Raw genomic sequence first — 72,089 nt, 5'->3', positions numbered from 1 at the left:
GTCAAATAACCTTAGTTACAGTATGACACACAGATAATGAAACCTGTCAAATAACCTTAGTTACAGTATGACACACAGATAATGAAACCTGTCAGATAATGAAACCTGTCAGATAACCTTAGTTACACTATGACACACAGATAATGAAACCTGTCAGATAACCTTAGTTACAGTATGACACACAGATAATGAAACCTGTCAGATAACCTTAGTTTCAGTACGACACACAGATAATGAAACCTGTCAGATTACCTTAGTTACAGTATGACACACAGATAATGAAACCTGTCAGATAATGAAACCTGTCAGATAACCTTAGTTACAGTATGACACACAGATAATGAAACCTGTCAGATAACCTCAGTTACAGTTTGACATACAGATAATGAAACATGTCAGATAACCTTAGTTACAGTATGCCACACAGATAATGAAAACTGTCAGATAATGAAACCTGTCAGATAACGTTAGTTACAGTATGACATACAGATAATGAAACCTGTCAGATAACCTTAGTTACAGTATGACATACCGATAATGAAACCTGTCAGATAACCTTAGTTATAGTATGACACACAGATAATGAAACCTGTCAGATAACCTTAGTTTCAGTACGACACACAGATAATGAAACCTGTCAGATAACCTTAGTTACAGTATGACATACAGATAATGAAACCTGTCAGATAATGAAACCTGTCAGATAACCTTAGTTACAGTATGACACACAGATAATGAAACCTGTCAGATAACCTTAGTTACAGTATGACGCACAGATAATGAAACCTGTCAGATAACCTTAGTTACAGTATGACACACAGATAATGAAACCTGTCAGATAACCTTAGTTACAGTATGACACACAGATAATGAAACCTGTCAAATAACCTTAGTTACAGTATGACACACAGATAATGAAACCTGTCAGATAATGAAACCTGTCTGATAACCTTAGTTACAGTATGACACACAGATAATGAAACCTGTCAGATAACCTTAGTTACAGTATGGCACACAGATAATGAAACCTGTCAGATATCCTTAGTTACAGTATGACACACAGATAATGAAACCTGTCAGATAACCTTAGTTACAGTATGACACACAGATAATGAAACCTGTCAGATAACCTTAATTACAGTATGACACACAGATAATAAAACCTGTCAGATAACCTTACAGTATGACACACAGATAATGAAACCTGTCAGATAACCTTAGTTACAGTATGACACACAGATAATGAAACCTGTCAGATAATGAAACCTGTCGGATAACCTTAGTTACAGTATGACTCACAGATAATGAAACCTGTCAGATAACCTTAGTTACAGTATGACACACAGATAATGAAACCTGTCAGATAACCTTAGTTACAGTATGACACAGATAATGAAACCTGTCAGATAACCTTAGTTACAGTATGATACAGATAATGAAACCTGTCAAATAACCTTAGTTACAGTATGACATACAGATAATGAAACCTGTCAGATAATGAAACCTGTCAGATAACCTTAGTTACAGTATGACACACAGATAATGAAACCTGTCAGATAACCTTAGTTACAGTATGACGCACAGATAATGAAACCTGTCAGATAACCTTAGTTACAGTATGACACACAGATAATGAAACCTGTCAGATAACCTTAGTTACAGTATGACACACAGATAATGAAACCTGTCAAATAACCTTAGTTACAGTATGACACACATATAATGAAACCTGTCAGATAATGAAACCTGTCAGATAACCTTAGTTACAGTATGATACAGATAATGAAACCTGTCAAATAACCTTAGTTACAGTATGACACACAGATAATGAAACCTGTCAGATAATGAAACCTGTCAGATAACCTTAGTTACACTATGACACACAGATAATGAAACCTGTCAGATAACCTTAGTTACAGTATGACATACAGATAATGAAACCTGTCAGATAACCTTAGTTACAGTATGACACACAGATAATGAAACCTGTCAGATAACCTTAGTTACAGTATGACATACCGATAATGAAACCTGTCAGATAACCTTAGTTACAGTATGATACAGATAATGAAACCTGTCAGATAACCTTAGTTTCAGTACGACACACAGATAATGAAACCTGTCAGATAACCTTAGTTACAGTATGACATACAGATAATGAAACCTGTCAGATAATGAAACCTGTCAGATAACCTTAGTTACAGTATGACACACAGATAATGAAACCTGTCAGATAACCTTAGTTACAGTTTGACATACAGATAATGAAACATGTCAGAAAACCTTAGTTACAGTATGCCACACAGATAATGAAACCTCTCAGATAATGAAACCTGTCAGATAACCTTAGTTACAGTATGACATACAGGTAATGAAACCTGTCAGATAACCTTAGTTACAGTATGACACACAGATAATGAAACCTGTCAGATAACCTTAGTTACAGTATGACACACAGATAATGAAACCTGTCAGATAACCTTAGTTACAGTATGACATACAGATAATGAAACCTGTCAGATAACCTTAGTTACAGTATGACACACAGAAAATGAAACCTGTCAGATAATGAAACCTGTCAGATAACCTTAGTTACAGTATGACACACAGATAATGAAACCTGTCAGATAATGAAACCTGTCAGATAACCTTAGTTACAGTATGACACACAGATAATGAAACCTGTCAGATAACCTTAGTTACAGTATGACACAGATAATGAAACCTGTCAGATAACCTTAGTTACAGTATGATACAGATAATGAAACCTGTCAAATAACCTTAGTTACAGTATGACACACAGATAATGAAACCTGTCAGATAATGAAACCTGTCAGATAACCTTAGTTACACTATGACACACAGATAATGAAACCTGTCAGATAACCTTAGTTACAGTATGACACACAGATAATGAAACCTGTCAGATAACCTTAGTTACAGTATGACACACAGATAATGAAACCTGTCAAAAAACCTTAGTTACAGTATGACATACCGATAATGAAACCTGTCAGATAACCTTAGTTATAGTATGACACACAGATAATGAAACCTGTCAGATAACCTTAGTTTCAGTACGACACACAGATAATGAAACCTGTCAGATAACCTTAGTTACAGTATGACATACAGATAATGAAACCTGTCAGATAATGAAACCTGTCAGATAACCTTAGTTACAGTATGACACACAGATAATGAAACCTGTCAGATAACCTTAGTTACAGTATGACGCACAGATAATGAAACCTGTCAGATAACCTTAGTTACAGTATGACACACAGATAATGAAACCTGTCAGATAACCTTAGTTACAGTATGACACACAGATAATGAAACCTGTCAAATAACCTTAGTTACAGTATGACACACAGATAATGAAACCTGTCAGATAATGAAACCTGTCTGATAACCTTAGTTACAGTATGACACACAGATAATGAAACCTGTCAGATAACCTTAGTTACAGTATGGCACACAGATAATGAACCCTGTCAGATATCCTTAGTTACAGTATGACACACAGATAATGAAACCTGTCAGATAACCTTAGTTACAGTATGACACACAGATAATGAAACCTGTCAGATAACCTTAATTACAGTATGACACACAGATAATAAAACCTGTCAGATAACCTTACAGTATGACACACAGATAATGAAACCTGTCAGATAACCTTAGTTACAGTATGACACACAGATAATGAAACCTGTCAGATAATGAAACCTGTCGGATAACCTTAGTTACAGTATGACTCACAGATAATGAAACCTGTCAGATAACCTTAGTTACAGTATGACACACAGATAATGAAACCTGTCAGATAACCTTAGTTACAGTATGACACAGATAATGAAACCTGTCAGATAACCTTAGTTACAGTATGATACAGATAATGAAACCTGTCAAATAACCTTAGTTACAGTATGACATACAGATAATGAAACCTGTCAGATAATGAAACCTGTCAGATAACCTTAGTTACAGTATGACACACAGATAATGAAACCTGTCAGATAACCTTAGTTACAGTATGACGCACAGATAATGAAACCTGTCAGATAACCTTAGTTACAGTATGACACACAGATAATGAAACCTGTCAGATAACCTTAGTTACAGTATGACACACAGATAATGAAACCTGTCAAATAACCTTAGTTACAGTATGACACACATATAATGAAACCTGTCAGATAATGAAACCTGTCAGATAACCTTAGTTACAGTATGATACAGATAATGAAACCTGTCAAATAACCTTAGTTACAGTATGACACACAGATAATGAAACCTGTCAGATAATGAAACCTGTCAGATAACCTTAGTTACACTATGACACACAGATAATGAAACCTGTCAGATAACCTTAGTTACAGTATGACATACAGATAATGAAACCTGTCAGATAACCTTAGTTACAGTATGACACACAGATAATGAAACCTGTCAGATAACCTTAGTTACAGTATGACATACCGATAATGAAACCTGTCAGATAACCTTAGTTACAGTATGATACAGATAATGAAACCTGTCAGATAACCTTAGTTTCAGTACGACACACAGATAATGAAACCTGTCAGATAACCTTAGTTACAGTATGACATACAGATAATGAAACCTGTCAGATAATGAAACCTGTCAGATAACCTTAGTTACAGTATGACACACAGATAATGAAACCTGTCAGATAACCTTAGTTACAGTTTGACATACAGATAATGAAACATGTCAGAAAACCTTAGTTACAGTATGCCACACAGATAATGAAACCTCTCAGATAATGAAACCTGTCAGATAACCTTAGTTACAGTATGACATACAGGTAATGAAACCTGTCAGATAACCTTAGTTACAGTATGACACACAGATAATGAAACCTGTCAGATAACCTTAGTTACAGTATGACACACAGATAATGAAACCTGTCAGATAACCTTAGTTACAGTATGACATACAGATAATGAAACCTGTCAGATAACCTTAGTTACAGTATGACACACAGAAAATGAAACCTGTCAGATAATGAAACCTGTCAGATAACCTTAGTTACAGTATGACACACAGATAATGAAACCTGTCAGATAATGAAACCTGTCAGATAACCTTAGTTACAGTATGACACACAGATAATGAAACCTGTCAGATAACCTTAGTTACAGTATGACACAGATAATGAAACCTGTCAGATAACCTTAGTTACAGTATGATACAGATAATGAAACCTGTCAAATAACCTTAGTTACAGTATGACACACAGATAATGAAACCTGTCAGATAATGAAACCTGTCAGATAACCTTAGTTACACTATGACACACAGATAATGAAACCTGTCAGATAACCTTAGTTACAGTATGACACACAGATAATGAAACCTGTCAGATAACCTTAGTTTCAGTACGACACACAGATAATGAAACCTGTCAGATAACCTTAGTTACAGTATGACACACAGATAATGAAACCTGTCAGATAATGAAACCTGTCAGATAACCTTAGTTACAGTATGACACACAGATAATGAAACCTGTCAGATAACCTTAGTTACAGTTTGACATACAGATAATGAAACATGTCAGATAACCTTAGTTACAGTATGCCACACAGATAATGAAAACTGTCAGATAATGAAACCTGTCAGATAACGTTAGTTACAGTATGACATACAGATAATGAAACCTGTCAGATAACCTTAGTTACAGTATGACATACCGATAATGAAACCTGTCAGATAACCTTAGTTATAGTATGACACACAGATAATGAAACCTGTCAGATAACCTTAGTTTCAGTACGACACACAGATAATGAAACCTGTCAGATAACCTTAGTTACAGTATGACATACAGATAATGAAACCTGTCAGATAATGAAACCTGTCAGATAACCTTAGTTACAGTATGACACACAGATAATGAAACCTGTCAGATAACCTTAGTTACAGTATGACGCACAGATAATGAAACCTGTCAGATAACCTAAGTTACAGTATGACACACAGATAATGAAACCTGTCAGATAACCTTAGTTACAGTATGACACACAGATAATGAAACCTGTCAAATAACCTTAGTTACAGTATGACACACAGATAATGAAACCTGTCAGATAATGAAACCTGTCAGATAACCTTAGTTACAGTATGATACAGATAATGAAACCTGTCAAATAACCTTAGTTACAGTATGACACACAGATAATGAAACCTGTCAGATAATGAAACCTGTCAGATAACCTTAGTTACAGTATGACACACAGATAATGAAACCTGTCAGATAACCTTAGTTTCAGTACGACACACAGATAATGAAACCTGTCAGATAATCTTAGTTACAGTATGACACACAGATAATGAAACCTGTCAGATAATGAAACCTGTCAGATAACCTTAGTTACAGTATGACACACAGATAATGAAACCTGTCAGATAACCTTAGTTACAGTTTGACATACAGATAATGAAACCTGTCAGATAACCTTAGTTACAGTATGCCACACAGATAATGAAAACTGTCAGATAATGAAACCTGTCAGATAACCTTAGTTACAGTATGCCACACAGATAATGAAAACTGTCAGATAATGAAACCTGTCAGATAACCTTAGTTACAGTATGACATACAGATAATGAAACCTGTCAGATAACCTTAGTTACAGTATGACACACAGATAATGAAACCTGTCAGATAACCTTAGTTACAGTATGACATACAGATAGTGAAACCTGTCAGATAACCTTAGTTACAGTATGACACACAGATAATGAAACCTGTCAGATAACCTTAGTTACAGTATGACATACAGATAATGAAACCTGTCAGATAACCTTAGTTACAGTATGACACACAGAAAATGAAACCTGTCAGATAATGAAACCTGTCAGATAACCTTAGTTACAGTATGACACACAGATAATGAAACCTGTCAGATAATGAAACCTGTCAGATAACCTTAGTTACAGTATGATACAGATAATGAAACCTGTCAAATAACCTTAGTTACAGTATGACACACAGATAATGAAACCTGTCAGATAATGAAACCTGTCAGATAACCTTAGTTACACTATGACACACAGATAATGAAACCTGTCAGATAACCTTAGTTACAGTATGACACACAGATAATGAAACCTGTCAGATAACCTTAGTTTCAGTACGACACACAGATAATGAAACCTGTCAGATAACCTTAGTTACAGTATGACACACAGATAATGAAACCTGTCAGATAATGAAACCTGTCAGATAACCTTAGTTACAGTATGACACACAGATAATGAAACCTCTCAGATAACCTTAGTTACAGTTTGACATACAGATAATGAAACATGTCAGATAACCTTAGTTACAGTATGCCACACAGATAATGAAAACTGTCAGAGAATGAAACCTGTCAGATAACGTTAGTTACAGTATGACACACAGATAATGAAACCTGTCAGATAACCTTAATTACAGTTTGACATACAGATAATGAAACATGTCAGATAACCTTAGTTACAGTATGCCACACAGATAATGAAAACTGTCAGATAATGAAACCTGTCAGATAACCTTAGTTACAGTATGACATACAGATAATGAAACCTGTCAGATAACCTTAGTTACAGTATGACACACAGATAATGAAACCTGTCAGATAACCTTAGTTACAGTATGACATACAGATAATGAAACCTGTCAGATAACCTTAGTTACAGTATGACACACAGATAATGAAACCTGTCAGATAACCTTAGTTACAGTATGACATACAGATAATGAAACATGTCAGATAACCTTAGTTACAGTATGACACACAGAAAATGAAACCTGTCAGATAATGAAACCTGTCAGATAACCTTAGTTACAGTATGACACACAGATAATGAAACCTGTCAGATAATGAAACCTGTCTGATAACCTTAGTTACAGTATGACACACAGATAATGAAACCTGTCAGATAACCTTAGTTACAGTATGGCACACAGATAATGAAACCTGTCAGATATCCTTAGTTACAGTATGACACACAGATAATGAAACCTGTCAGATAACCTTAGTTACAGTATGACACACAGATAATGAAACCTGTCAGATAACCTTAATTACAGTATGACACACAGATAATAAAACCTGTCAGATAACCTTACAGTATGACACACAGATAATGAAACCTGTCAGATAACCTTAGTTACAGTATGACACACAGATAATGAAACCTGTCAGATAATGAAACCTGTCGGATAACCTTAGTTACAGTATGACTCACAGATAATGAAACCTGTCAGATAACCTTAGTTACAGTATGACACACAGATAATGAAACCTGTCAGATAACCTTAGTTACAGTATGACACACAGAAAATGAAACCTGTCAGATAATGAAACCTGTCAGATAACCTTAGTTACAGTATGACACACAGATAATGAAACCTGTCAGATAATGAAACCTGTCTGATAACCTTAGTTACAGTATGACACACAGATAATGAAACCTGTCAGATAACCTTAGTTACAGTATGGCACACAGATAATGAAACCTGTCAGATATCCTTAGTTACAGTATGACACACAGATAATGAAACCTGTCAGATAACCTTAGTTACAGTATGACACACAGATAATGAAACCTGTCAGATAACCTTAATTACAGTATGACACACAGATAATAAAACCTGTCAGATAACCTTACAGTATGACACACAGATAATGAAACCTGTCAGATAACCTTAGTTACAGTATGACACACAGATAATGAAACCTGTCAGATAATGAAACCTGTCGGATAACCTTAGTTACAGTATGACTCACAGATAATGAAACCTGTCAGATAACCTTAGTTACAGTATGACACACAGATAATGAAACCTGTCAGATAACCTTAGTTACAGTATGACACAGATAATGAAACCTGTCAGAAAACCTTAGTTACAGTATGATACAGATAATGAAACCTGTCAAATAACCTTAGTTACAGTATGACACACAGATAATGAAACCTGTCAGATAATGAAACCTGTCAGATAACCTTAGTTACACTATGACACACAGATAATGAAACCTGTCAGATAACCTTAGTTACAGTATGACATACAGATAATGAAACCTGTCAGATAACCTTAGTTACAGTATGACACACAGATAATGAAACCTGTCAGATAACCTTAGTTACAGTATGACATACCGATAATGAAACCTGTCAGATAACCTTAGTTATAGTATGACACACAGATAATGAAACCTGTCAGATAACCTTAGTTTCAGTACGACACACAGATAATGAAACCTGTCAGATAACCTTAGTTACAGTATGACATACAGATAATGAAACCTGTCAGATAATGAAACCTGTCAGATAACCTTAGTTACAGTATGACACACAGATAATGAAACCTGTCAGATAACCTTAGTTACAGTATGACGCACAGATAATGAAACCTGTCAGATAACCTTAGTTACAGTATGACACACAGATAATGAAACCTGTCAGATAACCTTAGTTACAGTATGACACACAGATAATGAAACCTGTCAAATAACCTTAGTTACAGTATGACACACATATAATGAAACCTGTCAGATAATGAAACCTGTCAGATAACCTTAGTTACAGTATGATACAGATAATGAAACCTGTCAAATAACCTTAGTTACAGTATGACACACAGATAATGAAACCTGTCAGATAATGAAACCTGTCAGATAACCTTAGTTACAGTATGACACACAGATAATGAAACCTGTCAGATAACCTTAGTTTCAGTACGACACACAGATAATGAAACCTGTCAGATAATCTTAGTTACAGTATGACACACAGATAATGAAACCTGTCAGATAATGAAACCTGTCAGATAACCTTAGTTACAGTATGACACACAGATAATGAAACCTGTCAGATAACCTTAGTTACAGTTTGACATACAGATAATGAAACATGTCAGATAACCTTAGTTACAGTATGCCACACACATAATGAAAACTGTCAGATAATGAAACCTGTCAGATAACCTTAGTTACAGTATGACATACAGATAATGAAACCTGTCAGATAACCTTAGTTACAGTATGACACACAGATAATGAAACCTGTCAGATAACCTTAGTTACAGTATGACATACAGATAGTGAAACATGTCAGATAACCTTAGTTACAGTATGACACACAGATAATGAAACCTGTCAGATAACCTTAGTTACAGTATGACATACAGATAATGAAACCTGTCAGATAACCTTAGTTACAGTATGACACACAGAAAATGAAACCTGTCAGATAATGAAACCTGTCAGATAACCTTAGTCACAGTATGACACACAGATAATGAAACCTGTCAGATAATGAAACCTGTCTGATAACCTTAGTTACAGTATGACACACAGATAATGAAACCTGTCAGATAACCTTAGTTACAGTATGGCACACAGATAATGAAACTTGTCAGATATCCTTAGTTACAGTATGACACACAGATAATGAAACCTGTCAGATAACCTTAGTTACAGTATGACACACAGATAATGAAACCTGTCAGATAACTTTAATTACAGTATGACACACAGATAATAAAACCTGTCAGATAACCTTACAGTATGACACACAGATAATGAAACCTGTCAGATAACCTTAGTTACAGTATGACACACAGATAATGAAACCTGTCAGATAATGAAACCTGTCGGATAACCTTAGTTACAGTATGACTCACAGATAATGAAACCTGTCAGATAACCTTAGTTACAGTATGACACACAGATAATGAAACCTGTCAGATAACCTTAGTTACAGTATGACATACAGATAATGAAACCTGTCAGATAACCTTAGTTACAGTATGATACAGATAATGAAACCTGTCAAATAACCTTAGTTACAGTATGACACACAGATAATGAAACCTGTCAGATAATGAAACCTGTCAGATAACCTTAGTTACACTATGACACACAGATAATGAAACCTGTCAGATAACCTTAGTTACAGTATGACACACAGATAATGAAACCTGTCAGATAACCTTAGTTTCAGTACGACACACAGATAATGAAACCTGTCAGATAACCTTAGTTACAGTATGACACACAGATAATGAAACCTGTCAGATAATGAAACCTGTCAGATAACCTTAGTTACAGTATGACACACAGATAATGAAACCTTTCAGATAACCTTAGTTACAGTTTGACATACAGATAATGAAACATGTCAGATAACCTTAGTTACAGTATGCCACACAGATAATGAAAACTGTCAGATAATGAAACCTGTCAGATAACGTTAGTTACAGTATGACATACAGATAATGAAACCTGTCAGATAACCTTAGTTACAGTATGACACACAGATAATGAAACCTGTCAGATAACCTTAGTTACAGTATGACATACAGATAGTGAAACCTGTCAGATAACCTTAGTTACAGTATGACACACAGATAATGAAACCTGTCAGATAACCTTAGTTACAGTATGACATACAGATAATGAAACCTGTCAGATAACCTTAGTTACAGTATGACACACAGAAAATGAAACCTGTCAGATAATGAAACCTGTCAGATAACCTTAGTTACAGTATGACGCACAGATAATGAAACCTGTCAGATAACCTTAGTTACAGTATGACACACAGATAATGAAACCTGTCAGATAACCTTAGTTACAGTATGACACACAGATAATGAAACCTGTCAAATAACCTTAGTTACAGTATGACACACAGATAATGAAACCTGTCAGATAATGAAACCTGTCAGATAACCTTAGTTACAGTATGATACAGATAATGAAACCTGTCAAATAACCTTAGTTACAGTATGACACACAGATAATGAAACCTGTCAGATAATGAAACCTGTCAGATAACCTTAGTTACAGTATGACACACAGATAATGAAACCTGTCAGATAACCTTAGTTTCAGTACGACACACAGATAATGAAACCTGTCAGATAATCTTAGTTACAGTATGACACACAGATAATGAAACCTGTCAGATAATGAAACCTGTCAGATAACCTTAGTTACAGTATGACACACAGATAATGAAACCTGTCAGATAACCTTAGTTACAGTTTGACATACAGATAATGAAACATGTCAGATAACCTTAGTTACAGTATGCCACACAGATAATGAAAACTGTCAGATAATGAAACCTGTCAGATAACCTTAGTTACAGTATGACATACAGATAATGAAACCTGTCAGATAACCTTAGTTACAGTATGACACACAGATAATGAAACCTGTCAGATAACCTTAGTTACAGTATGACATGCAGATAGTGAAACCTGTCAGATAACCTTAGTTACAGTATGACACACAGATAATGAAACCTGTCAGATAACCTTAGTTACAGTATGACATACAGATAATGAAACCTGTCAGATAACCTTAGTTACAGTATGACACACAGAAAATGAAACCTGTCAGATAATGAAACCTGTCAGATAACCTTAGTTACAGTATGACACACAGATAATGAAACCTGTCAGATAATGAAACCTGTCTGATAACCTTAGTTACAGTATGACACACAGATAATGAAACCTGTCAGATAACCTTAGTTACAGTATGGCACACAGATAATGAAACCTGTCAGATATCCTTAGTTACAGTATGACACACAGATAATGAAACCTGTCAGATAACCTTAGTTACAGTATGACACACAGATAATGAAACCTGTCAGATAACCTTAATTACAGTATGACACACAGATAATAAAACCTGTCAGATAACCTTACAGTATAACACACAGATAATGAAACCTGTCAGATAACCTTAGTTACAGTATGACACACAGATAATGAAACCTGTCAGATAATGAAACCTGTCGGATAACCTTAGTTACAGTATGACTCACAGATAATGAAACCTGTCAGATAACCTTAGTTACAGTATGACACACAGATAATGAAACCTGTCAGATAACCTTAGTTACAGTATGACACAGATAATGAAACCTGTCAGAAAACCTTAGTTACAGTATGATACAGATAATGAAACCTGTCAAATAACCTTAGTTACAGTATGACACACAGATAATGAAACCTGTCAGATAATGAAACCTGTCAGATAACCTTAGTTACACTATGACACACAGATAATGAAACCTGTCAGATAACCTTAGTTACAGTATGACATACAGATAATGAAACCTGTCAGATAACCTTAGTTACAGTATGACACACAGATAATGAAACCTGTCAGATAACCTTAGTTACAGTATGACATACCGATAATGAAACCTGTCAGATAACCTTAGTTACAGTATGATACAGATAATGAAACCTGTCAGATAACCTTAGTTTCAGTACGACACACAGATAATGAAACCTGTCAGATAACCTTAGTTACAGTATGACATACAGATAATGAAACCTGTCAGATAATGAAACCTGTCAGATAACCTTAGTTACAGTATGACACACAGATAATGAAACCTGTCAGATAACCTTAGTTACAGTTTGACATACAGATAATGAAACATGTCAGAAAACCTTAGTTACAGTATGCCACACAGATAATGAAACCTCTCAGATAATGAAACCTGTCAGATAACCTTAGTTACAGTATGACATACAGGTAATGAAACCTGTCAGATAACCTTAGTTACAGTATGACACACAGATAATGAAACCTGTCAGATAACCTTAGTTACAGTATGACACACAGATAATGAAACCTGTCAGATAACCTTAGTTACAGTATGACATACAGATAATGAAACCTGTCAGATAACCTTAGTTACAGTATGACACACAGAAAATGAAACCTGTCAGATAATGAAACCTGTCAGATAACCTTAGTTACAGTATGACACACAGATAATGAAACCTGTCAGATAATGAAACCTGTCAGATAACCTTAGTTACAGTATGACACACAGATAATGAAACCTGTCAGATAACCTTAGTTACAGTATGACACAGATAATGAAACCTGTCAGATAACCTTAGTTACAGTATGATACAGATAATGAAACCTGTCAAATAACCTTAGTTACAGTATGACACACAGATAATGAAACCTGTCAGATAATGAAACCTGTCAGATAACCTTAGTTACACTATGACACACAGATAATGAAACCTGTCAGATAACCTTAGTTACAGTATGACACACAGATAATGAAACCTGTCAGATAACCTTAGTTTCAGTACGACACACAGATAATGAAACCTGTCAGATAACCTTAGTTACAGTATGACACACAGATAATGAAACCTGTCAGATAATGAAACCTGTCAGATAACCTTAGTTACAGTATGACACACAGATAATGAAACCTGTCAGATAACCTTAGTTACAGTTTGACATACAGATAATGAAACCTGTCAGATAACCTTAGTTACAGTATGCCACACAGATAATGAAAACTGTCAGATAATGAAACCTGTCAGATAACGTTAGTTACAGTATGACATACAGATAATGAAACCTGTCAGATAACCTTAGTTACAGTATGACATACCGATAATGAAACCTGTCAGATAACCTTAGTTATAGTATGACACACAGATAATGAAACCTGTCAGATAACCTTAGTTTCAGTACGACACACAGATAATGAAACCTGTCAGATAACCTTAGTTACAGTATGACATACAGATAATGAAACCTGTCAGATAATGAAACCTGTCAGATAACCTTAGTTACAGTATGACACACAGATAATGAAACCTGTCAGATAACCTTAGTTACAGTATGACGCACAGATAATGAAACCTGTCAGATAACCTTAGTTACAGTATGACACACAGATAATGAAACCTGTCAGATAACCTTAGTTACAGTATGACACACAGATAATGAAACCTGTCAAATAACCTTAGTTACAGTATGACACACAGATAATGAAACCTGTCAGATAATGAAACCTGTCAGATAACCTTAGTTACAGTATGATACAGATAATGAAACCTGTCAAATAACCTTAGTTACAGTATGACACACAGATAATGAAACCTGTCAGATAATGAAACCTTTCAGATAACCTTAGTTACAGTATGACACACAGATAATGAAACCTGTCAGATAACCTTAGTTTCAGTACGACACACAGATAATGAAACCTGTCAGATAATCTTAGTTACAGTATGACACACAGATAATGAAACCTGTCAGATAATGAAACCTGTCAGATAACCTTAGTTACAGTATGACACACAGATAATGAAACCTGTCAGATAACCTTAGTTACAGTTTGACATACAGATAATGAAACATGTCAGATAACCTTAGTTACAGTATGCCACACAGATAATGAAAACTGTCAGATAATGAAACCTGTCAGATAACCTTAGTTACAGTATGCCACACAGATAATGAAAACTGTCAGATAATGAAACCTGTCAGATAACCTTAGTTACAGTATGACATACAGATAATGAAACATGTCAGATAACCTTAGTTACAGTATGACACACAGATAATGAAACCTGTCAGATAACCTTAGTTACAGTATGACATACAGATAGTGAAACCTGTCAGATAACCTTAGTTACAGTATGACACACAGATAATGAAACCTGTCAGATAACCTTAGTTACAGTATGACATACAGATAATGAAACCTGTCAGATAACCTTAGTTACAGTATGACACACAGAAAATGAAACCTGTCAGATAATGAAACCTGTCAGATAACCTTAGTTACAGTATGACACACAGATAATGAAACCTGTCAGATAATGAAACCTGTCTGATAACCTTAGTTACAGTATGACACACAGATAATGAAACCTGTCAGATAACCTTAGTTACAGTATGGCACACAGATAATGAAACCTGTCAGATATCCTTAGTTACAGTATGACACACAGATAATGAAACCTGTCAGATAACCTTAGTTACAGTATGACACACAGATAATGAAACCTGTCAGATAACCTTAATTACAGTATGACACACAGAAAATAAAACCTGTCAGATAACCTTACAGTATGACACACAGATAATGAAACCTGTCAGATAACCTTAGTTACAGTATGACACACAGATAATGAAACCTGTCAGATAATGAAACCTGTCGGATAACCTTAGTTACAGTATGACTCACAGATAATGAAACCTGTCAGATAACCTTAGTTACAGTATGACACACAGATAATGAAACCTGTCAGATAACCTTAGTTACAGTATGACACAGATAATGAAACCTGTCAGATAACCTTAGTTACAGTATGATACAGATAATGAAACCTGTCAAATAACCTTAGTTACAGTATGACACACAGATAATGAAACCTGTCAGATAATGAAACCTGTCAGATAACCTTAGTTACACTATGACACACAGATAATGAAACCTGTCAGATAACCTTAGTTACAGTATGACACACAGATAATGAAACCTGTCAGATAACCTTAGTTTCAGTACGACACACAGATAATGAAACCTGTCAGATAACCTTAGTTACAGTATGACACACAGATAATGAAACCTGTCAGATAATGAAACCTGTCAGATAACCTTAGTTACAGTATGACACACAGATAATGAAACCTCTCAGATAACCTTAGTTACAGTTTGACATACAGATAATGAAACATGTCAGATAACCTTAGTTACAGTATGCCACACAGATAATGAAAACTGTCAGAGAATGAAACCTGTCAGATAACGTTAGTTACAGTATGACACACAGATAATGAAACCTGTCAGATAACCTTAATTACAGTTTGACATACAGATAATGAAACATGTCAGATAACCTTAGTTACAGTATGCCACACAGATAATGAAAACTGTCAGATAATGAAACCTGTCAGATAACCTTAGTTACAGTGTGACATACAGATAATGAAACCTGTCAGATAACCTTAGTTACAGTATGACACACAGATAATGAAACCTGTCAGATAACCTTAGTTACAGTATGACATACAGATAATGAAACCTGTCAGATAACCTTAGTTACAGTATGACACACAGATAATGAAACCTGTCAGATAACCTTAGTTACAGTATGACATACAGATAATGAAACATGTCAGATAACCTTAGTTACAGTATGACACACAGAAAATGAAACCTGTCAGATAATGAAACCTGTCAGATAACCTTAGTTACAGTATGACACACAGATAATGAAACCTGTCAGATAACCTTAGTTACAGTATGACACACAGATAATGAAACCTGTCAAATAACCTTAGTTACAGTATGACACACAGATAATGAAACCTGTCAGATAATGAAACCTGTCAGATAACCTTAGTTACAGTATGATACAGATAATGAAACCTGTCAAATAACCTTAGTTACAGTATGACACACAGATAATGAAACCTGTCAGATAATGAAACCTTTCAGATAACCTTAGTTACAGTATGACACACAGATAATGAAACCTGTCAGATAACCTTAGTTTCAGTACGACACACAGATAATGAAACCTGTCAGATAATCTTAGTTACAGTATGACACACAGATAATGAAACCTGTCAGATAATGAAACCTGTCAGATAACCTTAGTTACAGTATGACACACAGATAATGAAACCTGTCAGATAACCTTAGTTACAGTTTGACATACAGATAATGAAACATGTCAGATAACCTTAGTTACAGTATGCCACACAGATAATGAAAACTGTCAGATAATGAAACCTGTCAGATAACCTTAGTTACAGTATGCCACACAGATAATGAAAACTGTCAGATAATGAAACCTGTCAGATAACCTTAGTTACAGTATGACATACAGATAATGAAACATGTCAGATAACCTTAGTTACAGTATGACACACAGATAATGAAACCTGTCAGATAACCTTAGTTACAGTATGACATACAGATAGTGAAACCTGTCAGATAACCTTAGTTACAGTATGACACACAGATAATGAAACCTGTCAGATAACCTTAGTTACAGTATGACATACAGATAATGAAACCTGTCAGATAACCTTAGTTACAGTATGACACACAGAAAATGAAACCTGTCAGATAATGAAACCTGTCAGATAACCTTAGTTACAGTATGACACACAGATAATGAAACCTGTCAGATAATGAAACCTGTCTGATAACCTTAGTTACAGTATGACACACAGATAATGAAACCTGTCAGATAACCTTAGTTACAGTATGGCACACAGATAATGAAACCTGTCAGATATCCTTAGTTACAGTATGACACACAGATAATGAAACCTGTCAGATAACCTTAGTTACAGTATGACACACAGATAATGAAACCTGTCAGATAACCTTAATTACAGTATGACACACAGATAATAAAACCTGTCAGATAACCTTACAGTATGACACACAGATAATGAAACCTGTCAGATAACCTTAGTTACAGTATGACACACAGATAATGAAACCTGTCAGATAATGAAACCTGTCGGATAACCTTAGTTACAGTATGACTCACAGATAATGAAACCTGTCAGATAACCTTAGTTACAGTATGACACACAGATAATGAAACCTGTCAGATAACCTTAGTTACAGTATGACACAGATAATGAAACCTGTCAGATAACCTTAGTTACAGTATGATACAGATAATGAAACCTGTCAAATAACCTTAGTTACAGTATGACACACAGATAATGAAACCTGTCAGATAATGAAACCTGTCAGATAACCTTAGTTACACTATGACACACAGATAATGAAACCTGTCAGATAACCTTAGTTACAGTATGACACACAGATAATGAAACCTGTCAGATAACCTTAGTTTCAGTACGACACACAGATAATGAAACCTGTCAGATAACCTTAGTTACAGTATGACACACAGATAATGAAACCTGTCAGATAATGAAACCTGTCAGATAACCTTAGTTACAGTATGACACACAGATAATGAAACCTCTCAGATAACCTTAGTTACAGTTTGACATACAGATAATGAAACATGTCAGATAACCTTAGTTACAGTATGCCACACAGATAATGAAAACTGTCAGAGAATGAAACCTGTCAGATAACGTTAGTTACAGTATGACACACAGATAATGAAACCTGTCAGATAACCTTAATTACAGTTTGACATACAGATAATGAAACATGTCAGATAACCTTAGTTACAGTATGCCACACAGATAATGAAAACTGTCAGATAATGAAACCTGTCAGATAACCTTAGTTACAGTGTGACATACAGATAATGAAACCTGTCAGATAACCTTAGTTACAGTATGACACACAGATAATGAAACCTGTCAGATAACCTTAGTTACAGTATGACATACAGATAATGAAACCTGTCAGATAACCTTAGTTACAGTATGACACACAGATAATGAAACCTGTCAGATAACCTTAGTTACAGTATGACATACAGATAATGAAACATGTCAGATAACCTTAGTTACAGTATGACACACAGAAAATGAAACCTGTCAGATAATGAAACCTGTCAGATAACCTTAGTTACAGTATGACACACAGATAATGAAACCTGTCAGATAATGAAACCTGTCTGATAACCTTAGTTACAGTATGACATACAGATAATGAAACCTGTCAGATAACCTTAGTTACAGTATGACACACAGATAATGAAACCTGTCAGATAACCTTAGTTATAGTATGACACACAGATAATGAAACCTGTCAGATAATGAAACCTGTCAGATAACCTTAGTTACAGTATGACACACAGATAATGAAACCTGTCAGATAATGAAACCTGTCTGATAACCTTAGTTACAGTATGACACACAGATAATGAAACCTGTCAGATAACCTTAGTTACAGTATGGCACACAGATAATGAAACCTGTCAGATATCCTTAGTTACAGTATGACACACAGATAATGAAACCTGTCAGATAACCTTAGTTACAGTATGACACACAGATAATGAAACCTGTCAGATAACCTTAATTACAGTATGACACACAGATAATAAAACCTGTCAGATAACCTTACAGTATGACACACAGATAATGAAACCTGTCAGATAACCTTAGTTACAGTATGACACACAGATAATGAAACCTGTCAGATAATGAAACCTGTCGGATAACCTTAGTTACAGTATGACTCACAGATAATGAAACCTGTCAGATAACCTTAGTTACAGTATGACACACAGATAATGAAACCTGTCAGATAACCTTAGTTACAGTATGACACAGATAATGAAACCTGTCAGATAACCTTAGTTACAGTATGATACAGATAATGAAACCTGTCAAATAACCTTAGTTACAGTATGACACACAGATAATGAAACCTGTCAGATAATGAAACCTGTCAGATAACCTTAGTTACACTATGACACACAGATAATGAAACCTGTCAGATAACCTTAGTTACAGTATGACACACAGATAATGAAACCTGTCAGATAACCTTAGTTTCAGTACGACACACAGATAATGAAACCTGTCAGATAACCTTAGTTACAGTATGACACACAGATAATGAAACCTGTCAGATAATGAAACCTGTCAGATAACCTTAGTTACAGTATGACACACAGATAATGAAACCTCTCAGATAACCTTAGTTACAGTTTGACATACAGATAATGAAACATGTCAGATAACCTTAGTTACAGTATGCCACACAGATAATGAAAACTGTCAGAGAATGAAACCTGTCAGATAACGTTAGTTACAGTATGACACACAGATAATGAAACCTGTCAGATAACCTTAATTACAGTTTGACATACAGATAATGAAACATGTCAGATAACCTTAGTTACAGTATGCCACACAGATAATGAAAACTGTCAGATAATGAAACCTGTCAGATAACCTTAGTTACAGTATGACATACAGATAATGAAACCTGTCAGATAACCTTAGTTACAGTATGACACACAGATAATGAAACCTGTCAGATAACCTTAGTTACAGTATGACATACAGATAATGAAACCTGTCAGATAACCTTAGTTACAGTATGACACACAGATAATGAAACCTGTCAGATAACCTTAGTTACAGTATGACATACAGATAATGAAACCTGTCAGATAACCTTAGTTACAGTATGACACACAGAAAATGAAACCTGTCAGATAATGAAACCTGTCAGATAACCTTAGTTACAGTATGACACACAGAAAATGAAACCTGTCAGATAATGAAACCTGTCTGATAACCTTAGTTACAGTATGACACACAGATAATGAAACCTGTCAGATAACCTTAGTTACAGTATGGCACACAGATAATGAAACCTGTCAGATATCCTTAGTTACAGTATGACACACAGATAATGAAACCTGTCAGATAACCTTAGTTACAGTATGACACACAGATAATGAAACCTGTCAGATAACCTTAATTACAGTATGACACACAGATAATAAAACCTGTCAGATAACCTTACAGTATGACACACAGATAATGAAACCTGTCAGATAACCTTAGTTACAGTATGACACACAGATAATGAAACCTGTCAGATAATGAAACCTGTCGGATAACCTTAGTTACAGTATGACTCACAGATAATGAAACCTGTCAGATAACCTTAGTTACAGTATGACGCACAGATAATGAAACCTGTCAGATAACCTTAGTTACAGTATGACACACAGATAATGAAACCTGTCAGATAACCTTAGTTACAGTATGACACACAGATAATGAAACCTGTCAAATAACCTTAGTTACAGTATGACACACATATAATGAAACCTGTCAGATAATGAAACCTGTCAGATAACCTTAGTTACAGTATGATACAGATAATGAAACCTGTCAAATAACCTTAGATACAGTATGACACACAGATAATGAAACCTGTCAGATAATGAAACCTGTCAGATAACCTTAGTTACAGTATGACACACAGATAATGAAACCTGTCAGATAACCTTAGTTTCAGTACGACACACAGATAATGAAACCTGTCAGATAATCTTAGTTACAGTATGACACACAGATAATGAAACCTGTCAGATAATGAAACCTGTCAGATAACCTTAGTTACAGTATGACACACAGATAATGAAACCTGTCAGATAACCTTAGTTACAGTTTGACATACAGATAATGAAACATGTCAGATAACCTTAGTTACAGTATGCCACACACATAATGAAAACTGTCAGATAATGAAACCTGTCAGATAACCTTAGTTACAGTATGACATACAGATAATGAAACCTGTCAGATAACCTTAGTTACAGTATGACACACAGATAATGAAACCTGTCAGATAACCTTAGTTACAGTATGACATACAGATAGTGAAACATGTCAGATAACCTTAGTTACAGTATGACACACAGATAATGAAACCTGTCAGATAACCTTAGTTACAGTATGACATACAGATAATGAAACCTGTCAGATAACCTTAGTTACAGTATGACACACAGAAAATGAAACCTGTCAGATAATGAAACCTGTCAGATAACCTTAGTCACAGTATGACACACAGATAATGAAACCTGTCAGATAATGAAACCTGTCTGATAACCTTAGTTACAGTATGACACACAGATAATGAAACCTGTCAGATAACCTTAGTTACAGTATGGCACACAGATAATGAAACTTGTCAGATATCCTTAGTTACAGTATGACACACAGATAATGAAACCTGTCAGATAACCTTAGTTACAGTATGACACACAGATAATGAAACCTGTCAGATAACTTTAATTACAGTATGACACACAGATAATAAAACCTGTCAGATAACCTTACAGTATGACACACAGATAATGAAACCTGTCAGATAACCTTAGTTACAGTATGACACACAGATAATGAAACCTGTCAGATAATGAAACCTGTCGGATAACCTTAGTTACAGTATGACTCACAGATAATGAAACCTGTCAGATAACCTTAGTTACAGTATGACACACAGATAATGAAACCTGTCAGATAACCTTAGTTACAGTATGACATACAGATAATGAAACCTGTCAGATAACCTTAGTTACAGTATGATACAGATAATGAAACCTGTCAAATAACCTTAGTTACAGTATGACACACAGATAATGAAACCTGTCAGATAATGAAACCTGTCAGATAACCTTAGTTACACTATGACACACAGATAATGAAACCTGTCAGATAACCTTAGTTACAGTATGACACACAGATAATGAAACCTGTCAGATAACCTTAGTTTCAGTACGACACACAGATAATGAAACCTGTCAGATAACCTTAGTTACAGTATGACACACAGATAATGAAACCTGTCAGATAATGAAACCTGTCAGATAACCTTAGTTACAGTATGACACACAGATAATGAAACCTTTCAGATAACCTTAGTTACAGTTTGACATACAGATAATGAAACATGTCAGATAACCTTAGTTACAGTATGCCACACAGATAATGAAAACTGTCAGATAATGAAACCTGTCAGATAACGTTAGTTACAGTATGACATACAGATAATGAAACCTGTCAGATAACCTTAGTTACAGTATGACACACAGATACTGAAACCTGTCAGACAACCTTAGTTACAGTATGACATACAGATAGTGAAACCTGTCAGATAACCTTAGTTACAGTATGACACACAGATAATGAAACCTGTCAGATAACCTTAGTTACAGTATGACATACAGATAATGAAACCTGTCAGATAACCTTAGTTACAGTATGACACACAGAAAATGAAACCTGTCAGATAATGAAACCTGTCAGATAACCTTAGTTACAGTATGACGCACAGATAATGAAACCTGTCAGATAACCTTAGTTACAGTATGACACACAGATAATGAAACCTGTCAGATAACCTTAGTTACAGTATGACACACAGATAATGAAACCTGTCAAATAACCTTAGTTACAGTATGACACACAGATAATGAAACCTGTCAGATAATGAAACCTGTCAGATAACCTTAGTTACAGTATGATACAGATAATGAAACCTGTCAAATAACCTTAGTTACAGTATGACACACAGATAATGAAACCTGTCAGATAATGAAACCTGTCAGATAACCTTAGTTACAGTATGACACACAGATAATGAAACCTGTCAGATAACCTTAGTTTCAGTACGACACACAGATAATGAAACCTGTCAGATAATCTTATTTACAGTATGACACACAGATAATGAAACCTGTCAGATAATGAAACCTGTCAGATAACCTTAGTTACAGTATGACACACAGATAATGAAACCTGTCAGATAACCTTAGTTACAGTATGACATACAGATAATGAAACCTGTCAGATAACCTTAGTTACAGTATGACACACAGAAAATGAAACCTGTCAGATAATGAAACCTGTCAGATAACCTTAGTTACAGTATGACACACAGATAATGAAACCTGTCAGATAATGAAACCTGTCTGATAACCTTAGTTACAGTATGACACACAGATAATGAAACCTGTCAGATAACCTTAGTTACAGTATGGCACACAGATAATGAAACCTGTCAGATATCCTTAGTTACAGTATGACACACAGATAATGAAACCTGTCAGATAACCTTAGTTACAGTATGACACACAGATAATGAAACCTGTCAGATAACCTTAATTACAGTATGACACACAGATAATAAAACCTGTCAGATAACCTTACAGTATAACACACAGATAATGAAACCTGTCAGATAACCTTAGTTACAGTATGACACACAGATAATGAAACCTGTCAGATAATGAAACCTGTCGGATAACCTTAGTTACAGTATGACTCACAGATAATGAAACCTGTCAGATAACCTTAGTTACAGTATGACACACAGATAATGAAACCTGTCAGATATCCTTAGTTACAGTATGACACAGATAATGAAACCTGTCAGAAAACCTTAGTTACAGTATGATACAGATAATGAAACCTGTCAAATAACCTTAGTTACAGTATGACACACAGATAATGAAACCTGTCAGATAATGAAACCTGTCAGATAACCTTAGTTACACTATGACACACAGATAATGAAACCTGTCAGATAACCTTAGTTACAGTATGACATACAGATAATGAAACCTGTCAGATAACCTTAGTTACAGTATGACACACAGATAATGAAACCTGTCAGATAACCTTAGTTACAGTATGACATACCGATAATGAAACCTGTCAGATAACCTTAGTTACAGTATGATACAGATAATGAAACCTGTCAGATAACCTTAGTTTCAGTACGACACACAGATAATGAAACCTGTCAGATAACCTTAGTTACAGTATGACATACAGATAATGAAACCTGTCAGATAATGAAACCTGTCAGATAACCTTAGTTACAGTATGACACACAGATAATGAAACCTGTCAGATAACCTTAGTTACAGTTTGACATACAGATAATGAAACATGTCAGAAAACCTTAGTTACAGTATGCCACACAGATAATGAAACCTCTCAGATAATGAAACCTGTCAGATAACCTTAGTTACAGTATGACATACAGGTAATGAAACCTGTCAGATAACCTTAGTTACAGTATGACACACAGATAATGAAACCTGTCAGATAACCTTAGTTACAGTATGACACACAGATAATGAAACCTGTCAGATAACCTTAGTTACAGTATGACATACAGATAATGAAACCTGTCAGATAACCTTAGTTACAGTATGACACACAGAAAATGAAACCTGTCAGATAATGAAACCTGTCAGATAACCTTAGTTACAGTATGACACACAGATAATGAAACCTGTCAGATAATGAAACCTGTCAGATAACCTTAGTTACAGTATGACACACAGATAATGAAACCTGTCAGATAACCTTAGTTACAGTATGACACAGATAATGAAACCTGTCAGATAACCTTAGTTACAGTATGATACAGATAATGAAACCTGTCAAATAACCTTAGTTACAGTATGACACACAGATAATGAAACCTGTCAGATAATGAAACCTGTCAGATAACCTTAGTTACACTATGACACACAGATAATGAAACCTGTCAGATAACCTTAGTTACAGTATGACACACAGATAATGAAACCTGTCAGATAACCTTAGTTTCAGTACGACACACAGATAATGAAACCTGTCAGATAACCTTAGTTACAGTATGACACACAGATAATGAAACCTGTCAGATAATGAAACCTGTCAGATAACCTTAGTTACAGTATGACACACAGATAATGAAACCTGTCAGATAACCTTAGTTACAGTTTGACATACAGATAATGAAACATGTCAGATAACCTTAGTTACAGTATGCCACACAGATAATGAAAACTGTCAGATAATGAAACCTGTCAGATAACGTTAGTTACAGTATGACATACAGATAATGAAACCTGTCAGATAACCTTAGTTACAGTATGACATACCGATAATGAAACCTGTCAGATAACCTTAGTTATAGTATGACACACAGATAATGAAACCTGTCAGATAACCTTAGTTTCAGTACGACACACAGATAATGAAACCTGTCAGATAACCTTAGTTACAGTATGACATACAGATAATGAAACCTGTCAGATAATGAAACCTGTCAGATAACCTTAGTTACAGTATGACACACAGATAATGAAACCTGTCAGATAACCTTAGTTACAGTATGACGCACAGATAATGAAACCTGTCAGATAACCTTAGTTACAGTATGACAAACAGATAATGAAACCTGTCAGATAACCTTAGTTACAGTATGACACACAGATAATGAAACCTGTCAAATAACCTTAGTTACAGTATGACACACAGATAATGAAACCTGTCAGATAATGAAACCTGTCAGATAACCTTAGTTACAGTATGATACAGATAATGAAACCTGTCAAATAACCTTAGTTACAGTATGACACACAGATAATGAAACCTGTCAGATAATGAAACCTGTCAGATAACCTTAGTTACAGTATGACACACAGATAATGAAACCTGTCAGATAACCTTAGTTTCAGTACGACACACAGATAATGAAACCTGTCAGATAATCTTAGTTACAGTATGACACACAGATAATGAAACCTGTCAGATAATGAAACCTGTCAGATAACCTTAGTTACAGTATGACACACAGATAATGAAACCTGTCAGATAACCTTAGTTACAGTTTGACATACAGATAATGAAACATGTCAGATAACCTTAGTTACAGTATGCCACACAGATAATGAAAACTGTCAGATAATGAAACCTGTCAGATAACCTTAGTTACAGTATGCCACACAGATAATGAAAACTGTCAGATAATGAAACCTGTCAGATAACCTTAGTTACAGTATGACATACAGATAATGAAACATGTCAGATAACCTTAGTTACAGTATGACACACAGATAATGAAACCTGTCAGATAACCTTAGTTACAGTATGACATACAGATAGTGAAACCTGTCAGATAACCTTAGTTACAGTATGACACACAGATAATGAAACCTGTCAGATAACCTTAGTTACAGTATGACATACAGATAATGAAACCTGTCAGATAACCTTAGTTACAGTATGACACACAGAAAATGAAACCTGTCAGATAATGAAACCTGTCAGATAACCTTAGTTACAGTATGACACACAGATAATGAAACCTGTCAGATAATGAAACCTGTCTGATAACCTTAGTTACAGTATGACACACAGATAATGAAACCTGTCAGATAACCTTAGTTACAGTATGGCACACAGATAATGAAACCTGTCAGATATCCTTAGTTACAGTATGACACACAGATAATGAAACCTGTCAGATAACCTTAGTTACAGTATGACACACAGATAATGAAACCTGTCAGATAACCTTAATTACAGTATGACACACAGATAATAAAACCTGTCAGATAACCTTACAGTATGACACACAGATAATGAAACCTGTCAGATAACCTTAGTTACAGTATGACACACAGATAATGAAACCTGTCAGATAATGAAACCTGTCGGATAACCTTAGTTACAGTATGACTCACAGATAATGAAACCTGTCAGATAACCTTAGTTACAGTATGACACACAGATAATGAAACCTGTCAGATAACCTTAGTTACAGTATGACACAGATAATGAAACCTGTCAGATAACCTTAGTTACAGTATGATACAGATAATGAAACCTGTCAAATAACCTTAGTTACAGTATGACACACAGATAATGAAACCTGTCAGATAATGAAACCTGTCAGATAACCTTAGTTACACTATGACACACAGATAATGAAACCTGTCAGATAACCTTAGTTACAGTATGACACACAGATAATGAAACCTGTCAGATAACCTTAGTTTCAGTACGACACACAGATAATGAAACCTGTCAGATAACCTTAGTTACAGTATGACACACAGATAATGAAACCTGTCAGATAATGAAACCTGTCAGATAACCTTAGTTACAGTATGACACACAGATAATGAAACCTCTCAGATAACCTTAGTTACAGTTTGACATACAGATAATGAAACATGTCAGATAACCTTAGTTACAGTATGCCACACAGATAATGAAAACTGTCAGAGAATGAAACCTGTCAGATAACGTTAGTTACAGTATGACACACAGATAATGAAACCTGTCAGATAACCTTAATTACAGTTTGACATACAGATAATGAAACATGTCAGATAACCTTAGTTACAGTATGCCACACAGATAATGAAAACTGTCAGATAATGAAACCTGTCAGATAACCTTAGTTACAGTGTGACATACAGATAATGAAACCTGTCAGATAACCTTAGTTACAGTATGACACACAGATAATGAAACCTGTCAGATAACCTTAGTTACAGTATGACATACAGATAATGAAACCTGTCAGATAACCTTAGTTACAGTATGACACACAGATAATGAAACCTGTCAGATAACCTTAGTTACAGTATGACATACAGATAATGAAACATGTCAGATAACCTTAGTTACAGTATGACACACAGAAAATGAAACCTGTCAGATAATGAAACCTGTCAGATAACCTTAGTTACAGTATGACACACAGATAATGAAACCTGTCAGATAATGAAACCTGTCTGATAACCTTAGTTACAGTATGACACACAGATAATGAAACCTGTCAGATAACCTTAGTTACAGTATGGCACACAGATAATGAAACCTGTCAGATATCCTTAGTTACAGTATGACACACAGATAATGAAACCTGTCAGATAACCTTAGTTACAGTATGACACACAGATAATGAAACCTGTCAGATAACCTTAATTACAGTATGACACACAGATAATGAAACCTGTCAGATAATGAAACCTGTCAGATAACCTTAGTTACAGTATGACACACAGAAAATGAAACCTGTCAGATAATGAAACCTGTCTGATAACCTTAGTTACAGTATGACACACAGATAATGAAACCTGTCAGATAACCTTAGTTACAGTATGGCACACAGATAATGAAACTTGTCAGATATCCTTAGTTACAGTATGACACACAGATAATGAAACCTGTCAGATAACCTTAGTTACAGTATGACACACAGATAATGAAACCTGTCAGATAACTTTAATTACAGTATGACACACAGATAATAAAACCTGTCAGATAACCTTACAGTATGACACACAGATAATGAAACCTGTCAGATAACCTTAGTTACAGTATGACACACAGATAATGAAACCTGTCAGATAATGAAACCTGTCGGATAACCTTAGTTACAGTATGACTCACAGATAATGAAACCTGTCAGATAACCTTAGTTACAGTATGACACACAGATAATGAAACCTGTCAGATAACCTTAGTTACAGTATGACATACAGATAATGAAACCTGTCAGATAACCTTAGTTACAGTATGATACAGATAATGAAACCTGTCAAATAACCTTAGTTACAGTATGACACACAGATAATGAAACCTGTCAGATAATGAAACCTGTCAGATAACCTTAGTTACACTATGACACACAGATAATGAAACCTGTCAGATAACCTTAGTTACAGTATGACACACAGATAATGAAACCTGTCAGATAACCTTAGTTTCAGTACGACACACAGATAATGAAACCTGTCAGATAACCTTAGTTACAGTATGACACACAGATAATGAAACCTGTCAGATAATGAAACCTGTCAGATAACCTTAGTTACAGTATGACACACAGATAATGAAACCTTTCAGATAACCTTAGTTACAGTTTGACATACAGATAATGAAACATGTCAGATAACCTTAGTTACAGTATGCCACACAGATAATGAAAACTGTCAGATAATGAAACCTGTCAGATAACGTTAGTTACAGTATGACATACAGATAATGAAACCTGTCAGATAACCTTAGTTACAGTATGACACACAGATAATGAAACCTGTCAGATAACCTTAGTTACAGTATGACATACAGATAGTGAAACCTGTCAGATAACCTTAGTTACAGTATGACACACAGATAATGAAACCTGTCAGATAACCTTAGTTACAGTATGACATACAGATAATGAAACCTGTCAGATAACCTTAGTTACAGTATGACACACAGAAAATGAAACCTGTCAGATAATGAAACCTGTCAGATAACCTTAGTTACAGTATGACGCACAGATAATGAAACCTGTCAGATAACCTTAGTTACAGTATGACACACAGATAATGAAACCTGTCAGATAACCTTAGTTACAGTATGACACACAGATAATGAAACCTGTCAAATAACCTTAGTTACAGTATGACACACAGATAATGAAACCTGTCAGATAATGAAACCTGTCAGATAACCTTAGTTACAGTATGATACAGATAATGAAACCTGTCAAATAACCTTAGTTACAGTATGACACACAGATAATGAAACCTGTCAGATAATGAAACCTGTCAGATAACCTTAGTTACAGTATGACACACAGATAATGAAACCTGTCAGATAACCTTAGTTTCAGTACGACACACAGATAATGAAACCTGTCAGATAATCTTAGTTACAGTATGACACACAGATAATGAAACCTGTCAGATAATGAAACCTGTCAGATAACCTTAGTTACAGTATGACACACAGATAATGAAACCTGTCAGATAACCTTAGTTACAGTTTGACATACAGATAATGAAACATGTCAGATAACCTTAGTTACAGTATGCCACACAGATAATGAAAACTGTCAGATAATGAAACCTGTCAGATAACCTTAGTTACAGTATGACATACAGATAATGAAACCTGTCAGATAACCTTAGTTACAGTATGACACACAGATAATGAAACCTGTCAGATAACCTTAGTTACAGTATGACATGCAGATAGTGAAACCTGTCAGATAACCTTAGTTACAGTATGACACACAGATAATGAAACCTGTCAGATAACCTTAGTTACAGTATGACATACAGATAATGAAACCTGTCAGATAACCTTAGTTACAGTATGACACACAGAAAATGAAACCTGTCAGATAATGAAACCTGTCAGATAACCTTAGTTACAGTATGACACACAGATAATGAAACCTGTCAGATAATGAAACCTGTCTGATAACCTTAGTTACAGTATGACACACAGATAATGAAACCTGTCAGATAACCTTAGTTACAGTATGGCACACAGATAATGAAACCTGTCAGATATCCTTAGTTACAGTATGACACACAGATAATGAAACCTGTCAGATAACCTTAGTTACAGTATGACACACAGATAATGAAACCTGTCAGATAACCTTAATTACAGTATGACACACAGATAATAAAACCTGTCAGATAACCTTACAGTATAACACACAGATAATGAAACCTGTCAGATAACCTTAGTTACAGTATGACACACAGATAATGAAACCTGTCAGATAATGAAACCTGTCGGATAACCTTAGTTACAGTATGACTCACAGATAATGAAACCTGTCAGATAACCTTAGTTACAGTATGACACACAGATAATGAAACCTGTCAGATAACCTTAGTTACAGTATGACACAGATAATGAAACCTGTCAGAAAACCTTAGTTACAGTATGATACAGATAATGAAACCTGTCAAATAACCTTAGTTACAGTATGACACACAGATAATGAAACCTGTCAGATAATGAAACCTGTCAGATAACCTTAGTTACACTATGACACACAGATAATGAAACCTGTCAGATAACCTTAGTTACAGTATGACATACAGATAATGAAACCTGTCAGATAACCTTAGTTACAGTATGACACACAGATAATGAAACCTGTCAGATAACCTTAGTTACAGTATGACATACCGATAATGAAACCTGTCAGATAACCTTAGTTACAGTATGATACAGATAATGAAACCTGTCAGATAACCTTAGTTTCAGTACGACACACAGATAATGAAACCTGTCAGATAACCTTAGTTACAGTATGACATACAGATAATGAAACCTGTCAGATAATGAAACCTGTCAGATAACCTTAGTTACAGTATGACACACAGATAATGAAACCTGTCAGATAACCTTAGTTACAGTTTGACATACAGATAATGAAACATGTCAGAAAACCTTAGTTACAGTATGCCACACAGATAATGAAACCTCTCAGATAATGAAACCTGTCAGATAACCTTAGTTACAGTATGACATACAGGTAATGAAACCTGTCAGATAACCTTAGTTACAGTATGACACACAGATAATGAAACCTGTCAGATAACCTTAGTTACAGTATGACACACAGATAATGAAACCTGTCAGATAACCTTAGTTACAGTATGACATACAGATAATGAAACCTGTCAGATAACCTTAGTTACAGTATGACACACAGAAAATGAAACCTGTCAGATAATGAAACCTGTCAGATAACCTTAGTTACAGTATGACACACAGATAATGAAACCTGTCAGATAATGAAACCTGTCAGATAACCTTAGTTACAGTATGACACACAGATAATGAAACCTGTCAGATAACCTTAGTTACAGTATGACACAGATAATGAAACCTGTCAGATAACCTTAGTTACAGTATGATACAGATAATGAAACCTGTCAAATAACCTTAGTTACAGTATGACACACAGATAATGAAACCTGTCAGATAATGAAACCTGTCAGATAACCTTAGTTACACTATGACACACAGATAATGAAACCTGTCAGATAACCTTAGTTACAGTATGACACACAGATAATGAAACCTGTCAGATAACCTTAGTTTCAGTACGACACACAGATAATGAAACCTGTCAGATAACCTTAGTTACAGTATGACACACAGATAATGAAACCTGTCAGATAATGAAACCTGTCAGATAACCTTAGTTACAGTATGACACACAGATAATGAAACCTGTCAGATAACCTTAGTTACAGTTTGACATACAGATAATGAAACCTGTCAGATAACCTTAGTTACAGTATGCCACACAGATAATGAAAACTGTCAGATAATGAAACCTGTCAGATAACGTTAGTTACAGTATGACATACAGATAATGAAACCTGTCAGATAACCTTAGTTACAGTATGACATACCGATAATGAAACCTGTCAGATAACCTTAGTTATAGTATGACACACAGATAATGAAACCTGTCAGATAACCTTAGTTTCAGTACGACACACAGATAATGAAACCTGTCAGATAACCTTAGTTACAGTATGACATACAGATAATGAAACCTGTCAGATAATGAAACCTGTCAGATAACCTTAGTTACAGTATGACACACAGATAATGAAACCTGTCAGATAACCTTAGTTACAGTATGACGCACAGATAATGAAACCTGTCAGATAACCTTAGTTACAGTATGACACACAGATAATGAAACCTGTCAGATAACCTTAGTTACAGTATGACACACAGATAATGAAACCTGTCAAATAACCTTAGTTACAGTATGACACACAGATAATGAAACCTGTCAGATAATGAAACCTGTCAGATAACCTTAGTTACAGTATGATACAGATAATGAAACCTGTCAAATAACCTTAGTTACAGTATGACACACAGATAATGAAACCTGTCAGATAATGAAACCTTTCAGATAACCTTAGTTACAGTATGACACACAGATAATGAAACCTGTCAGATAACCTTAGTTTCAGTACGACACACAGATAATGAAACCTGTCAGATAATCTTAGTTACAGTATGACACACAGATAATGAAACCTGTCAGATAATGAAACCTGTCAGATAACCTTAGTTACAGTATGACACACAGATAATGAAACCTGTCAGATAACCTTAGTTACAGTTTGACATACAGATAATGAAACATGTCAGATAACCTTAGTTACAGTATGCCACACAGATAATGAAAACTGTCAGATAATGAAACCTGTCAGATAACCTTAGTTACAGTATGCCACACAGATAATGAAAACTGTCAGATAATGAAACCTGTCAGATAACCTTAGTTACAGTATGACATACAGATAATGAAACATGTCAGATAACCTTAGTTACAGTATGACACACAGATAATGAAACCTGTCAGATAACCTTAGTTACAGTATGACATACAGATAGTGAAACCTGTCAGATAACCTTAGTTACAGTATGACACACAGATAATGAAACCTGTCAGATAACCTTAGTTACAGTATGACATACAGATAATGAAACCTGTCAGATAACCTTAGTTACAGTATGACACACAGAAAATGAAACCTGTCAGATAATGAAACCTGTCAGATAACCTTAGTTACAGTATGACACACAGATAATGAAACCTGTCAGATAATGAAACCTGTCTGATAACCTTAGTTACAGTATGACACACAGATAATGAAACCTGTCAGATAACCTTAGTTACAGTATGGCACACAGATAATGAAACCTGTCAGATATCCTTAGTTACAGTATGACACACAGATAATGAAACCTGTCAGATAACCTTAGTTACAGTATGACACACAGATAATGAAACCTGTCAGATAACCTTAATTACAGTATGACACACAGAAAATAAAACCTGTCAGATAACCTTACAGTATGACACACAGATAATGAAACCTGTCAGATAACCTTAGTTACAGTATGACACACAGATAATGAAACCTGTCAGATAATGAAACCTGTCGGATAACCTTAGTTACAGTATGACTCACAGATAATGAAACCTGTCAGATAACCTTAGTTACAGTATGACACACAGATAATGAAACCTGTCAGATAACCTTAGTTACAGTATGACACAGATAATGAAACCTGTCAGATAACCTTAGTTACAGTATGATACAGATAATGAAACCTGTCAAATAACCTTAGTTACAGTATGACACACAGATAATGAAACCTGTCAGATAATGAAACCTGTCAGATAACCTTAGTTACACTATGACACACAGATAATGAAACCTGTCAGATAACCTTAGTTACAGTATGACACACAGATAATGAAACCTGTCAGATAACCTTAGTTTCAGTACGACACACAGATAATGAAACCTGTCAGATAACCTTAGTTACAGTATGACACACAGATAATGAAACCTGTCAGATAATGAAACCTGTCAGATAACCTTAGTTACAGTATGACACACAGATAATGAAACCTCTCAGATAACCTTAGTTACAGTTTGACATACAGATAATGAAACATGTCAGATAACCTTAGTTACAGTATGCCACACAGATAATGAAAACTGTCAGAGAATGAAACCTGTCAGATAACGTTAGTTACAGTATGACACACAGATAATGAAACCTGTCAGATAACCTTAATTACAGTTTGACATACAGATAATGAAACATGTCAGATAACCTTAGTTACAGTATGCCACACAGATAATGAAAACTGTCAGATAATGAAACCTGTCAGATAACCTTAGTTACAGTGTGACATACAGATAATGAAACCTGTCAGATAACCTTAGTTACAGTATGACACACAGATAATGAAACCTGTCAGATAACCTTAGTTACAGTATGACATACAGATAATGAAACCTGTCAGATAACCTTAGTTACAGTATGACACACAGATAATGAAACCTGTCAGATAACCTTAGTTACAGTATGACATACAGATAATGAAACATGTCAGATAACCTTAGTTACAGTATGACACACAGAAAATGAAACCTGTCAGATAATGAAACCTGTCAGATAACCTTAGTTACAGTATGACACACAGATAATGAAACCTGTCAGATAACCTTAGTTACAGTATGACACACAGATAATGAAACCTGTCAAATAACCTTAGTTACAGTATGACACACAGATAATGAAACCTGTCAGATAATGAAACCTGTCAGATAACCTTAGTTACAGTATGATACAGATAATGAAACCTGTCAAATAACCTTAGTTACAGTATGACACACAGATAATGAAACCTGTCAGATAATGAAACCTTTCAGATAACCTTAGTTACAGTATGACACACAGATAATGAAACCTGTCAGATAACCTTAGTTTCAGTACGACACACAGATAATGAAACCTGTCAGATAATCTTAGTTACAGTATGACACACAGATAATGAAACCTGTCAGATAATGAAACCTGTCAGATAACCTTAGTTACAGTATGACACACAGATAATGAAACCTGTCAGATAACCTTAGTTACAGTTTGACATACAGATAATGAAACATGTCAGATAACCTTAGTTACAGTATGCCACACAGATAATGAAAACTGTCAGATAATGAAACCTGTCAGATAACCTTAGTTACAGTATGCCACACAGATAATGAAAACTGTCAGATAATGAAACCTGTCAGATAACCTTAGTTACAGTATGACATACAGATAATGAAACATGTCAGATAACCTTAGTTACAGTATGACACACAGATAATGAAACCTGTCAGATAACCTTAGTTACAGTATGACATACAGATAGTGAAACCTGTCAGATAACCTTAGTTACAGTATGACACACAGATAATGAAACCTGTCAGATAACCTTAGTTACAGTATGACATACAGATAATGAAACCTGTCAGATAACCTTAGTTACAGTATGACACACAGAAAATGAAACCTGTCAGATAATGAAACCTGTCAGATAACCTTAGTTACAGTATGACACACAGATAATGAAACCTGTCAGATAATGAAACCTGTCTGATAACCTTAGTTACAGTATGACACACAGATAATGAAACCTGTCAGATAACCTTAGTTACAGTATGGCACACAGATAATGAAACCTGTCAGATATCCTTAGTTACAGTATGACACACAGATAATGAAACCTGTCAGATAACCTTAGTTACAGTATGACACACAGATAATGAAACCTGTCAGATAACCTTAATTACAGTATGACACACAGATAATAAAACCTGTCAGATAACCTTACAGTATGACACACAGATAATGAAACCTGTCAGATAACCTTAGTTACAGTATGACACACAGATAATGAAACCTGTCAGATAATGAAACCTGTCGGATAACCTTAGTTACAGTATGACTCACAGATAATGAAACCTGTCAGATAACCTTAGTTACAGTATGACACACAGATAATGAAACCTGTCAGATAACCTTAGTTACAGTATGACACAGATAATGAAACCTGTCAGATAACCTTAGTTACAGTATGATACAGATAATGAAACCTGTCAAATAACCTTAGTTACAGTATGACACACAGATAATGAAACCTGTCAGATAATGAAACCTGTCAGATAACCTTAGTTACACTATGACACACAGATAATGAAACCTGTCAGATAACCTTAGTTACAGTATGACACACAGATAATGAAACCTGTCAGATAACCTTAGTTTCAGTACGACACACAGATAATGAAACCTGTCAGATAACCTTAGTTACAGTATGACACACAGATAATGAAACCTGTCAGATAATGAAACCTGTCAGATAACCTTAGTTACAGTATGACACACAGATAATGAAACCTCTCAGATAACCTTAGTTACAGTTTGACATACAGATAATGAAACATGTCAGATAACCTTAGTTACAGTATGCCACACAGATAATGAAAACTGTCAGAGAATGAAACCTGTCAGATAACGTTAGTTACAGTATGACACACAGATAATGAAACCTGTCAGATAACCTTAATTACAGTTTGACATACAGATAATGAAACATGTCAGATAACCTTAGTTACAGTATGCCACACAGATAATGAAAACTGTCAGATAATGAAACCTGTCAGATAACCTTAGTTACAGTGTGACATACAGATAATGAAACCTGTCAGATAACCTTAGTTACAGTATGACACACAGATAATGAAACCTGTCAGATAACCTTAGTTACAGTATGACATACAGATAATGAAACCTGTCAGATAACCTTAGTTACAGTATGACACACAGATAATGAAACCTGTCAGATAACCTTAGTTACAGTATGACATACAGATAATGAAACATGTCAGATAACCTTAGTTACAGTATGACACACAGAAAATGAAACCTGTCAGATAATGAAACCTGTCAGATAACCTTAGTTACAGTATGACACACAGATAATGAAACCTGTCAGATAATGAAACCTGTCTGATAACCTTAGTTACAGTATGACATACAGATAATGAAACCTGTCAGATAACCTTAGTTACAGTATGACACACAGATAATGAAACCTGTCAGATAACCTTAGTTATAGTATGACACACAGATAATGAAACCTGTCAGATAATGAAACCTGTCAGATAACCTTAGTTACAGTATGACACACAGATAATGAAACCTGTCAGATAATGAAACCTGTCTGATAACCTTAGTTACAGTATGACACACAGATAATGAAACCTGTCAGATAACCTTAGTTACAGTATGGCACACAGATAATGAAACCTGTCAGATATCCTTAGTTACAGTATGACACACAGATAATGAAACCTGTCAGATAACCTTAGTTACAGTATGACACACAGATAATGAAACCTGTCAGATAACCTTAATTACAGTATGACACACAGATAATAAAACCTGTCAGATAACCTTACAGTATGACACACAGATAATGAAACCTGTCAGATAACCTTAGTTACAGTATGACACACAGATAATGAAACCTGTCAGATAATGAAACCTGTCGGATAACCTTAGTTACAGTATGACTCACAGATAATGAAACCTGTCAGATAACCTTAGTTACAGTATGACACACAGATAATGAAACCTGTCAGATAACCTTAGTTACAGTATGACACAGATAATGAAACCTGTCAGATAACCTTAGTTACAGTATGATACAGATAATGAAACCTGTCAAATAACCTTAGTTACAGTATGACACACAGATAATGAAACCTGTCAGATAATGAAACCTGTCAGATAACCTTAGTTACACTATGACACACAGATAATGAAACCTGTCAGATAACCTTAGTTACAGTATGACACACAGATAATGAAACCTGTCAGATAACCTTAGTTTCAGTACGACACACAGATAATGAAACCTGTCAGATAACCTTAGTTACAGTATGACACACAGATAATGAAACCTGTCAGATAATGAAACCTGTCAGATAACCTTAGTTACAGTATGACACACAGATAATGAAACCTCTCAGATAACCTTAGTTACAGTTTGACATACAGATAATGAAACATGTCAGATAACCTTAGTTACAGTATGCCACACAGATAATGAAAACTGTCAGAGAATGAAACCTGTCAGATAACGTTAGTTACAGTATGACACACAGATAATGAAACCTGTCAGATAACCTTAATTACAGTTTGACATACAGATAATGAAACATGTCAGATAACCTTAGTTACAGTATGCCACACAGATAATGAAAACTGTCAGATAATGAAACCTGTCAGATAACCTTAGTTACAGTATGACATACAGATAATGAAACCTGTCAGATAACCTTAGTTACAGTATGACACACAGATAATGAAACCTGTCAGATAACCTTAGTTACAGTATGACATACAGATAATGAAACCTGTCAGATAACCTTAGTTACAGTATGACACACAGATAATGAAACCTGTCAGATAACCTTAGTTACAGTATGACATACAGATAATGAAACCTGTCAGATAACCTTAGTTACAGTATGACACACAGAAAATGAAACCTGTCAGATAATGAAACCTGTCAGATAACCTTAGTTACAGTATGACACACAGAAAATGAAACCTGTCAGATAATGAAACCTGTCTGATAACCTTAGTTACAGTATGACACACAGATAATGAAACCTGTCAGATAACCTTAGTTACAGTATGGCACACAGATAATGAAACCTGTCAGATATCCTTAGTTACAGTATGACACACAGATAATGAAACCTGTCAGATAACCTTAGTTACAGTATGACACACAGATAATGAAACCTGTCAGATAACCTTAATTACAGTATGACACACAGATAATAAAACCTGTCAGATAACCTTACAGTATGACACACAGATAATGAAACCTGTCAGATAACCTTAGTTACAGTATGACACACAGATAATGAAACCTGTCAGATAATGAAACCTGTCGGATAACCTTAGTTACAGTATGACTCACAGATAATGAAACCTGTCAGATAACCTTAGTTACAGTATGACGCACAGATAATGAAACCTGTCAGATAACCTTAGTTACAGTATGACACACAGATAATGAAACCTGTCAGATAACCTTAGTTACAGTATGACACACAGATAATGAAACCTGTCAAATAACCTTAGTTACAGTATGACACACATATAATGAAACCTGTCAGATAATGAAACCTGTCAGATAACCTTAGTTACAGTATGATACAGATAATGAAACCTGTCAAATAACCTTAGATACAGTATGACACACAGATAATGAAACCTGTCAGATAATGAAACCTGTCAGATAACCTTAGTTACAGTATGACACACAGATAATGAAACCTGTCAGATAACCTTAGTTTCAGTACGACACACAGATAATGAAACCTGTCAGATAATCTTAGTTACAGTATGACACACAGATAATGAAACCTGTCAGATAATGAAACCTGTCAGATAACCTTAGTTACAGTATGACACACAGATAATGAAACCTGTCAGATAACCTTAGTTACAGTTTGACATACAGATAATGAAACATGTCAGATAACCTTAGTTACAGTATGCCACACACATAATGAAAACTGTCAGATAATGAAACCTGTCAGATAACCTTAGTTACAGTATGACATACAGATAATGAAACCTGTCAGATAACCTTAGTTACAGTATGACACACAGATAATGAAACCTGTCAGATAACCTTAGTTACAGTATGACATACAGATAGTGAAACATGTCAGATAACCTTAGTTACAGTATGACACACAGATAATGAAACCTGTCAGATAACCTTAGTTACAGTATGACATACAGATAATGAAACCTGTCAGATAACCTTAGTTACAGTATGACACACAGAAAATGAAACCTGTCAGATAATGAAACCTGTCAGATAACCTTAGTCACAGTATGACACACAGATAATGAAACCTGTCAGATAATGAAACCTGTCTGATAACCTTAGTTACAGTATGACACACAGATAATGAAACCTGTCAGATAACCTTAGTTACAGTATGGCACACAGATAATGAAACTTGTCAGATATCCTTAGTTACAGTATGACACACAGATAATGAAACCTGTCAGATAACCTTAGTTACAGTATGACACACAGATAATGAAACCTGTCAGATAACTTTAATTACAGTATGACACACAGATAATAAAACCTGTCAGATAACCTTACAGTATGACACACAGATAATGAAACCTGTCAGATAACCTTAGTTACAGTATGACACACAGATAATGAAACCTGTCAGATAATGAAACCTGTCGGATAACCTTAGTTACAGTATGACTCACAGATAATGAAACCTGTCAGATAACCTTAGTTACAGTATGACACACAGATAATGAAACCTGTCAGATAACCTTAGTTACAGTATGACATACAGATAATGAAACCTGTCAGATAACCTTAGTTACAGTATGATACAGATAATGAAACCTGTCAAATAACCTTAGTTACAGTATGACACACAGATAATGAAACCTGTCAGATAATGAAACCTGTCAGATAACCTTAGTTACACTATGACACACAGATAATGAAACCTGTCAGATAACCTTAGTTACAGTATGACACACAGATAATGAAACCTGTCAGATAACCTTAGTTTCAGTACGACACACAGATAATGAAACCTGTCAGATAACCTTAGTTACAGTATGACACACAGATAATGAAACCTGTCAGATAATGAAACCTGTCAGATAACCTTAGTTACAGTATGACACACAGATAATGAAACCTTTCAGATAACCTTAGTTACAGTTTGACATACAGATAATGAAACATGTCAGATAACCTTAGTTACAGTATGCCACACAGATAATGAAAACTGTCAGATAATGAAACCTGTCAGATAACGTTAGTTACAGTATGACATACAGATAATGAAACCTGTCAGATAACCTTAGTTACAGTATGACACACAGATACTGAAACCTGTCAGACAACCTTAGTTACAGTATGACATACAGATAGTGAAACCTGTCAGATAACCTTAGTTACAGTATGACACACAGATAATGAAACCTGTCAGATAACCTTAGTTACAGTATGACATACAGATAATGAAACCTGTCAGATAACCTTAGTTACAGTATGACACACAGAAAATGAAACCTGTCAGATAATGAAACCTGTCAGATAACCTTAGTTACAGTATGACGCACAGATAATGAAACCTGTCAGATAACCTTAGTTACAGTATGACACACAGATAATGAAACCTGTCAGATAACCTTAGTTACAGTATGACACACAGATAATGAAACCTGTCAAATAACCTTAGTTACAGTATGACACACAGATAATGAAACCTGTCAGATAATGAAACCTGTCAGATAACCTTAGTTACAGTATGATACAGATAATGAAACCTGTCAAATAACCTTAGTTACAGTATGACACACAGATAATGAAACCTGTCAGATAATGAAACCTGTCAGATAACCTTAGTTACAGTATGACACACAGATAATGAAACCTGTCAGATAACCTTAGTTTCAGTACGACACACAGATAATGAAACCTGTCAGATAATCTTATTTACAGTATGACACACAGATAATGAAACCTGTCAGATAATGAAACCTGTCAGATAACCTTAGTTACAGTATGACACACAGATAATGAAACCTGTCAGATAACCTTAGTTACAGTATGACATACAGATAATGAAACCTGTCAGATAACCTTAGTTACAGTATGACACACAGAAAATGAAACCTGTCAGATAATGAAACCTGTCAGATAACCTTAGTTACAGTATGACACACAGATAATGAAACCTGTCAGATAATGAAACCTGTCTGATAACCTTAGTTACAGTATGACACACAGATAATGAAACCTGTCAGATAACCTTAGTTACAGTATGGCACACAGATAATGAAACCTGTCAGATATCCTTAGTTACAGTATGACACACAGATAATGAAACCTGTCAGATAACCTTAGTTACAGTATGACACACAGATAATGAAACCTGTCAGATAACCTTAATTACAGTATGACACACAGATAATAAAACCTGTCAGATAACCTTACAGTATAACACACAGATAATGAAACCTGTCAGATAACCTTAGTTACAGTATGACACACAGATAATGAAACCTGTCAGATAATGAAACCTGTCGGATAACCTTAGTTACAGTATGACTCACAGATAATGAAACCTGTCAGATAACCTTAGTTACAGTATGACACACAGATAATGAAACCTGTCAGATATCCTTAGTTACAGTATGACACAGATAATGAAACCTGTCAGAAAACCTTAGTTACAGTATGATACAGATAATGAAACCTGTCAAATAACCTTAGTTACAGTATGACACACAGATAATGAAACCTGTCAGATAATGAAACCTGTCAGATAACCTTAGTTACACTATGACACACAGATAATGAAACCTGTCAGATAACCTTAGTTACAGTATGACATACAGATAATGAAACCTGTCAGATAACCTTAGTTACAGTATGACACACAGATAATGAAACCTGTCAGATAACCTTAGTTACAGTATGACATACCGATAATGAAACCTGTCAGATAACCTTAGTTACAGTATGATACAGATAATGAAACCTGTCAGATAACCTTAGTTTCAGTACGACACACAGATAATGAAACCTGTCAGATAACCTTAGTTACAGTATGACATACAGATAATGAAACCTGTCAGATAATGAAACCTGTCAGATAACCTTAGTTACAGTATGACACACAGATAATGAAACCTGTCAGATAACCTTAGTTACAGTTTGACATACAGATAATGAAACATGTCAGAAAACCTTAGTTACAGTATGCCACACAGATAATGAAACCTCTCAGATAATGAAACCTGTCAGATAACCTTAGTTACAGTATGACATACAGGTAATGAAACCTGTCAGATAACCTTAGTTACAGTATGACACACAGATAATGAAACCTGTCAGATAACCTTAGTTACAGTATGACACACAGATAATGAAACCTGTCAGATAACCTTAGTTACAGTATGACATACAGATAATGAAACCTGTCAGATAACCTTAGTTACAGTATGACACACAGAAAATGAAACCTGTCAGATAATGAAACCTGTCAGATAACCTTAGTTACAGTATGACACACAGATAATGAAACCTGTCAGATAATGAAACCTGTCAGATAACCTTAGTTACAGTATGACACACAGATAATGAAACCTGTCAGATAACCTTAGTTACAGTATGACACAGATAATGAAACCTGTCAGATAACCTTAGTTACAGTATGATACAGATAATGAAACCTGTCAAATAACCTTAGTTACAGTATGACACACAGATAATGAAACCTGTCAGATAATGAAACCTGTCAGATAACCTTAGTTACACTATGACACACAGATAATGAAACCTGTCAGATAACCTTAGTTACAGTATGACACACAGATAATGAAACCTGTCAGATAACCTTAGTTTCAGTACGACACACAGATAATGAAACCTGTCAGATAACCTTAGTTACAGTATGACACACAGATAATGAAACCTGTCAGATAATGAAACCTGTCAGATAACCTTAGTTACAGTATGACACACAGATAATGAAACCTGTCAGATAACCTTAGTTACAGTTTGACATACAGATAATGAAACATGTCAGATAACCTTAGTTACAGTATGCCACACAGATAATGAAAACTGTCAGATAATGAAACCTGTCAGATAACGTTAGTTACAGTATGACATACAGATAATGAAACCTGTCAGATAACCTTAGTTACAGTATGACATACCGATAATGAAACCTGTCAGATAACCTTAGTTATAGTATGACACACAGATAATGAAACCTGTCAGATAACCTTAGTTTCAGTACGACACACAGATAATGAAACCTGTCAGATAACCTTAGTTACAGTATGACATACAGATAATGAAACCTGTCAGATAATGAAACCTGTCAGATAACCTTAGTTACAGTATGACACACAGATAATGAAACCTGTCAGATAACCTTAGTTACAGTATGACGCACAGATAATGAAACCTGTCAGATAACCTTAGTTACAGTATGACAAACAGATAATGAAACCTGTCAGATAACCTTAGTTACAGTATGACACACAGATAATGAAACCTGTCAAATAACCTTAGTTACAGTATGACACACAGATAATGAAACCTGTCAGATAATGAAACCTGTCAGATAACCTTAGTTACAGTATGATACAGATAATGAAACCTGTCAAATAACCTTAGTTACAGTATGACACACAGATAATGAAACCTGTCAGATAATGAAACCTGTCAGATAACCTTAGTTACAGTATGACACACAGATAATGAAACCTGTCAGATAACCTTAGTTTCAGTACGACACACAGATAATGAAACCTGTCAGATAATCTTAGTTACAGTATGACACACAGATAATGAAACCTGTCAGATAATGAAACCTGTCAGATAACCTTAGTTACAGTATGACACACAGATAATGAAACCTGTCAGATAACCTTAGTTACAGTTTGACATACAGATAATGAAACATGTCAGATAACCTTAGTTACAGTATGCCACACAGATAATGAAAACTGTCAGATAATGAAACCTGTCAGATAACCTTAGTTACAGTATGCCACACAGATAATGAAAACTGTCAGATAATGAAACCTGTCAGATAACCTTAGTTACAGTATGACATACAGATAATGAAACATGTCAGATAACCTTAGTTACAGTATGACACACAGATAATGAAACCTGTCAGATAACCTTAGTTACAGTATGACATACAGATAGTGAAACCTGTCAGATAACCTTAGTTACAGTATGACACACAGATAATGAAACCTGTCAGATAACCTTAGTTACAGTATGACATACAGATAATGAAACCTGTCAGATAACCTTAGTTACAGTATGACACACAGAAAATGAAACCTGTCAGATAATGAAACCTGTCAGATAACCTTAGTTACAGTATGACACACAGATAATGAAACCTGTCAGATAATGAAACCTGTCTGATAACCTTAGTTACAGTATGACACACAGATAATGAAACCTGTCAGATAACCTTAGTTACAGTATGGCACACAGATAATGAAACCTGTCAGATATCCTTAGTTACAGTATGACACACAGATAATGAAACCTGTCAGATAACCTTAGTTACAGTATGACACACAGATAATGAAACCTGTCAGATAACCTTAATTACAGTATGACACACAGATAATAAAACCTGTCAGATAACCTTACAGTATGACACACAGATAATGAAACCTGTCAGATAACCTTAGTTACAGTATGACACACAGATAATGAAACCTGTCAGATAATGAAACCTGTCGGATAACCTTAGTTACAGTATGACTCACAGATAATGAAACCTGTCAGATAACCTTAGTTACAGTATGACACACAGATAATGAAACCTGTCAGATAACCTTAGTTACAGTATGACACAGATAATGAAACCTGTCAGATAACCTTAGTTACAGTATGATACAGATAATGAAACCTGTCAAATAACCTTAGTTACAGTATGACACACAGATAATGAAACCTGTCAGATAATGAAACCTGTCAGATAACCTTAGTTACACTATGACACACAGATAATGAAACCTGTCAGATAACCTTAGTTACAGTATGACACACAGATAATGAAACCTGTCAGATAACCTTAGTTTCAGTACGACACACAGATAATGAAACCTGTCAGATAACCTTAGTTACAGTATGACACACAGATAATGAAACCTGTCAGATAATGAAACCTGTCAGATAACCTTAGTTACAGTATGACACACAGATAATGAAACCTCTCAGATAACCTTAGTTACAGTTTGACATACAGATAATGAAACATGTCAGATAACCTTAGTTACAGTATGCCACACAGATAATGAAAACTGTCAGAGAATGAAACCTGTCAGATAACGTTAGTTACAGTATGACACACAGATAATGAAACCTGTCAGATAACCTTAATTACAGTTTGACATACAGATAATGAAACATGTCAGATAACCTTAGTTACAGTATGCCACACAGATAATGAAAACTGTCAGATAATGAAACCTGTCAGATAACCTTAGTTACAGTGTGACATACAGATAATGAAACCTGTCAGATAACCTTAGTTACAGTATGACACACAGATAATGAAACCTGTCAGATAACCTTAGTTACAGTATGACATACAGATAATGAAACCTGTCAGATAACCTTAGTTACAGTATGACACACAGATAATGAAACCTGTCAGATAACCTTAGTTACAGTATGACATACAGATAATGAAACATGTCAGATAACCTTAGTTACAGTATGACACACAGAAAATGAAACCTGTCAGATAATGAAACCTGTCAGATAACCTTAGTTACAGTATGACACACAGATAATGAAACCTGTCAGATAATGAAACCTGTCTGATAACCTTAGTTACAGTATGACACACAGATAATGAAACCTGTCAGATAACCTTAGTTACAGTATGGCACACAGATAATGAAACCTGTCAGATATCCTTAGTTACAGTATGACACACAGATAATGAAACCTGTCAGATAACCTTAGTTACAGTATGACACACAGATAATGAAACCTGTCAGATAACCTTAATTACAGTATGACACACAGATAATAAAACCTGTCAGATAACCTTACAGTATGACACACAGATAATGAAACCTGTCAGATAACCTTAGTTACAGTATGACACACAGATAATGAAACCTGTCAGATAATGAAACCTGTCGGATAACCTTAGTTACAGTATGACTCACAGATAATGAAACCTGTCAGATAACCTTAGTTACAGTATGACACACAGATAATGAAACCTGTCAGATAACCTTAGTTACAGTATGACACAGATAATGAAACCTGTCAGAAAACCTTAGTTACAGTATGATACAGATAATGAAACCTGTCAAATAACCTTAGTTACAGTATGACACACAGATAATGAAACCTGTCAGATAATGAAACCTGTCAGATAACCTTAGTTACACTATGACACACAGATAATGAAACCTGTCAGATAACCTTAGTTACAGTATGACATACAGATAATGAAACCTGTCAGATAACCTTAGTTACAGTATGACACACAGATAATGAAACCTGTCAGATAACCTTAGTTACAGTATGACATACCGATAATGAAACCTGTCAGATAACCTTAGTTATAGTATGACACACAGATAATGAAACCTGTCAGATAACCTTAGTTTCAGTACGACACACAGATAATGAAACCTGTCAGATAACCTTAGTTACAGTATGACATACAGATAATGAAACCTGTCAGATAATGAAACCTGTCAGATAACCTTAGTTACAGTATGACACACAGATAATGAAACCTGTCAGATAACCTTAGTTACAATATGACACACAGATAATGAAACCTGTCAAATAACCTTAGTTACAGTATGACACACAGATAATGAAACCTGTCAGATAATGAAACCTGTCAGATAACCTTAGTTACAGTATGATACAGATAATGAAACCTGTCAAATAACCTTAGTTACAGTATGACACACAGATAATGAAACCTGTCAGATAATGAAACCTGTCAGATAACCTTAGTTACAGTATGACACACAGATAATGAAACCTGTCAGATAACCTTAGTTTCAGTACGACACACAGATAATGAAACCTGTCAGATAATCTTAGTTACAGTATGAAACACAGATAATGAAACCTGTCAGATAATGAAACCTGTCAGATAACCTTAGTTACAGTATGACACACAGATAATGAAACCTGTCAGATAACCTTAGTTACAGTTTGACATACAGATAATGAAACATGTCAGATAACCTTAGTTACAGTATGCCACACAGATAATGAAAACTGTCAGATAATGAAACCTGTCAGATAACCTTAGTTACAGTATGCCACACAGATAATTAAAACTGTCAGATAATGAAACCTGTCAGATAACCTTAGTTACAGTATGACATACAGATAATGAAACCTGTCAGATAACCTTAGTTACAGTATGACACACAGAATATGAAACCTGTCAGATAATGAAACCTGTCAGATAACCTTAGTTACAGTATGACACACAGATAATGAAACCTGTCAGATAATGAAACCTGTCTGATAACCTTAGTTACAGTATGACACACAGATAATGAAACCTGTCAGATAACCTTAGTTACAGTATGGCACACAGATAATGAAACCTGTCAGATATCCTTAGTTACAGTATGACACACAGATAATGAAACCTGTCAGATAACCTTAGTTACAGTATGACACACAGATAATGAAACCTGTCAGATAACCTTAATTACAGTATGACACACAGATAATAAAACCTGTCAGATAACGTTACAGTATGACACACAGATAATGAAACCTGTCAGATAACCTTAGTTACAGTATGACACACAGATAATGAAACCTGTCAGATAATGAAACCTGTCGGATAACCTTAGTTACAGTATGACTCACAGATAATGAAACCTGTCAGATAACCTTAGTTACAGTATGACACACAGATAATGAAACCTGTCAGATAACCTTAGTTACAGTATGACACAGATAATGAAACCTGTCAGATAACCTTAGTTACAGTATGATACAGATAATGAAACCTGTCAAATAACCTTAGTTACAGTATGACACACAGATAATGAAACCTGTCAGATAATGAAACCTGTCAGATAACCTTAGTTACACTATGACACACAGATAATGAAACCTGTCAGATAACCTTAGTTACAGTATGACACACAGATAATGAAACCTGTCAGATAACCTTAGTTTCAGTACGACACACAGATAATGAAACCTGTCAGATAACCTTAGTTACAGTATGACACACAGATAATGAAACCTGTCAGATAATGAAACCTGTCAGATAACCTTAGTTACAGTATGACACACAGATAATGAAACCTCTCAGATAACCTTAGTTACAGTTTGACATACAGATAATGAAACATGTCAGATAACCTTAGTTACAGTATGCCACACAGATAATGAAAACTGTCAGAGAATGAAACCTGTCAGATAACGTTAGTTACAGTATGACATACAGATAATGAAACCTGTCAGATAACTTTAGTTACAGTATGACACACAGATAATGAAACCTGTCAGATAACCTTAGTTACAGTATGACATACAGATAGTGAAACCTGTCAGATAACCTTAGTTACAGTATGACACACAGATAATGAAACCTGTCAGATAACCTTAGTTACAGTATGACATACAGATAATGAAACCTGTCAGATAACCTTAGTTACAGTATGACACACAGAAAATGAAACCTGTCAGATAATGAAACCTGTCAGATAACCTTAGTTACAGTATGACACACAGATAATGAAACCTGTCAGATAATGAAACCTGTCAGATAACCTTAGTTACAGTATGACACACAGATAATGAAACCTCTCAGATAACCTTAGTTACAGTTTGACATACAGATAATGAAACATGTCAGATAACCTTAGTTACAGTATGCCACACAGATAATGAAAACTGTCAGAGAATGAAACCTGTCAGATAACGTTAGTTACAGTATGACATACAGATAATGAAACCTGTCAGATAACTTTAGTTACAGTATGACACACAGATAATGAAACCTGTCAGATAACCTTAGTTACAGTATGACATACAGATAGTGAAACCTGTCAGATAACCTTAGTTACAGTATGACACACAGATAATGAAACCTGTCAGATAACCTTAGTTACAGTATGACATACAGATAATGAAACCTGTCAGATAACCTTAGTTACAGTATGACACACAGAAAATGAAACCTGTCAGATAATGAAACCTGTCAGATAACCTTAGTTACAGTATGACACACAGATAATGAAACCTGTCAGATAACCTTAGTTACAGTTTGACATACAGATAATGAAACCTGTCAGATAACCTTAGTTACAGTATGCCACACAGATAATGAAAACTGTCAGATAATGAAACCTGTCAGATAACCTTAGTTACAGTATGACATACAGATAATGAAACCTGTCAGATAACCTTAGTTACAGTATGACACACAGATAATGAAACCTGTCAGATAACCTTAGTTACAGTATGACATACAGATAGTGAAACCTGTCAGATAACCTTAGTTACAGTATGACACACAGATAATGAAACCTGTCAGATAACCTTAGTTACAGTATGACATACAGATAATGAAACCTGTCAGATAACCTTAGTTACAGTATGACACACAGAAAATGAAACCTGTCAGATAATGAAACCTGTCAGATAACCTTAGTTACAGTATGACGCACAGATAATGAAACCTGTCAGATAACCTTAGTTACAGTATGACACACAGATAATGAAACCTGTCAAATAACCTTAGTTACAGTATGACACACAGATAATGAAACCTGTCAGATAATGAAACCTGTCAGATAACCTTAGTTACAGTATGACACACAGATAATGAAACCTGTCAGATAACCTTAGTTTCAGTACGACACACAGATAATGAAACCTGTCAGATAATCTTAGTTACAGTATGACACACAGATAATGAAACCTGTCAGATAATGAAACCTGTCAGATAACCTTAGTTACAGTATGACACACAGATAATGAAACCTGTCAGATAACCTTAGTTACAGTATGACATACAGATAGTGAAACCTGTCAGATAACCTTAGTTACAGTATGACACACAGATAATGAAACCTGTCAGATAACCTTAGTTACAGTATGACATACAGATAATGAAACCTGTCAGATAACCTTAGTTACAGTATGACACACAGAAAATGAAACCTGTCAGATAATGAAACCTGTCAGATAACCTTAGTTACAGTATGACACACAGAAAATGAAACCTGTCAGATAATGAAACCTGTCAGATAACCTTAGTTACAGTATGACACACAGATAATGAAACCTGTCAGATAATGAAACCTGTCTGATAACCTTAGTTACAGTATGACACACAGATAATGAAACCTGTCAGATAACCTTAGTTACAGTATGGCACACAGATAATGAAACCTGTCAGATATCCTTAGTTACAGTATGACACACAGATAATGAAACCTGTCAGATAACCTTAGTTACAGTATGACACACAGATAATGAAACCTGTCAGATAACCTTAATTACAGTATGACACACAGATAATAAAACCTGTCAGATAACCTTACAGTATGACACACAGATAATGAAACCTGTCAGATAACCTTAGTTACAGTATGACACACAGATAATGAAACCTGTCAGATAATGAAACCTGTCGGATAACCTTAGTTACAGTATGACTCACAGATAATGAAACCTGTCAGATAACCTTAGTTACAGTATGACACACAGATAATGAAACCTGTCAGATAACCTTAGTTACAGTATGACACAGATAATGAAACCTGTCAGAAAACCTTAGTTACAGTATGATACAGATAATGAAACCTGTCAAATAACCTTAGTTACAGTATGACACACAGATAATGAAACCTGTCAGATAATGAAACCTGTCAGATAACCTTAGTTACACTATGACACACAGATAATGAAACCTGTCAGATAACCTTAGTTACAGTATGACATACAGATAATGAAACCTGTCAGATAACCTTAGTTACAGTATGACACACAGATAATGAAACCTGTCAGATAACCTTAGTTACAGTATGACATACCGATAATGAAACCTGTCAGATAACCTTAGTTACAGTATGATACAGATAATGAAACCTGTCAGATAACCTTAGTTTCAGTACGACACACAGATAATGAAACCTGTCAGATAACCTTAGTTACAGTATGACATACAGATAATGAAACCTGTCAGATAATGAAACCTGTCAGATAACCTTAGTTACAGTATGACACACAGATAATGAAACCTGTCAGATAACCTTAGTTACAGTTTGACATACAGATAATGAAACATGTCAGAAAACCTTAGTTACAGTATGCCACACAGATAATGAAACCTCTCAGATAATGAAACCTGTCAGATAACCTTAGTTACAGTATGACATACAGATAATGAAACCTGTCAGATAACCTTAGTTACAGTATGACACACAGATAATGAAACCTGTCAGATAACCTTAGTTACAGTATGACACACAGATAATGAAACCTGTCAGATAACCTTAGTTACAGTATGACATACAGATAATGAAACCTGTCAGATAACCTTAGTTACAGTATGACACACAGAAAATGAAACCTGTCAGATAATGAAACCTGTCAGATAACCTTAGTTACAGTATGACACACAGATAATGAAACCTGTCAGATAATGAAACCTGTCAGATAACCTTAGTTACAGTATGACACACAGATAATGAAACCTGTCAGATAACCTTAGTTACAGTATGACACACAGATAATGAAACCTGTCAGATAACCTTAGTTACAGTATGACACACAGATAATGAAACCTGTTAGATAACCTTAGTTACAGTATGACACACAGATAATGAAACCTGTCAGATAACCTTAATTACAGTATGACACACAGATAATGAAACCTGTCAGATAACCTTACAGTATGACACACAGATAATGAAACCTGTCAGATAATGAAACCTGTCAGATAACCTTAGTTACAGTATGACACAGATAATGAAACCTGTCAGATAACCTTAGTTACAGTATGACACACAGATAATGAAACCTGTCAGATAATGAAACCTGTCAGATAACCTTAGTTACAGTATGACATACAGATAATGAAACCTGTCAGATAACCTTACAGTATGACAGACAGATAATGAAACCTGTCAGATAACCTTAGTTACAGTATGACACACAGATAATGAAACCTGTCAGATAACCTTAGTTACAGTATGACACACAGATAATGAAACCTGTCAGATAATGAAACCTGTCAGATAACTTTAGTTACAGTATGATACAGATAATGAAACCTGTCAAATAACCTTAGTTACAGTATGACACACAGATAATGAAACCTGTCAGATAATGAAACCTGTCAGATAACCTTAGTTACAGTATGACACACAGATAATGAAACCTGTCAGATAACCTTAGTTTCAGTACGACACACAGATAATGAAACCTGTCAGATAATGAAACCTGTCAGATAACCTTAGTTACAGTATGACACACAGATAATGAAACCTGTCAGATAACCTTAGTTACAGTTTGACATACAGATAATGAAACCTGTCAGATAACCTTAGTTACAGTATGCCACACAGATAATGAAAACTGTCAGATAATGAAACCTGTCAGATAACCTTAGTTACAGTATGACATACAGATAATGAAACCTGTCAGATAACCTTAGTTACAGTATGACACACAGATAATGAAACCTGTCAGATAACCTTAGTTACAGTATGACATACAGATAGTGAAACCTGTCAGATAACCTTAGTTACAGTATGACACACAGATAATGAAACCTGTCAGATAACCTTAGTTACAGTATGACATACAGATAATGAAACCTGTCAGATAACCTTAGTTACAGTATGACACACAGAAAATGAAACCTGTCAGATAATGAAACCTGTCAGATAACCTTAGTTACAGTATGACGCACAGATAATGAAACCTGTCAGATAACCTTAGTTACAGTATGACACACAGATAATGAAACCTGTCAGATAACCTTAGTTACAGTATGACACACAGATAATGAAACCTGTCAAATAACCTTAGTTACAGTATGACACACAGATAATGAAACCTGTCAGATAATGAAACCTGTCAGATAACCTTAGTTACAGTATGATACAGATAATGAAACCTGTCAAATAACCTTAGTTACAGTATGACACACAGATAATGAAACCTGTCAGATAATGAAACCTGTCAGATAACCTTAGTTACAGTATGACACACAGATAATGAAACCTGTCAGATAACCTTAGTTTCAGTACGACACACAGATAATGAAACCTGTCAGATAATCTTAGTTACAGTATGACACACAGATAATGAAACCTGTCAGATAATGAAACCTGTCAGATAACCTTAGTTACAGTATGACACACAGATAATGAAACCTGTCAGATAACCTTAATTACAGTTTGACATACAGATAATGAAACATGTCAGATAACCTTAGTTACAGTATGCCACACAGATAATGAAAACTGTCAGATAATGAAACCTGTCAGATAACCTTAGTTACAGTATGACATACAGATAATGAAACCTGTCAGATAACCTTAGTTACAGTATGACACACAGATAATGAAACCTGTCAGATAACCTTAGTTACAGTATGACATACAGATAGTGAAACCTGTCAGATAACCTTAGTTACAGTATGACACACAGATAATGAAACCTGTCAGATAACCTTAGTTACAGTATGACATACAGATAATGAAACATGTCAGATAACCTTAGTTACAGTATGACACACAGAAAATGAAACCTGTCAGATAATGAAACCTGTCAGATAACCTTAGTTACAGTATGACACACAGATAATGAAACCTGTCAGATAATGAAACCTGTCTGATAACCTTAGTTACAGTATGACACACAGATAATGAAACCTGTCAGATAACCTTAGTTACAGTATGGCACACAGATAATGAAACCTGTCAGATATCCTTAGTTACAGTATGACACACAGATAATGAAACCTGTCAGATAACCTTAGTTACAGTATGACACACAGATAATGAAACCTGTCAGATAACCTTAATTACAGTATGACACACAGATAATAAAACCTGTCAGATAACCTTACAGTATGACACACAGATAATGAAACCTGTCAGATAACCTTAGTTACAGTATGACACACAGATAATGAAACCTGTCAGATAATGAAACCTGTCGGATAACCTTAGTTACAGTATGACTCACAGATAATGAAACCTGTCAGATAACCTTAGTTACAGTATGACACACAGATAATGAAACCTGTCAGATAACCTTAGTTACAGTATGACACAGATAATGAAACCTGTCAGAAAACCTTAGTTACAGTATGATACAGATAATGAAACCTGTCAAATAACCTTAGTTACAGTATGACACACAGATAATGAAACCTGTCAGATAATGAAACCTGTCAGATAACCTTAGTTACACTATGACACACAGATAATGAAACCTGTCAGATAACCTTAGTTACAGTATGACATACAGATAATGAAACCTGTCAGATAACCTTAGTTACAGTATGACACACAGATAATGAAACCTGTCAGATAACCTTAGTTACAGTATGACATACCGATAATGAAACCTGTCAGATAACCTTAGTTATAGTATGACACACAGATAATGAAACCTGTCAGATAACCTTAGTTTCAGTACGACACACAGATAATGAAACCTGTCAGATAATGAAACCTGTCAGATAACCTTAGTTACAGTATGATACAGATAATGAAACCTGTCAAATAACCTTAGTTACAGTATGACACACAGATAATGAAACCTGTCAGATAATGAAACCTGTCAGATAACCTTAGTTACAGTATGACACACAGATAATGAAACCTGTCAGATAACCTTAGTTTCAGTACGACACACAGATAATGAAACCTGTCAGATAATCTTAGTTACAGTATGACACACAGATAATGAAACCTGTCAGATAATGAAACCTGTCAGATAACCTTAGTTACAGTATGACACACAGATAATGAAACCTGTCAGATAACCTTAGTTACAGTTTGACATACAGATAATGAAACATGTCAGATAACCTTAGTTACAGTATGCCACACAGATAATGAAAACTGTCAGATAATGAAACCTGTCAGATAACCTTAGTTACAGTATGCCACACAGATAATGAAAACTGTCAGATAATGAAACCTGTCAGATAACCTTAGTTACAGTATGACATACAGATAATGAAACCTGTCAGATAACCTTAGTTACAGTATGACACACAGATAATGAAACCTGTCAGATAACCTTAGTTACAGTATGACATACAGATAGTGAAACCTGTCAGATAACCTTAGTTACAGTATGACACACAGATAATGAAACCTGTCAGATAACCTTAGTTACAGTATGACATACAGATAATGAAACCTGTCAGATAACCTTAGTTACAGTATGACACACAGAAAATGAAACCTGTCAGATAATGAAACCTGTCAGATAACCTTAGTTACAGTATGACACACAGATAATGAAACCTGTCAGATAATGAAACCTGTCTGATAACCTTAGTTACAGTATGACACACAGATAATGAAACCTGTCAGATAACCTTAGTTACAGTATGGCACACAGATAATGAAACCTGTCAGATATCCTTAGTTACAGTATGACACACAGATAATGAAACCTGTCAGATAACCTTAGTTACAGTATGACACACAGATAATGAAACCTGTCAGATAACCTTAATTACAGTATGACACACAGATAATAAAACCTGTCAGATAACCTTACAGTATGACACACAGATAATGAAACCTGTCAGATAACCTTAGTTACAGTATGACACACAGATAATGAAACCTGTCAGATAATGAAACCTGTCGGATAACCTTAGTTACAGTATGACTCACAGATAATGAAACCTGTCAGATAACCTTAGTTACAGTATGACACACAGATAATGAAACCTGTCAGATAACCTTAGTTACAGTATGACACAGATAATGAAACCTGTCAGATAACCTTAGTTACAGTATGATACAGATAATGAAACCTGTCAAATAACCTTAGTTACAGTATGACACACAGATAATGAAACCTGTCAGATAATGAAACCTGTCAGATAACCTTAGTTACAGTATGACACACAGATAATGAAACCTGTCAGATAACCTTAGTTACAGTATGACACACAGATAATGAAACCTGTCAGATAACCTTAGTTTCAGTACGACACACAGATAATGAAACCTGTCAGATAACCTTAGTTACAGTATGACACACAGATAATGAAACCTGTCAGATAATGAAACCTGTCAGATAGCCTTAGTTACAGTATGACACACAGATAATGAAACCTGTCAGATAACCTTAGTTACAGTTTGACATACAGATAATGAAACATGTCAGATAACCTTAGTTACAGTATGCCACACAGATAATGAAAACTGTCAGAGAATGAAACCTGTCAGATAACGTTAGTTACAGTATGACATACAGATAATGAAACCTGTCAGATAACGTTAGTTACAGTATGACACACAGATAATGAAACCTGTCAGATAACCTTAGTTACAGTATGACATACAGATAGTGAAACCTGTCAGATGACCTTAGTTACAGTATGACACACAGATAATGAAACCTGTCAGATAACCTTAGTTACAGTATGACATACAGATAATGAAACCTGTCAGATAACCTTAGTTACAGTATGACACACAGAAAATGAAACCTGTCAGATAATGAAACCTGTCAGATAACCTTAGTTACAGTATGACGCACAGATAATGAAACCTGTCAGATAACCTTAGTTACAGTATGACACACAGATAATGAAACCTGTCAGATAACCTTAGTTTCAGTACGACACACAGATAATGAAACCTGTCAGATAATCTTAGTTACAGTATGACACACAGATAATGAAACCTGTCAGATAATGAAACCTGTCAGATAACCTTAGTTACAGTATGACACACAGATAATGAAACCTGTCAGATAACCTTAGTTACAGTATGACATACAGATAGTGAAACCTGTCAGATAACCTTAGTTACAGTATGACACACAGATAATGAAACCTGTCAGATAACCTTAGTTACAGTATGACATACAGATAATGAAACCTGTCAGATAACCTTAGTTACAGTATGACACACAGAAAATGAAACCTGTCAGATAATGAAACCTGTCAGATAACCTTAGTTACAGTATGACACACAGAAAATGAAACCTGTCAGATAATGAAACCTGTCAGATAACCTTAGTTACAGTATGACACACAGATAATGAAACCTGTCAGATAATGAAACCTGTCTGATAACCTTAGTTACAGTATGACACACAAATAATGAAACCTGTCAGATAACCTTAGATACAGTATGGCACACAGATAATGAAACCTGTCAGATATCCTTAGTTACAGTATGACACACAGATAATGAAACCTGTCAGATAACCTTAGTTACAGTATGCCACACAGATAATGAAAACTGTCAGAGAATGAAACCTGTCAGATAACGTTAGTTACAGTATGACATACAGATAATGAAACCTGTCAGATAACTTTAGTTACAGTATGACACACAGATAATGAAACCTGTCAGATAACCTTAGTTACAGTATGACATACAGATAGTGAAACCTGTCAGATAACCTTAGTTACAGTATGACACACAGATAATGAAACCTGTCAGATAACCTTAGTTACAGTATGACATACAGATAATGAAACCTGTCAGATAACCTTAGTTACAGTATGACACACAGAAAATGAAACCTGTCAGATAATGAAACCTGTCAGATAACCTTAGTTACAGTATGACGCACAGATAATGAAACCTGTCAGATAACCTTAGTTACAGTATGACACACAGATAATGAAACCTGTCAGATAACCTTAGTTATAGTATGACACACAGATAATGAAACCTGTCAAATAACCTTAGTTACAGTATGACACACAGATAATGAAACCTGTCAGATAATGAAACCTGTCAGATAACCTTAGTTACAGTATGACACACAGATAATGAAACCTGTCAGATAACCTTAGTTTCAGTACGACACACAGATAATGAAACCTGTCAGATAATCTTAGTTATAGTATGACACACAGATAATGAAACCTGTCAGATAATGAAACCTGTCAGATAACCTTAGTTACAGTATGACACACAGATAATGAAACCTGTCAGATAACCTTAGTTACAGTATGACATACAGATAGTGAAACCTGTCAGATAACCTTAGTTACAGTATGACACACAGATAATGAAACCTGTCAGATAACCTTAGTTACAGTATGACATACAGATAATGAAACCTGTCAGATAACCTTAGTTACAGTATGACACACAGAAAATGAAACCTGTCAGATAATGAAACCTGTCAGATAACCTTAGTTACAGTATGACACACAGAAAATGAAACCTGTCAGATAATGAAACCTGTCAGATAACCTTAGTTATAGTATGACACACAGATAATGAAACCTGTCAGATAATGAAACCTGTCAGATAACCTTAGTTACAGTATGACACACAGATAATGAAACCTGTCAGATAACCTTAGTTACAGTATGACATACAGATAGTGAAACCTGTCAGATAACCTTAGTTACAGTATGACACACAGATAATGAAACCTGTCAGATAACCTTAGTTACAGTATGACATACAGATAATGAAACCTGTCAGATAACCTTAGTTACAGTATGACACACAGAAAATGAAACCTGTCAGATAATGAAACCTGTCAGATAACCTTAGTTACAGTATGACGCACAGATAATGAAACCTGTCAGATAACCTTAGTTACAGTATGACACACAGATAATGAAACCTGTCAGATAACCTTAGTTATAGTATGACACACAGATAATGAAACCTGTCAAATAACCTTAGTTACAGTATGACACACAGATAATGAAACCTGTCAGATAATGAAACCTGTCAGATAACCTTAGTTACAGTATGACACACAGATAATGAAACCTGTCAGATAACCTTAGTTTCAGTACGACACACAGATAATGAAACCTGTCAGATAATCTTAGTTACAGTATGACACACAGATAATGAAACCTGTCAGATAATGAAACCTGTCAGATAACCTTAGTTACAGTATGACACACAGATAATGAAACCTGTCAGATAACCTTAGTTACAGTATGACATACAGATAGTGAAACCTGTCAGATAACCTTAGTTACAGTATGACACACAGATAATGAAACCTGTCAGATAACCTTAGTTACAGTATGACATACAGATAATGAAACCTGTCAGATAACCTTAATTACAGTATGACACACAGATAATAAAACCTGTCAGATAACCTTACAGTATGACACACAGATAATGAAACCTGTCAGATAACCTTAGTTACAGTATGACACACAGATAATGAAACCTGTCAGATAACCTTAGTTACAGTATGGCACACAGATAATGAAACCTGTCAGATATCCTTAGTTACAGTATGACACACAGATAATGAAACCTGTCAGATAACCTTAGTTACATTATGACACACAGATAATGAAACCTGTCAGATAACCTTAATTACAGTATGACACACAGATAATAAAACCTGTCAGATAACCTTACAGTATGACACACAGATAATGAAACCTGTCAGATAACCTTAGTTACAGTATGACACACAGATAATGAAACCTGTCAGATAATGAAACCTGTCGGATAACCTTAGTTACAGTATGACTCACAGATAATGAAACCTGTCAGATAACCTTAGTTACAGTATGACACACAGATAATGAAACCTGTCAGATAACCTTAGTTACAGTATGACACAGATAATGAAACCTGTCAGATAACCTTAGTTACAGTATGATACAGATAATGAAACCTGTCAAATAACCTTAGTTACAGTATGACACACAGATAATGAAACCTGTCAGATAATGAAACCTGTCAGATAACCTTAGTTACAGTATGACACACAGATAATGAAACCTGTCAGATAACCTTAGTTACAGTATGACACACAGATAATGAAACCTGTCAGATAACCTTAGTTACAGTATGACACACAGATAATGAAACCTGTCAGATAACCTTAGTTTCAGTACGACACACAGATAATGAAACCTGTCAGATAACCTTAGTTACAGTATGACACACAGATAATGAAACCTGTCAGATAATGAAACCTGTCAAATAACCTTAGTTACAGTATCACACAGATAATGAAACCTGTCAGATAATGAAACCTGTCAGATAACTTTAGTTACAGTATGATACAGATAATGAAACCTGTCAAATAACCTTAGTTACAGTATGACACACAGATAATGAAACCTGTCAGATAATGAAACCTGTCAGATAACCTTAGTTACAGTATGACACACAGATAATGAAACCTGTCAGATAACCTTAGTTTCAGTACGACACACAGATAATGAAACCTGTCAGATAATCTTAGTTACAGTATGACACACAGATAATGAAACCTGTCAGATAATGAAACCTGTCAGATAACCTTAGTTACAGTATGACACACAGATAATGAAACCTGTCAGATAACCTTAGTTACAGTTTGACATACAGATAATGAAACCTGTCAGATAACCTTAGTTACAGTATGACACACAGATAATGAAACCTGTCAGATAATGAAACCTGTCTGATAACCTTAGTTACAGTATGACACACAGATAATGAAACCTGTCAGATAACCTTAGTTACAGTATGGCACACAGATAATGAAACCTGTCAGATATCCTTAGTTACAGTATGACACACAGATAATGAAACCTGTCAGATAACCTTAGTTACAGTATGACACACAGATAATGAAACCTGTCAGATAACCTTAATTACAGTATGACACACAGATAATAAAACCTGTCAGATAACCTTACAGTATGACACACAGATAATGAAACCTGTCAGATAACCTTACAGTATGACACACAGATAATGAAACCTGTCAGATAACCTTAGTTACAGTATGACACACAGATAATGAAACCTGTCAGATAATGAAACCTGTCGGATAACCTTAGTTACAGTATGACTCACAGATAATGAAACCTGTCAGATAACCTTAGTTACAGTATGACACACAGATAATGAAACCTGTCAGATAACCTTAGTTACAGTATGACACAGATAATGAAACCTGTCAGAAAACCTTAGTTACAGTATGATACAGATAATGAAACCTGTCAAATAACCTTAGCTACAGTATGACACACAGATAATGAAACCTGTCAGATAATGAAACCTGTCAGATAACCTTAGTTACACTATGACACACAGATAATGAAACCTGTCAGATAACCTTAGTTACAGTATGACATACAGATAATGAAACCTGTCAGATAACCTTAGTTACAGTATGACACACAGATAATGAAACCTGTCAGATAACCTTAGTTACAGTATGACATACCGATAATGAAACCTGTCAGATAACCTTAGTTATAGTATGACACACAGATAATGAAACCTGTCAGATAACCTTAGTTTCAGTACGACACACAGATAATGAAACCTGTCAGATAACCTTAGTTACAGTATGACATACCGATAATGAAACCTGTCAGATAACCTTAGTTATAGTATGACACACAGATAATGAAACCTGTCAGACAACCTTAGTTTCAGTACGACACACAGATAATGAAACCTGTCAGATAACCTTAGTTACAGTATGACATACAGATAATGAAACCTGTCAGATAATGAAACCTGTCAGATAACCTTAGTTACAGTATGACACACAGATAATGAAACCTGTCAAATAACCTTAGTTACAGTATGACGCACAGATAATGAAACCTGTCAGATAACCTTAGTTACAGTATGACACACAGATAATGAAACCTGTCAGATAACCTTAGTTACAGTATGACACACAGATAATGAAACCTGTCAAATAACCTTAGTTACAGTATGACACACAGATAATGAAACCTGTCAGATAATGAAACCTGTCAGATAACCTTAGTTACAGTATGATACAGATAATGAAACCTGTCAAATAACCTTAGTTACAGTATGACACACAGATAATGAAACCTGTCAGATAATGAAACCTGTCAGATAACCTTAGTTACAGTATGACACACAGATAATGAAACCTGTCAGATAACCTTAGTTTCAGTACGACACACAGATAATGAAACCTGTCAGATAATCTTAGTTACAGTATGACACACAGATAATGAAACCTGTCAGATAATGAAACCTGTCAGATAACCTTAGTTACAGTATGACACACAGATAATGAAACCTGTCAGATAACCTTAGTTACAGTTTGACATACAGATAATGAAACATGTCAGATAACCTTAGTTACAGTATGCCACACAGATAATGAAAACTGTCAGATAATGAAACCTGTCAGATAACCTTAGTTACAGTATGACATACAGATAATGAAACCTGTCAGATAACCTTAGTTACAGTATGACACACAGATAATGAAACCTGTCAGATAACCTTAGTTACAGTATGACATACAGATAGTGAAACATGTCAGATAACCTTAGTTACAGTATGACACACAGATAATGAAACCTGTCAGATAACCTTAGTTACAGTATGACATACAGATAATGAAACCTGTCAGATAACCTTAGTTACAGTATGACACACAGAAAATGAAACCTGTCAGATAATGAAACCTGTCAGATAACCTTAGTCACAGTATGACACACAGATAATGAAACCTGTCAGATAATGAAACCTGTCTGATAACCTTAGTTACAGTATGACACACAGATAATGAAACCTGTCAGATAACCTTAGTTACAGTATGGCACACAGATAATGAAACTTGTCAGATATCCTTAGTTACAGTATGACACACAGATAATGAAACCTGTCAGATAACCTTAGTTACAGTATGACACACAGATAATGAAACCTGTCAGATAACCTTAATTACAGTATGACACACAGATAATAAAACCTGTCAGATAACCTTACAGTATGACACACAGATAATGAAACCTGTCAGATAACCTTAGTTACAGTATGACACACAGATAATGAAACCTGTCAGATAATGAAACCTGTCAGATAACCTTAGTTACAGTATGACACACAGATAATGAAACCTGTCAGATAACCTTAGTTACAGTATGACATACAGATAATGAAACCTGTCAGATAACCTTAATTACAGTATGACACACAGATAATAAAACCTGTCAGATAACCTTACAGTATGACACACAGATAATGAAACCTGTCAGATAACCTTAGTTACAGTATGACACACAGATAATGAAACCTGTCAGATAACCTTAGTTACAGTATGGCACACAGATAATGAAACCTGTCAGATATCCTTAGTTACAGTATGACACACAGATAATGAAACCTGTCAGATAACCTTAGTTACATTATGACACACAGATAATGAAACCTGTCAGATAACCTTAATTACAGTATGACACACAGATAATAAAACCTGTCAGATAACCTTACAGTATGACACACAGATAATGAAACCTGTCAGATAACCTTAGTTACAGTATGACACACAGATAATGAAACCTGTCAGATAATGAAACCTGTCGGATAACCTTAGTTACAGTATGACTCACAGATAATGAAACCTGTCAGATAACCTTAGTTACAGTATGACACACAGATAATGAAACCTGTCAGATAACCTTAGTTACAGTATGACACAGATAATGAAACCTGTCAGATAACCTTAGTTACAGTATGATACAGATAATGAAACCTGTCAAATAACCTTAGTTACAGTATGACACACAGATAATGAAACCTGTCAGATAATGAAACCTGTCAGATAACCTTAGTTACAGTATGACACACAGATAATGAAACCTGTCAGATAACCTTAGCTACAGTATGACACACAGATAATGAAACCTGTCAGATAACCTTAGTTACAGTATGACACACAGATAATGAAACCTGTCAGATAACCTTAGTTTCAGTACGACACACAGATAATGAAACCTGTCAGATAACCTTAGTTACAGTATGACACACAGATAATGAAACCTGTCAGATAATGAAACCTGTCAAATAACCTTAGTTACAGTATCACACAGATAATGAAACCTGTCAGATAATGAAACCTGTCAGATAACTTTAGTTACAGTATGATACAGATAATGAAACCTGTCAAATAGCCTTAGTTACAGTATGACACACAGATAATGAAACCTGTCAGATAATGAAACCTGTCAGATAACCTTAGTTACAGTATGACACACAGATAATGAAACCTGTCAGATAACCTTAGTTTCAGTACGACACACAGATAATGAAACCTGTCAGATAATCTTAGTTACAGTATGACACACAGATAATGAAACCTGTCAGATAATGAAACCTGTCAGATAACCTTAGTTACAGTATGACACACAGATAATGAAACCTGTCAGATAACCTTAGTTACAGTTTGACATACAGATAATGAAACCTGTCAGATAACCTTAGTTACAGTATGACACACAGATAATGAAACCTGTCAGATAATGAAACCTGTCTGATAACCTTAGTTACAGTATGACACACAGATAATGAAACCTGTCAGATAACCTTAGTTACAGTATGGCACACAGATAATGAAACCTGTCAGATATCCTTAGTTACAGTATGACACACAGAAAATGAAACCTGTCAGATAACCTTAGTTACAGTATGACACACAGATAATGAAACCTGTCAGATAACCTTAATTACAGTATGACACACAGATAATAAAACCTGTCAGATAACCTTACAGTATGACACACAGATAATGAAACCTGTCAGATAACCTTACAGTATGACACACAGATAATGAAACCTGTCAGATAACCTTAGTTACAGTATGACACACAGATAATGAAACCTGTCAGATAATGAAACCTGTCGGATAACCTTAGTTACAGTATGACTCACAGATAATGAAACCTGTCAGATAACCTTAGTTACAGTATGACACACAGATAATGAAACCTGTCAGATAACCTTAGTTACAGTATGACACAGATAATGAAACCTGTCAGAAAACCTTAGTTACAGTATGATACAGATAATGAAACCTGTCAAATAACCTTAGCTACAGTATGACACACAGATAATGAAACCTGTCAGATAATGAAACCTGTCAGATAACCTTAGTTACACTATGACACACAGATAATGAAACCTGTCAGATAACCTTAGTTACAGTATGACATACAGATAATGAAACCTGTCAGATAACCTTAGTTACAGTATGACACACAGATAATGAAACCTGTCAGATAACCTTAGTTACAGTATGACATACCGATAATGAAACCTGTCAGATAACCTTAGTTATAGTATGACACACAGATAATGAAACCTGTCAGATAACCTTAGTTTCAGTACGACACACAGATAATGAAACCTGTCAGATAACCTTAGTTACAGTATGACATACCGATAATGAAACCTGTCAGATAACCTTAGTTATAGTATGACACACAGATAATGAAACCTGTCAGATAACCTTAGTTTCAGTACGACACACAGATAATGAAACCTGTCAGATAACCTTAGTTACAGTATGACATACAGATAATGAAACCTGTCAGATAATGAAACCTGTCAGATAACCTTAGTTACAGTATGACACACAGATAATGAAACCTGTCAAATAACCTTAGTTACAGTATGACGCACAGATAATGAAACCTGTCAGATAACCTTAGTTACAGTATGACACACAGATAATGAAACCTGTCAGATAACCTTAGTTACAGTATGACACACAGATAATGAAACCTGTCAAATAACCTTAGTTACAGTATGACACACAGATAATGAAACCTGTCAGATAATGAAACCTGTCAGATAACCTTAGTTACAGTATGATACAGATAATGAAACCTGTCAAATAACCTTAGTTACAGTATGACACACAGATAATGAAACCTGTCAGATAATGAAACCTGTCAGATAACCTTAGTTACAGTATGACACACAGATAATGAAACCTGTCAGATAACCTTAGTTTCAGTACGACACACAGATAATGAAACCTGTCAGATAATCTTAGTTACAGTATGACACACAGATAATGAAACCTGTCAGATAATGAAACCTGTCAGATAACCTTAGTTACAGTATGACACACAGATAATGAAACCTGTCAGATAACCTTAGTTACAGTTTGACATACAGATAATGAAACATGTCAGATAACCTTAGTTACAGTATGCCACACAGATAATGAAAACTGTCAGATAATGAAACCTGTCAGATAACCTTAGTTACAGTATGACATACAGATAATGAAACCTGTCAGATAACCTTAGTTACAGTATGACACACAGATAATGAAACCTGTCAGATAACCTTAGTTACAGTATGACATACAGATAGTGAAACATGTCAGATAACCTTAGTTACAGTATGACACACAGATAATGAAACCTGTCAGATAACCTTAGTTACAGTATGACATACAGATAATGAAACCTGTCAGATAACCTTAGTTACAGTATGACACACAGAAAATGAAACCTGTCAGATAATGAAACCTGTCAGATAACCTTAGTCACAGTATGACACACAGATAATGAAACCTGTCAGATAATGAAACCTGTCTGATAACCTTAGTTACAGTATGACACACAGATAATGAAACCTGTCAGATAACCTTAGTTACAGTATGGCACACAGATAATGAAACTTGTCAGATATCCTTAGTTACAGTATGACACACAGATAATGAAACCTGTCAGATAACCTTAGTTACAGTATGACACACAGATAATGAAACCTGTCAGATATCCTTAATTACAGTATGACACACAGATAATAAAACCTGTCAGATAACCTTACAGTATGACACACAGATAATGAAACCTGTCAGATAACCTTAGTTACAGTATGACACACAGATAATGAAACCTGTCAGATAATGAAACCTGTCAGATAACCTTAGTTACAGTATGACACACAGATAATGAAACCTGTCAGATAACCTTAGTTACAGTTTGACATACAGATAATGAAACATGTCAGATAACCTTAGTTACAGTATGCCACACAGATAATGAAAACTGTCAGATAATGAAACCTGTCAGATAACCTTAGTTACAGTATGACATACAGATAATGAAACCTGTCAGATAACCTTAGTTACAGTATGACACACAGATAATGAAACCTGTCAGATAACCTTAGTTACAGTATGACATACAGATAGTGAAACCTGTCAGATAACCTTAGTTACAGTATGACACACAGATAATGAAACCTGTCAGATAACCTTAGTTACAGTATGACATACAGATAATGAAACCTGTCAGATAACCTTAGTTACAGTATGACACACAGAAAATGAAACCTGTCAGATAATGAAACCTGTCAGATAACCTTAGTTACAGTATGACACACAGATAATGAAACCTGTCAGATAATGAAACCTGTCTGATAACCTTAGTTACAGTATGACACACAGATAATGAAACCTGTCAGATAACCTTAGTTACAGTATGGCACACAGATAATGAAACCTGTCAGATATCCTTAGTTACAGTATGACACACAGATAATGAAACCTGTCAGATAACCTTAGTTACAGTATGACACACAGATAATGAAACCTGTCAGATAACCTTAATTACAGTATGACACACAGATAATAAAACCTGTCAGATAACCTTACAGTATGACACACAGATAATGAAACCTGTCAGATAACCTTAGTTACAGTATGACACACAGATAATGAAACCTGTCAGATAATGAAACCTGTCGGATAACCTTAGTTACAGTATGACTCACAGATAATGAAACCTGTCAGATAACCTTAGTTACAGTATGACACACAGATAATGAAACCTGTCAGATAACCTTAGTTACAGTATGACACAGATAATGAAACCTGTCAGAAAACCTTAGTTACAGTATGATACAGATAATGAAACCTGTCAAATAACCTTAGCTACAGTATGACACACAGATAATGAAACCTGTCAGATAATGAAACCTGTCAGATAACCTTAGTTACACTATGACACACAGATAATGAAACCTGTCAGATAACCTTAGTTACAGTATGACATACAGATAATGAAACCTGTCAGATAACCTTAGTTACAGTATGACATACAGATAATGAAACCTGTCAGATAACCTTAGTTACAGTATGACATACCGATAATGAAACCTGTCAGATAACCTTAGTTATAGTATGACACACAGATAATGAAACCTGTCAGATAACCTTAGTTTCAGTACGACACACAGATAATGAAACCTGTCAGATAACCTTAGTTACAGTATGACATACAGATAATGAAACCTGTCAGATAATGAAACCTGTCAGATAACCTTAGTTACAGTATGACACACAGATAATGAAACCTGTCAGATAACCTTAGTTACAGTATGACGCACAGATAATGAAACCTGTCAGATAACCTTAGTTACAGTATGACACACAGATAATGAAACCTGTCAGATAACCTTAGTTACAGTATGACACACAGATAATGAAACCTGTCAAATAACCTTAGTTACAGTATGACACACATATAATGAAACCTGTCAGATAATGAAACCTGTCAGATAACCTTAGTTACAGTATGATACAGATAATGAAACCTGTCAAATAACCTTAGTTACAGTATGACACACAGATAATGAAACCTGTCAGATAACCTTAGTTACAGTATGACACACAGATAATGAAACCTGTCAGATAACCTTAGTTTCAGTACGACACACAGATAATGAAACCTGTCAGATAATCTTAGTTACAGTATGACACACAGATAATGAAACCTGTCAGATAACCTTAGTTACAGTATGACATACAGATAATGAAACCTGTCAGATAACCTTAGTTACAGTATGACACACAGAAAATGAAACCTGTCAGATAATGAAACCTGTCAGATAACCTTAGTTACAGTATGACACACAGAAAATGAAACCTGTCAGATAATGAAACCTGTCAGATAACCTTAGTTACAGTATGACACACAGATAATGAAACCTGTCAGATAATGAAACCTGTCTGATAACCTTAGTTACAGTATGACACACAGATAATGAAACCTGTCAGATAACCTTAGTTACAGTATGGCACACAGATAATGAAACCTGTCAGATATCCTTAGTTACAGTATGACACACAGATAATGAAACCTGTCAGATAACCTTAGTTACAGTATGACACACAGATAATGAAACCTGTCAGATAACCTTAATTACAGTATGACACACAGATAATAAAACCTGTCAGATAACCTTACAGTATGACACACAGATAATGAAACCTGTCAGATAACCTTAGTTACAGTATGACACACAGATAATGAAACCTGTCAGATAACCTTAGTTACAGTATGACACACAGATAATGAAACCTGTCAGATAATGAAACCTGTCGGATAACCTTAGTTACAGTATGACTCACAGATAATGAAACCTGTCAGATAACCTTAGTTACAGTATGACACACAGATAATGAAACCTGTCAGATAACCTTAGTTACAGTATGACACAGATAATGAAACCTGTCAGAAAACCTTAGTTACAGTATGATACAGATAATGAAACCTGTCAAATAACCTTAGTTACAGTATGACACACAGATAATGAAACCTGTCAGATAATGAAACCTGTCAGATAACCTTAGTTACACTATGACACACAGATAATGAAACCTGTCAGATAACCTTAGTTACAGTATGACATACAGATAATGAAACCTGTCAGATAACCTTAGTTACAGTATGACACACAGATAATGAAACCTGTCAGATAACCTTAGTTACAGTATGACATACCGATAATGAAACCTGTCAGATAACCTTAGTTACAGTATGATACAGATAATGAAACCTGTCAGATAACCTTAGTTTCAGTACGACACACAGATAATGAAACCTGTCAGATAACCTTAGTTACAGTATGACATACAGATAATGAAACCTGTCAGATAACCTTACAGTATGACAGACAGATAATGAAACCTGTCAGATAACCTTAGTTACAGTATGACACACAGATAATGAAACCTGTCAGATAACCTTAGTTACAGTATGACACACAGATAATGAAACCTGTCAAATAACCTTAGTTACAGTATCACACAGATAATGAAACCTGTCAGATAATGAAACCTGTCAGATAACTTTAGTTACAGTATGATACAGATAATGAAACCTGTCAAATAACCTTAGTTACAGTATGACACAC

Source organism: Ostrea edulis, chromosome 10 (assembly GCF_947568905.1).
Source record: "Ostrea edulis chromosome 10, xbOstEdul1.1, whole genome shotgun sequence".
In the NCBI taxonomy this organism is placed as follows: domain Eukaryota; kingdom Metazoa; phylum Mollusca; class Bivalvia; order Ostreida; family Ostreidae; genus Ostrea; species Ostrea edulis.
This window is presented reverse-complemented; position numbering follows the sequence as displayed.